General features: G+C 37.8%; 1 protein-coding gene and 1 long non-coding RNA gene across 2 annotated transcripts; one reads left to right on the top strand and one right to left on the bottom strand.

Moving 5' to 3' along the window:
• Positions 1–12,626: 12,626 nt before the first annotated feature.
• Positions 12,627–14,685, bottom strand: LOC148127324 (uncharacterized). Its single transcript, XR_015742219.1, has 2 exons — positions 14,549–14,685; positions 12,627–12,922 (listed from the first exon to the last, which is right to left on the bottom strand). It is a non-coding gene; the product is annotated as an uncharacterized LOC148127324 (long non-coding RNA).
• On the top strand, positions 14,505–65,526 carry CDC42SE2 (CDC42 small effector 2). Its single transcript, XM_026703947.2, has 5 exons — positions 14,505–15,004; positions 43,557–43,857; positions 59,487–59,588; positions 61,303–61,417; positions 63,115–65,526. The coding sequence occupies exons 2-4, from the start codon at positions 43,804–43,806 to the stop codon at positions 61,399–61,401; spliced, it is 255 nt and encodes an 84-aa protein (XP_026559732.1). The 5' UTR covers positions 14,505–15,004; positions 43,557–43,803; the 3' UTR covers positions 61,402–61,417; positions 63,115–65,526.
• Positions 65,527–72,089: the final 6,563 nt, after the last annotated feature.

Below are 72,089 nucleotides of genomic sequence, written 5' to 3'. Positions count from 1 at the left end.
GTTCATTATGAATAAAGAAAAGAGCAAACTCTCCAAGTTCTAAAAAAAAGAAAAACAGGAAATTACTATTGCAACTATTACCTCCCTCATCTCAGTGTTTCAAAATCACAGATATTTCTCATCTGCAGTCTCCTAATTTCCACCCTGTATACAGCAGTCTAGGCTTTTGTGCATTGCTTGTCAAATTGCTTGCACAGAAAGGGACCCATGCATTTTGCTAAGTGGGAATTACCAAATTAGAGAACTATTTGTAGATCAAAAATGACAGCAGTGTTTCAGACCTGAGTAATCAAAAAAAGCAAGTGGCAGCCAAATCATTAAAGAATTGAATAACATTAGGGCCAATATTTATTTGCCAGTCAGCTTCTAGCACTACACATCCATCAACTAAATGTAACTTTGATAAATTAACCAGATTAAAGTACAGCTCTATGAGTAAATAAATAAATAAATGTGAGCAGCCTTGACTGGTTGGTGTTTACACAAGCATCCCTATGGCTGTGTCTTTAGAATTTCCATTTTTTGATGTGCTACCCTCAAAATGAGAGAAACCAGGCAGAATTTTTTGGGAATTGTGATTATAACGGGTTTTGGAAGACCCGAAAAGGGTTGTAGAGCAGTGGTGGGATTCAAATTTTTTTACTACCAGTTCTATGGGTGTGGCTTGGTGGGCATAGCAGGGAAGGGATACTGTAAAATCTCCAGTCAGAGGTGGTATTTGCCAGTTCTCTGAACTACTCAAAATTTCCACTACCAGTTCTCCAGAACTGGTCAGAACCTGCTGAATACAACCTCTGTTGTAGAGGCTGTGTACAACCTTGGATCGTCACACTGTTCCTGGAGCATTAAGTCCTTAAAGATTAAAATAGTTCAAATGTGTTGTTTTCTACTTGGCATCCTACTCACAGAACAACTGCAAGCATGCAGCACTTCTGTTATGGTGGTGTTTCAAGCCATTTGTTCCTCTTTGCCCTTGCAGAGTCTTGTGTTATAACCATGGGTTTGAGGAAAAAGAACATATTTTCTGCATGGTCCTTTGTAAGCAAGTTCTCTTGGGACACACAATTTTGCCAGGACAAGTGGTAAAGAGTCATCACCGCTTGGAATCCTATAGAACAGGGGTGTCAAACTCATGTCATCATGGTGGCATCACGTGACGTATCAGGACCTTTCCCCCTTCGCTAAACCGGGTGTGAGAGTGGCCAGCACGTGACGCATCTGGCCCAGAGGCCAGAAGTTTGACAGCCCTGCTATAGAAGTTCACTGATATTCTATATTTCTATATAGGGAATGCATCAGGAAGCCGCACTGAGTGATGCCATATGCAATGACATTATGTCTCTCCCTCATACACACAAACACACACAAACACAAGACAGTATCCTCTCTCTTGGATTCCAAAAATCCCTTATAACCGACTTTGTTCCCAGGCCTGAGGTTAATGTGTTGCGAGGTTGGGAAAAAGTTCTGGTGCTTTGTTTAAGCAATTTTTTTTTTAATGTGGGCTGTTTTATCTATATTTTTAGCTTTTTAGTATTACATTTTGTAATGCACCCAGAATCTACTGGTTTGGGTGCGTTTAATAAATTTAATTAAATAATAAAAATAAAATTGACATTGTGAATCAAACAATTAATGATAGATAATCCCTGGGTGTGGGCTGTCATAGATCCATCTTCAGAACATATACATTCTATTCTTTAATCAATGTAGCTTACAAATATACCTTAATTCCTGACTTCAGAGTAATGCAGTAGTCCTAACTCTCTCTCACACACACACAAAATAAAGGTTCTAGAGGAAGAGGAAAAACCAACTAAAGGATTAGTTCTTGATGTTAAGTTTCAGTTTCAAATGAATTTAATACACTAGTTTAGGCAAACATGAGGAAATGCTGCTGGCATTTCACAGTTGAGAAAGTGTCAAGGGTCAATCTTCTTCGTAAGACATTTAAAAGTATATCTTAGGGAAGACATGAAAAAAAATGGGCATTTATCTCCTCACAGCTTGATTGTGTGTTTTTGTTATTCTTTTAACAATATCAAATATGGGTGTTGTGCAGTGGTAGGATTCCATTTTTTTTACTACCGGTTCTGTGGGTGTGGCTTGGTGAGCGTGGTGTGGCTTGATGAGTGTGGCTTGGTGGGTGTGGCAGGGGAAGGATACTGTAAAATCTCCATTCCCTCCCAGCTCCAGGGGAAGGTTACTACAAAATCTCAATTTCTTCTCCACCCCACTAACCTGCTTTCCAGCTCCATTCTCCTGTGTAGAGCAACAAAGGAAGACCCAGCTGTCAGGAGGCAGAGAATAGAAGGGGGCCAGTTCTCCGAACTACTCAAAATCTCTGCTACTGGTTCTCCAGAACTGGTCAGAACCTGCTGAATACCACCTCTGGTGTTGTGATGCCCCAGCACAGTGCATCAGAGAAAACCTGATCAATGTATAGCAGGGGTGTCAAACTCATGTCGTCATGGCAGCGTCAGTGACATTTTGGGACTTTCCTCCCACTTCACTAAACCAGGCATGGGCATGGCCAGCGTGTGACGCATCCTGCCCACGGGCTGGGAGTTTGACAGCCCTCATGTAGAGGATTGCACTTTGACTATTTCAATTTTTATTAAAAGGCATAATCTTCACCTCACAAATGCTTATACCTTTTAATAAAAGTTATTCAAAAATGGTGCTACCAGATTTCTGCTTTTTGCCATCGTAGACTAACAAGGTTTGCCTACATCATGACTGTTTTACATAACTAGACAAAACAAGAAGTGTTAAAAGGAAAATGTTCATTTATGAAATTGTACAAAAGGTTTATAGGTCTGTCATAGAAAACCATAACTTTTTATTCTAGACGTCTAGTGGTTAAGGTGCTGCCCTAGAAAGTTTTAATCCTGCTTTAGGCATGAAAACTGGCTGGGTGACCTTGGGCCTCTTTCTCTCAGCCCAACTGACTTCACAGGGTTGTGGAGAAAATATGAGGAGTATTATGCCACCTTAATTTATCTATAAATAAAGGGATAAAAATTAAAAAATAAACATATAAAAATATTTTAGATAATTAGTTTAGCTTCCAAACATAACACCTGTGAGAAACTACCGTAATATATTTGGCATTTGCAAAGTTCCATATCCTACTTGATGATTTTATATTAGATTTTTAATAAAACATTAAATTGAAAAATAGCACCTTGCAAAGCATTCATCTGAATTTGCTAGAATGCCTGCGGGTCCCAGGGAAACAAAAGTGTCCCATTTGTACAGAAAAAAGTATACAAAAAGTAAGTTGAGACATCAGGTGAATGTATGACAAGCAACCATTTTCTATTGCATTCTGACAATTGAGTGTTTTATGGTGTTATGTCCTGAGGACTCAAGGAGTTCTCACTCAGGTCCACTCACTTGTGTGGGCGTTTTTCCCCCATTCCCATTGGTCAGTTCTCCCCAGCAGCCAGCTATAAAAGCAGGCTGCGGGGTCCAACTGGCTGCTGATTGCTGCGAGCCAGTTCCAGGCTTGGCAAGCACGGTCAGCCCTTTATTTGTAAATAAAGTACTGTTGCACTCATGCTCTGGTTCAGCCTCTCATTGCTCAAACTTAACACTGGCGACGAAGGTGGGATGGCTACCAGAAGCACCTTGCAACCGCTGAGTCACTAGCCACCGATCTACAGCCCAGAGAGAGCGATCGGCTGGCAACAAGGGAAACGCTGATCCGCAGCCAGAGAGAGCGGTCAGCTAGCGAAACGAGCGATCAAAAAGAGCAAACGCAGATCCGCAGCCAGAGAAAGCAGTCTGAGTCAAATAGTTAGAAGCGTCTGTAGCCGCTTGTTAGCCTCGCTACGGGGAAAGTGAAGCGCTGCGAGCCGCAGCCGCTCTGCATTTGGCGCGAAATTCAAACGGGTGTCATTTGAATTTCGAGCCAGTAGGAATCACAGCACAGCGCTGTAGAGAGTCACTAACGCCCACTTTTTGGCGCGAATCAAGACACCTCCAACGGCTAGCAGCCAACGTGGTAACCCAGAGAGAGAGAAAGAGAGGGTAGCAAAAAAAACCTCTCCAGAGCTGATATCACTAGTAACTCACGAGCGTTCGTAGTCCCAGAGAGATTTCTCCCGCAGGTAGCCCAGCCGTTCCAGCACCATGAGTTCCAATCCAGTATTCCCGGCGTTTAAACCAGACGAGGAGAAGTGGGAATCGTATAAGAACCGTTTCAATCATTACATCGATGCGGTCGGCCTGTCGGATGTGGGAGAGCATCGGAAAAAATCCTATTTCCTAATCTACTGCGGAGCCACCGTTTACGATACCGCTGCAGCACTCGTGGCGCCGAGAGAATTAAAAACGTTCCGTGGTCCGAGTTGCTTGAGATCCTCACAAACCACTACGCTCCCAGGCCTTCACAAATCGCCAGGAGGTTCACGTTCCGAATGAGGAAGCAATCTAGTAAGGAGACCATCAACCAATATATGGCCGCCCTCAGAACAGCAGCCCTGCACTGCGGGTTTGGAACATACCTGGAGGACATGCTCCTCGATCAATTGGTTTGTGGGGTCAAGGATCTCAACCTACAGAGGCGACTGCTAGCTAAAAAGACCTCAACCTCGCGCAGCGACAGAGGAGGCCCTAGCAGCCGAGCTAGCTACGAACTCAGCCACCGAAATTCAGGGCCCAAGCGCCAAGCTAGCAGAGTTCCCAGTCCATTCCGAAGAGGTGGAAGCGGAGGATGGCCACAACGATGAGAACGATGTCCATCGCCTCACCAATGACAGATGGTCGCAGGTAGGGGCCAAACAAGAATACACCGGTCCACCCAAGCACATCACCCTGTGCCTAGCCTGTGGGGGATCACATCAAAGGGCCACCTGCAGGTTTAAAGGAGCCGTTTGCAACAACTGCCATAAGAGGGGGCACATTGCGAGTCTGCCAAGCCCCCAAAGCGCTGCACAAAGACCCCGTCCTCGCACCCGGGACCACAGAGGCAAGTATTAAACTGTCGCACGCACCGCCTTGCCAGGCATACTTGCCACTCTGTTAGTAAAATTTCTCTCTCCGTTTCCCTAGAAGGTAAACCGTGCCACATGGAGGTTGACACAGGGTCAGCGCTCTCAATAATCTCGTGGAACACCCTTAAGAGACTCCACCCCAGCCTATCTACTACCCGGCTTCAGAGATGCCAGTTCGGTCTGAAGGACTACCAGGGGAAGGCCATTCCCGTGATCGGCAGAGGCAAGTTCTTTGTCAGTTTTAGAGCTTTTAAAGGCCACCTACCTCTAGTGGTAGTTAACGGCAATCTACCCACCTTATTGGGGCTCGATTGGTTTCCCCACCTCGGCCTAGGGTTAACAGGAGTCCATGCTGTCTCAACCTCAGACACTGACTCCTTATTCGCTGACTACGCAGATGTGTTCAGCGAGGAGCTGGGGTGTTATAATGGAACCCCCATCTCGTTCACCGTTGACCCCCAGGCAGTCCCAATCAGATTAAAACCACAGAGAGTTCCATTTGCTATTCGACCAAAACTAGACGCTGAATTGGATAAACTACTAAAACAAGGGGTCATTGAGCCAACAGATTTCGCCAAGTGGGAGACGCCCATTGTCACACCCCTCAAAAAGATGGTAGCCTGAGAATTTGCTCGGACTACAAGACAACAATCAATAAATATTTACAAGTTAGCGCCTATCCCGTGCCCGTCATTCAGCACTTATTGCACACATTCGAACCGGGCAGTATTTTTGCTAAATTGGACATGTCTCAAGCATATCAAAAGTTCCCTGTTGATAACCAAACAGCAGAACTTCAGACCATCGTCACTCACAGGGGTGCCTTCCGATGCAAGCGTCTCCAATTTGGCGTAAGTGTTGCCCCGGGTATTTTTCAATCCCTCATGGAGCCGGATTTTACAGGGCCTCCCTGGTGTAGTACCCTACTTCGACGACATCTTGGTCTCGGCCAGGGACAGACCCCAACTCTTCCAGAGAGTGCGAGCAGTGTTAGAGAGGTTCAGACAGCATGGCCTCAAGTTAAAAAAAGAAAAATGCGCCATTGCCACTAGACAGGTGGACTTTCTGGGTTATAAAATTGACGCCTCTGGCATTCACCCCCTGGAGTCCAAGGTCAGGGCGATCCACGAAGCTCCCACACCGACCTCCAAAACGGAGCTACAAGCTTTCTTGGGACTCCTAAACTTTTATGCATCCTTTTTGCCCCATAAAGCCTCAGTAGCCGAACCCCTACACAGATTACTAGACAAAAAGTCACTGTGGCACTGGGGGCACAAAGAAGACCAGGCGTTTAACGCCGTCAAATCACTACTTACGTCAGAGGCAGTGCTCATCCAGTTCGACCCCAACCTTCCTTTAGTACTGGCAGCAGACGCATCCCCTTTTGGAATTGGGGCGGTCCTTAGTCACCGACTCGCCAATGGCGCCGAGGCCCCCATCGCCTTCTTCTCCAGGACGCTCTCGGCCACGGAGCGAAATTACAGCCAAATAGACAAGGAAGCCCTAGCAGCTGTTGCAGCCGTGAAAAAGTTTCACGAATTCCTTTTGGCCACTTCTTGAACTGGTCACCGACCATAAGCCCCTCCTGGGCCTACTGGCCGGCGACAAACAACCCTCAAGTCCTCTCCCCTCGGATGACAAGGTGGACGCTTTTCCTAGCGGCCTACTCATACAAACTTATCCACCGCCCGGGCAAAACTCTATCCCACGCTGACGCACTCAGTCGCTGCCCCTTACCCGCTCCGGCTGAAGACCCAGCTCCTGTCAATGCCATTTTTGAAATCACCCAGTTGGACCTGCCCATCACCGCCCTTGACATCGCCGCCAAAACCAAGGCAGACCAAACGCTCGCCCAGGTGCTCGACTGGGTGAGGAGGGGGGCCGGGAGGCAATGTTGATAACAAATTCGCACCCTTTAAGACTCGCATGCAGGAGCTGTCCAGTTTGCAGGGTTGTCTACTGTGGGGCACTCGAGTGATCATTCCGACCTCGCTGCGTACCCGAGTCCTGGAGGCGTTGCACGAGGGACACCCGGCATTGTGAGAATGAAGGCGTTGGCACGCAGCTACGTGTGGTGGCCGGGTCTAGACGAGGACATTGTCAATTGGGTAAGTTCCTGCAGCATTTGCCAGGAATCCCGTCCTGCTCCCCCCATCGCCACCCCTACCAGAAGGGAGAGCGCCAGCGCCCCTTGGTCTAGAATCCATATCGATCTGGCCGGCCCGTGCATGGAAAGATGTTCCTAGTGGTCATGGACGCTTATTCCAAGTGGATAGACGTGGCGCAGCTATCCACGACCACCACACTAGCAATCACCAACGTGTTAACGCGCCTGTTCGTTACCCATGGACTACCCGACTCCTTGGTCTCCGATAATGGCCCACAGTTCGCATCAGTAGAATTCAGCCGTTTTGCAGCCAACCTAGGCATTCGCCACATTTTCACAGCCCCATTTCACCCTGCGAGTAATGGGTTGGCTGAAAGGGCCGTCAGGACCACCAAAGAGGCCCTCGCTAGGTTTGGCAGAGATGACTGGCACCACAAACTCTCACGGTTCCTGATGAGCCAGCACTCAACCCCCTGTGCAGTCACCAATAAGTCCCCAGCGGAACTTCTGATGGGCCGGCGCCTGAGGACTGTATTAGATAGACTGCACCCACAATACTGCCCTGACTCTCCCCTCGCTTCCACTTCGGGGTTAGACATTTTGTGTTACAGGAGCCGATATTCGCAAGGAATTTCGCTGGGGACCCACTTTGGATTCTGGGCGAGGTCATCGCCGTCACCGGGCCGAGATCATATAGAGTCAGGCTGGAGGATGGTCGCGTCTGGAGGAGACACATAGACCAACTCAGAAGGCGCCTCAGCAACCTCGCAAACAAGAATCCAGAGTCTCCAGTCGAAGGGGAACCGTCCCATCCGCCACCCAGCCACATCGCACCCAGTGACCAGTCTGCGCCAGCGTCGTTCCGGTCAGCCCAAACCCGGACAACAGCGCCCAGAGAGCTGATCAACCGGATCCAACCCACGAGAGTTTGACTCCAGAAACCAACCCGGTGGTTTCCGAGGATGCCAGTCCAGAGAGAGTGTTGGCGACACTATGCCAGCTCAACCGTCACAGACTGATACCGAACAGTCAGACAATGTTCCCGAGTTGCGCCGCTCCGGGCGCCAACACAAACCCCCATCTACCTCAAGGACTATGCGTGTTCGCATCTGGGGGAAGGGGTGTTATGTCCTGAGGACTCAAGGAGTTCTCACTCAGGTCCACTCACTTGTGTGGGCGTTTTTCCCCCATTCTCATTGGTCAGTTCTCCCCAGCAGCCAGCTATAAAAGCAGGCTGCGGGGTCCAACTGGCTGCTGATTGCTGCGAGCCAGTTCCAGGCTTGGCAAGCACGGTCAGCCCTTTATTTGTAAATAAAGTACTGTTGCACTCATGCTCTGGTTCAGCCTCTCATTGCTCAAACTTAACATATGGCAAACTATCTTCTTCCTCAGATCAAAGCCCCTCCCCTTTTTATGTGTTTTTGCAGGTACTATCTTGACTTTTTGAGCTCAACCTAATTGTTAAAGAAGTTATTAATCCACTATTTGTTTTTAGCAATTTAATTATTTAAATTTTATTTTAGAAAGTACATAGCTATTTCTCCTGATTCTAATGCTTATCTCTATGAGTCTTTTAATTCCAATTTAGGAACAAAGTTGAGGTTCTATTCACACAATGGATCTAGGAGTGGATACCCCAATCTGCTATGAGATGTAAGAACCCCTGTGGGTTGTATTAAAACAAGGGTCTTCAAACTTGGCAAATTGAAGACTTGGGGACTTCAACTCCCAGAATTCCTGAGCTAACATGAGTGGAGGAGGCATTGTGGGAGTTGAAGTTCACAAGACTTAAAGCTGTCAAGTTTGAAGACCGCTGTATTAAAAGGTCAAGACCAGACCACTACCGCTGGTATTGTCTCCATATGGGCGCTAAGCAGTGTTTCATTAGCCTCAAAGCAGCAGCACACACTCAGAATCATTAAGGCGGTTTGACATTTCAGCAGGCCCAGTAGGAAGTGTAGCCAAAGGCATTCGGGCATATCGGAGCTTCAAACAACAAACCAAAAACAATTACTACCAACTTGTCTTCAGTTGAGGACCTGTATACTACACAAGTCAAAAAGAGGGCTGTGAAAATATTTACAGACCCCTCACATCCGGAATATAAATTGTTTCAACTCCTTCCCTCAAAATGACGCTATGGAGCACTACACACCAAACTAGACACAAGAACAGTTTTTTTCTCAAAAGCTATCACTCTGCTAAACAAATTCCCTCAACACTCTTCAATTATTACAAAGTCTGCACTACTATTCCTGTTAATCTTCTCATCACTCCTTATCACCCATCCCCTCCCACTTGTGACTGTATGACTGTAACTTTATCGCTTGTATCCTTATGATTTATATTGACTGTTTCCTAGTGTAATTTGATTGCTTATTGTACCCTATGACTATCATTCAGTGTTGTACCTTATGATTTTTGACTCTTGATGAATGTATCTTTTCTTTTATGTATACTGAGAGTATTTGCACCAAGACAAATTCTTTCTGTGTCCAATTACACTTAGCCAATAAAGAATTCTATTCTATTCTATTCTATTCTATTCTATTCTATTCTATTCTATTCTATTCCATTCCATTCCATTCCATTCTATTCTATTTATTCTATTCTAATGAATTACATACAATGCAAGCAGACATGGAAAATTCAGATAGGAGACTGAAACATGAACCCGCCTATTTTAAATGTGTGTGCACTGCTCACTGTTCAAATGAGTTTGGATCAAAAATGCTTCCTGTGTGTTTGAAAGAAGGTGTTTTTTCACATATGTTATATTTTTCACATGTGATGATTTGGCAATTCTTATTTTCCCCATAACAAGGGTCAAATTGACACTCAAAACATAGGTATTTGGAGGTATGGGGTTGTAATTTTAAAAGACTTCCCATTTTGGGAGTTGGTGCTTTGTGGTAAGCCATGGTTTGCTTAATTGGTGAATAAGCCACAGTTCTTTTTTATTCACCAAGAGTAAACTACGCATCTTAGTTTGCAAACTTCAGAAGCCATGTTTTCCGCAAATGTGGTTTACTGATTTAATACAGCTGACTGCATTTGTACAATACAGTACACTGAACAATAAACTCAACCAACCACATAGAATTCAAACAATGCATGGAGAGGCAGACTGGACAACTAATTCACAAAAATAATATCAGAATGAAGGATGATGTTGGCTGAGGTTTACATTTTAGGCCTGCTAAAATGAGGTAGGGTAGTATGTAAAACCACATGCCTTAGTATGTATGAAATCACATTTAGATATATTTATTTGGGCATGGTATGTTATATGAAAATTACTGGGGATAGGATTAAATGTGTGAACACAGTAATTACGGCTTTCTGTAATATGTAAGTCAGCTTTGGTATTACATGTGAAAATATTTTAGTGAAACAGGCCAAGGAAAGGAAACTTATGATTCTGTTATATTGGTCCATAATGTGTGTGTGTATATAAGCTATTTTATTCTGTTAATTTTAATATAAACATTGCCTTCTGTGAGACTCGCTTCCTCAAAATTCTGCCTCCTTTTGTCTTGGACAAGGGCAATGTCATGTTTAAGTATATGAAGGAAACAGCTTCATTCTGACTGTTGTATCTCAACCATTGGTTTTTTGCATACATATCAATTCGCTAGAAGAATACAACATTCTAAGCTGTAAACTATTATTTATAATCAAATTGTGCAGTTCCATGCCCATAAAAACATGCTTTCTGTGGCCTTTGGAACTTCCTCTCACCATGATTGCTTCATACTGGCAGTAGAGTTCAGTTGCTCAAGAAGAGTTTGCACTCACTTGTGTATGAAAAGAGAAATTTGTCTGGTTTGTATAAAGGTTTGCCACAGGTTAAGGTCTGCAATACCGTCTGCAGAAAACTCTGCAGACATTAATTAAGATCTGGCTCCAATGGCACAACTCTAGAGTGAAGGATGCACAGGTACAGAATAGGTCGGAGTGTCAAACTCGCGGTTCACAGGCCAGATTCGTCATATGCTGGCCACGCCCACACCTGGTTTAGTGAATTGGGTAAAGATGTGATACGTGACAATGCCTTGACAACACAAGTTTGACCCCTGGAATAGGTGGTACCTGGCTCAACAGTAATAACTGAGAGAGATCTAAGTGTCATGTTAGACCATGCACTTAAGTATGAGTTGGCATTGAACACAAAAGTGGTAATAATATGCTTTATACAGCATAGTGAGCCCACAGTTGGAATGCTATGTGCAGTCTGGTCACTATGATACAAGAAGGATGCTGACACTCTAGAACAGGGGTGTCAACCTTGTGGCCTGCGGGCTGGATGTGTCACGTACTGGCCTACACATGCCCCAGTTTAGCAAAGGGGAAAAAAGTTCCGATATGTCACATGGCACCACCATGACAACACGAGTTTGATACCCCTGATCCAGAAAGTGTGTAGTGAAGAACAACAAAGATGATAAGGGGTCTAGAAGCTAAATTGTATGATGAACAATTGAGGGACCTTGGTATGTTTAGCTGAAGAGAAGGATTGGGGGGACATGATAACTGTCTTTCAGTATTTGAAGAACTGTCATGGAAAAGAGCAGATTGTCTTTTTCTCCAAGGCATCGGGACAAGGCAAGAAGTAATTGTGTGGAAGCTTGTTAATGAGAGATGTAAACTAGAAGTACGAAGAAATTTCCTGAGAGTAGGAACAATTCACTGAATATCTTGCCTCTCTGAATTGTGGTGCTCCTCCATCATTGGAGGTTTTCAAAAATACACTGAGCAACCATTTGACTGGGATGGTATAAGTTCTCCTGCCTTGAGCACAGGGCTGGAGTAGAAGACCTCCAAGGTTTCTTCCAGCACTGTGATTCTATGTTCTATTCTGTCCTCTTTTCTAGCAGTCCATCTACTGCTTGTCTAAGAGATTGCTCAGCTGGCACTTCCGTTTGCTTTTTCTTCCAGGCACACACACACACATCGAAACTACATGCTGACTCCCCTGGCAAGAGGTAATTAGCTAGTGGTAGGCTCTACCTATTCCAGTCTCATATTTTCTGTAAATAAATAGTCCCTCAGTTCTAGTTACAAAACCTGCTTCACTAATTGTTGTTCAGGTCAGAGTACACATTTGATATTAAAAATACGTAGGTATTGCTATTTGCATGAGATCATGCATGCTATATAACTCCTCTACAGGTTGGGTTGGCTATGTATTTATTATTTATTTATTTTATTTATTTCAAGCATGCATGAGAAAACAAGTATAAGTATGAACATTATAAACCTGTAAGTATAAACAGGTATAAGTATATAGATAATAAATAAGTACATATAAATGGGCACAGTAAGACAGGGACAGTAGGCTTGCTGGTGCGCTTATGCACGCCCTCTTACAGACCACTTAGGAATGGAGTGGGGTCTACGGTAGACAGTTAAAGTTTTGGGCGGTTTGAGGATGTAATAACAGAGTCAGGTAGTGAGTTCCAGGCATTGACCACTCTGTTACTGAAGTCATATTTTCTGCAGACTCAAAGTAAATTCAACTGCAGTTGAGTTTCTGCAATTGAATTTACTTTGAGTTTGTATCTATTGTTTGCCTGTGTATTATTGCAGTTGAAGCTGAAGTAGTCATTGACAGTTAGGACGTTGTAGCAGACAATTTTGTGTATTAAGCTTAGGTCAGTGGTGTAGTTCTAAGTTGTCGTGGTCCAAAATTTCAAGCTTGGTGGCACAAGTTATTCTATTGCGAGCTGAGGAGTGGAGTACTCTTCTCGTGAAATACCTCTGGACTCGCTCAATCGTATGTACTGAATCTCAATCATATGTACTGTGAAGAAAGCTGAGGAAAGGGAAATAAAAAAGAAGAGTCTAAAAGTAGAGAAGACATTGGAGTTTGAGGATAGTTGCACATTCCCAGACTACACTCAATATACTGTATGTCTTATACTTTTATGAGCACTGGGACAAAGTCCCCAAACCACTTAGGAAGAACAAGTTTAGACTAGCTGACAATACTTGAAATTGGCAACCGGTTATTTGACAGCAGTTTCAGAGAAGATAATTGATAAGGTAATAGAATTCAAACTGATGTTTGATTTGCATCATTTGAAAACCTGTATATTTAATCATAATTAAAGAGTTGCTACTTTCCGGAGCAAAACCTTGTCCTTACAAGGCAGGGGTCCCCAAGCTTGGCAACTTTTAAGACTTGTGGACTTCACTTGAAGTCCGCAAGTCTTAAAGTTGCTAAGTTTGGAGATCTCGGTTACAAGGTCTGCCCTTGTAAGCTTTGATTGGCATTCTTTGCCAGGATTCCCTCTTCAAACTACAACCCCCAGAATTCTTTTGGGAGAGGGAAAGCTATGACAACCATAAACCCATTGAAGTTTGTCAGGCAGACGTCATCTAAGTACCTCTAAGTCTAAACTCGCTGTCATTTATTTATTTATTTATTTTATTTTATTTATTTGTCAATTGTTTACGAGATAAGTAAAAGTGTATACATAATTATGAATACATGAAATGAGTACATATAAGAAAAATAAAAGAAAAATAAAAGAAACAATTTAACAGCACTCAGCACTCCGGCTGATATTCCCCGCACGCCTCTGTCTCCGTCTCCTGAGACCCCCACGGTTGACCGTGCGCGCCAGGGTTTTTTTTCTTCTTGCTTTGTAATGATACAGCAACTGTGGCAAAACCGGCTTTATTTAGTTGCAAGCGACGCCTGCCTTTCTTGGAAGCGGGTGGAAGGCGTGGTCTTTACAACTTCACTGCCCTCAAACGAACGCGATAGGTTTACAGATTAAGAGAGTTGGACGGGACCTTTATAGGTCATCTAGTCCATCTAGGTTTCGCTTCTTGCATTGAAATTATCACCCCCGCCCCGGATCTCTTGCAGGGCAGCCTAGAGCAAGGGTCTTCAAACTTGACAGTTTTAAGACTTGAGGACTTCAACTCCCAGAATTCCTGAGCTAACATGACTGGAGGAGGAATTCTGGGGGTTGAAGTCCACAAGTCTTAAAGCTGTCAAGTTTGAAGACACCCCCCCACTGGGCCCTAGACGACTGGAAAGCGTGGGAAAACGGATTTATGACGGTCAAGCTCTCCTTTGCCGAAAGGACCAGTAGTTTGAAAAGATGAAAACTTTCTTAATATTGTTTAACGGATATGATTATACCTAGTTTCTATTTAAGCATCCAAACAACCATTGTATACACAGATATACGTTGTTTCTTTTCAAACATTCAGGTCTTGTTTACTGGCTTAGCTTTGTCAAGAAAGCAATCTCCCACGTCATCTGAAAGATACCGTGTATGTATATCTCTCTCTCTTTCCGTTTGTTAACTGGCTTTCTCCTCGCAACCAATTTGCTTGTTCTCTTCGCCTTTTGCCCCGCCTTCCTCATAAGGAAATCTAAAGGTTAACCCTTCATTTGCACAACTCTGAAGCCGCCCTCTCCTACCGCATCCCGGCTGGGGCACTCGCTCTGTGTTCCCGGTCGAACCAAAGAGGTCCCTCCGCCCTGCTGCCCGGCCTGGGCGCCCAAGGAGAGCCAGCCAGCCAGCGCTGCTTGCATCTATCCGCTCGCCCTTCTTTGTCCGGGATTCGCCGGCTTCGTTCGAGCAGCCCGAGCCTAACCGGTTGGAGAGCAGCGGAGCGGGAAACGGCCCTGCACCGCCAAGCGACAGGAAGAAGCGGAGGGCGGTGCGGCGGTGGAGTCGCCTCCCCTTACTCCGCGCGCCTGCCTTCCAAGCCCGCGTACAGACTCCTCGTAGCAGCCGCCTCTTCGGCATCTACCGAGCAGGAGGGGTGGACTTGCTCTTCCGAGCTGCAGAAGGCGAGAAACTGCGAGGCGGCGGCGGTGCCGAAAAGCAGCAGCAAGAGAGGAAGCGAGACAAAAGAGGGCGAGGGCGAGGAGGTGAGGGGCGGACGAGAGCGGGTTGGAAGCTCAGCTTTTCTGCGGCTCGGGCTTCACTGCTACCGGGGTGGGGAGGTGGGGGGGCGAGGCCAGGTAAACGTGTTCTTCTGTCCCCGCCATCCCGCTGCCGATCCTCCCGCCTCAGCTTGCAGCTGCTGAAGGACGGGAGCACTCGCGGTCCTTCCCAGCTAAAGGCGATCGGGGACAGCGCCGGGTGGTTATGGAAGGGGGTGGCGGCGGCGTGGTTGTAAGGCTCGACACGTGAAAACAGAAAGTGCTTTTCGGAGGAGGAAGAAAACCAGCCCTGGCTGATAGCCGCATGATAAAGTGCGAAAGGCCTTCCTGCATGCCTGTCTGTAACTGCACTAGTGTGTGACTTACGCCTCTAAGAACCACGCTGGGGCCGATTTATGTTTTCCCGTGTGTTTCAATTGATTTAATAAGTGCGGGGTGGTGTTTTGTTTTGTTTTTTTGCCCCGTGGCGCTGAATGAGAAATTCTGAGGTATTTCTCTTTTCAAAGGAAAGGAGCGGCGCTGAATGAGAAATACTGAGGTAGCCTGGCGTGAAGTCGCGAAAAAGCATCGAACCACCTCAGGGAAAACGCTAGAAATAATAATTAATAATAATAATAATAATAATAATAATAATAATAATAATAATAATAATAATAATAATAATAATAATAATAATAATAATAATAATAATAATAATATAATAATAATAGGTTTGGTTGAGGGGTGGTGGTGGAAATGCACAGCTGCTAAACTAGCCAGCCATAGGGATGGAAGCAAGAGAAGGTGGGGGTGTCTCGCAGTGGCAAAGAAGAGGAAATGCCGTTTTTTGCAGAAAGCAAAGCCTCATGAATAGGTGGTTAAAAATGTAAGCCTTTGAACGTTTAACTAAGGATGAACAGTGGCCTGTGTGGTTTCCTAACGATGAGTTCGAGTTCAAGCACCGAGAGAGCATGTTGCTCTCCTACATAGATAGTGTTATTTATCATCAAGTATAGGAACTAGATTAGTATTTTGGCATTTTCTTATGGATTTAAAGCAAGTGAAAGCACAGAGCATGCTTCTCCCTGGGGTATATGGGTACTCTTAATAGGAATTTCAGTCTGGTAAATTGGAAGAAAATGAGAGTCTTTGGATACTATGATGTTTATATTTGGTGGGAAGGTACATTCACCCTTCTTGATACTTTTAGGAGGATATTTTAAAAATTGCTTCTTCTGTCTGTGTAAAAGCAGATAGGAAAAGCTAGCTAGCTAGTGCTTTAACAGGTTGTTCAGCACTACAGTAGTATTTTTTGGGCTCAAGGACCAATGGTAGCTTTACTTTTCTCTCTCTCTGTTTTAAAAGAGGGTGCGGTACCTGCTCTGTAATGCCGCACTGCTAGCAGCAGATAGCAACCAGAGCTTCTATGCAAGTATGAAATAATATTTCTGCCCTCTTTCAGACTCTTGTCAGAAGAACATAGAAATGTTGCTTTAGGCATAATACTTTAAATTTCCTAAGAAATTTTTTTATGAACTTCTGCATAAAATTGAATGCTGAATTAAACCATAACAGAAAATGTACAATATGTTTTTTAATGTTCAAATATAATAATTATCTTAAAATTATTTTTCTGGTCAACTTTAATCCTCCTCAGCCTTCCGTGTCTGTAACAGTCTAGTACTTGAGTGCCTTTATCAATGTTAAAATGTATTAAAACTAATAAACTTTAGTTTTACCATATACTGCCTTTCTATGATAGGTTTTGCCTAATACTGTTGATTTCAGTGTGATATAGTAGATTTTAGTTTGACAGTGGCCCATTTGCTAGAAGGTTTTGAGATTTATATGCTTTGAAATCAGTGTTCTCATTTAAAAATAAGCACATTTATGTCATGAATAGAGAGACTGTTGCAAGTACACCTTTAGCCGTGGAAGCATGCTGAGTGACTATGGGCTAGTTTTTCTTTCTCAGTTCAACCTACTTCCAGGGTGGTTGTATGGAAAAATTGGAAGAATGATTGATTTCAGGATTCATTGAGTACTGATGATATATTGATAAATAGCGACAAGCACTTAGTTAGGAAGAAATGTTGACTATATCACAGCATGGTGCATGCTTATTTTTCTGTCCACTATATTGATTGGGATTTTTTATTCCCCAGTGTTTGCTTAGAAATTGGATGAGAAATAGGGCATTTGTATAGGGCTCACTGGAGAACAGCCTAATGCTAGGAAAGATTGAGGGCAATAGAAGAATGGGACGGCAGAGAATGAGGTGGCTGGATGGAGTCACTGAAGCACTAGGCGTGAGCTTAAATGGACTCCAGAAGATGGTAGAGGACAGGAAGGCCTGGAGCAACATTGTCCATGGGGTTGTGATGGGTCGGACACGACTTCGCAATTAACAACAACATATGAGATATGCCTACTGTATACAGTCGGGCAAAAAATGATTCTTTGATATGGAACCAGGATTTTGGGTGGATTGCACTAGTTTTATGTTGGAATAAAACATAATGGAAGAAGGCAGTGGCATTTTCATGCTGCTCCCTTCACTCCAAAACATGAACATTTCTGTGAAATCACCATGAGATGAGCTGGTGACTTTACTGTTTTTACACGATAACAGGACCTAATCTTTCTGTAATAAGAATAAATGGTTCTTCAAATTAATATTTTTCCAGGAGAGAAAGAAAGCTAGATAAATTCTTAATATGGTCTAAGTCCTGAGAAAGGACATTGGAGACATAAAAGCCTTCTCTGTTAATTGCAATCCAACAAAGTTGCCTTTAAATTTTAATAATGCATTATACATTTGTTGGTAAATGGAGGTAGGGACATCCTCAGCTTTTTCTGTTGTTGAGTCAATTCTCATTGTGCCCTCATTTTACCCTTTGGCCCTATGTTACGCATAACATTCATATGATGTGTCTATTGTTGGCAGTGTAAAAGTAACTCATGCTGTTTTTCAGGGTTGCTATGCCATGTTCTGGTTTATCTCTAAGCCCAGCACATGATCCCACATGGGTAGAACATTTATTTCCAACTTAGTAGCTTTATTAGCATGGTCTTCCAGTTAGTATATTAGACATGCAAACATTAACCTTAAACTTATGCTTGGTTTAATTTCAACTCAAAGGACATGATGTTCTAACCCTATGTTTCACTTTTGAGCCCTCTCACCTCTATTCTGATCTGTTCCATTGAAACGATTCATCTCAATATTTAATCTCTAACTGAGCTTTCTACCTCTAATATTACCACCATAAAGTCTTTACTTACGCCAGCTACTACACAATAAAAGTCATTTCTGTTTTTACTTCCTCTCGAGCAGATTTTTTATTTTAACTAAGTTTGCACCATTTTTTTTCTGCAAAGTGCCAAAATAGTGCTAAATATTAATAACCAAACTAGAATTTGATCACAGATTTGATTTACTAATATAGTTTTCATCTGTGTAATAGCGATTGATATATTAATATCAATAAATGCCTCTACAAAAGTTTATGTTTTGTTTACATTTTTGTAATTGTAAAACATTTTTGCTAGCTTCAGTTTAATTTCCATGATTTACCAGGTTTGAACATTTCTGATAGGGTCAATATTTTTCAGAACTTGGAGTATTTCTTCTACTTTTTTTCCCCTTTAGTCTGTCTTGCCTTTTTAAAAAACTGACATCTCCACTTCCTCTTTGCTAGAACATGCAAAGTTGAAGTGTTATAAATCTCAAGTTGTGAAATATTTGCATTTGAATTCTATAATGGAAAATGGATCAGTCAATTAATCTCTGTCTTATGCATGAAAGTCTGGTCGTGATAGAGATTACCAATTACTGTATTCTTTACATAATTTTTTAAATATGTGGGTTTTGCTCCCTCCCCCTATATTGTTTCCTTCTTAGTTTGTTAAAGTGCATTCCCAATCATTTGGAAACTAGATCAGTAATATGACATCTTCATTTATTTATATTAGAATTTTAAACAAGATCTGTAATAACGTTTCAAGTAATTATGCCTGCTTTACAATAAAAGGCTTTATGATTGAAAATGAGGTATGAAGTTGAGAGGTCATTAAGAAATAAATAATATTTCACTTCTGTATAAGTATTCTCAGTGATTATCTTTGGCAGCCTGATTTTTTTTAGTTATCTTTTTCTTTCCATTATATAGTACTTATTCTGAATTTGTTTCAATTAATCATGTGACAGTAATGCAAAGTTGTTTCTTGTTTGATCTACTGTGTCAGTCAGTTTTTAAGATTATTGCCAAATGTACATTCATTCTGTCTAACAAAACCTTTAAAAACTTCTAAATTCTATTTGATGCTTCACCTGAATTTGTGTATCTGGATAATTTGTGAAATAATCCAGAATGGATGGATATGGAAAGGTAGGTGCATGCTAATCTCTATCTAGCACCATATACCTTCTAATTTAGCTTAAGAATCTACAAGAAGAATAAAACCAGATGGTCCCTGTCTACAGGGCTTGTAATCTGAAAAATACAATTCAAGTAGTCCTTGATTTATGACCACAATTGAGCCCAACATTTATGTTGCTAAGTGAGACATTTGTTAAGTGAGTTTTGCTCCATTTTACGACCTTTCTAAGTACAGTTGTTAAATGAATCATTGCAGTTGTTAAGTTAATAACATGGGTTGTTAAGTGATTCTGGTTTCCCATTGATGTTGTTTGTCAGAAGGTTGCAAAAGCTGTTCATGTGATCCAGGGACACTGCAACCATCATAAATATGAACCGGTTGCCAAGCATCCGAAATTTGATCATGTGACCATGGGGATGCTGCTATGGTTGTAAGTGTGAAAAATGGTTATAAATCACTTTTTCAAACTTGGAATAGTCACTAAACGAACTGTTTGTAAATCGAGAACTACCTGTAGATAAGGGACATTGAAAGAAGGGGAAGGGACAACCAAAGCGAGGAGGAGGAAACTCATTCTTAATACTTCAGGGTTCTTTCGTAGAAAGGTAGGATGGAAATGGCAGTGTACAAGAAGACTTTGGAAATACTGTCATCCCTAGGAGCAGACAGTCCCCCCTTTTCATCATACAGTAGTTGGTTGTGAAGAGACAAAGATGCTGAGCCAAACAAAACACCTGCAGCAAGTCAGATAATGACATTTCATTGTCTGCTGCTTTTCTTCTTCAGATGGCTTTTGGTTCTGGTCGTCTCTGTGAGAAATGAATGGACGTGTTGCTTTTGTTTGTAGAGTTTGTAGGATGATTAGCAGTAGAAGGCAACTGCAACTAATCTCTGTCTTAGTCTCTACTTTTGCCAATATGAAGTCCTCAAACTGAGCCTTATTCCTGGTGACCATGTTTTTCATTGGCATCTTCTGCATTTTTTTCCTCCCCAGCTTTCAAAACTACTGCTTTTGGATTTTCTAGTGGTCCCCCATCCAAGTAGTTACACAGGTATAACTTGCTTAGTTCTTTTCCAAGAATTAGCTAACTGCTTGTCTGAGATTTTTGCTGGGAAATTTGGTGACATTTACAAATGACTGGTATGTTCAAATGAACTGTAACTAGGGTACATCTAGAAGGAGACTCCTTTTGTCTTCAAGGCATGGCAGGATAATTATCTTTTTTTAAGGCAGTTGCTAATGTGTAAGTTCTTGATAATCTACTGTGCTTCCAGCATGATGAAACAATATTTGTTGGTGCATTGTCTCATAATTGCAGGGGTGGAAGGAGTTTGAAAGGCTGTGTAAGATTCATTTGGGTTTAGAGATTAAGGTGTAAAATATAATGCTCTGACTGAGGAAGAGGGGTTTTCCAGGTTTCAGTTTTCATTAAAACAAAAAATAATGCTGATAAATTCATGTACAAGTAATCCTTGATTTATGACCACAGTTGAGCTAAAAATTTATGTTGCTAAGTGAGAAATTTGTTAAGTGAGTTTTGCCCCATTTTACAATTTTTTTGCCACATTTGTTAGGTTGTTAAGTGAATCTGACTTCCCCATTAACTTTGCTTGTCAGAAAGTTGCAAAAGGGGATCACATGACCCCAGGACATGTGACTGTCATAAAGATGAACCAGTTGTCAAGCATCCAAATATAAGTCACATGACCATGGGGAGATTGCAATGGCTATAAGTGTGAAAAATGGTCATAAGTCCCTTTTTCAGTGCCATTTTAACTTCAAACAGTTGCTAAATGAACTATTTGTAAGTCAAAGACTACCTGTGTTATTATTATTCAGGACTTTAAATGTCAAAAGGACTTTGTTGTTATTTAAGATTGTTTATCCTGAAAATTGGGCTTAGAATGCTGTTAATATTAAAACAGGAGAGTTATGAATTTCCAGGCTCCAAATGCCTTCTCCTGTCCGAGGTCAAAGATGAAAATTGAGGAAAAATGTTACAAAACTAGTTTTATAGCTTAACGGGTTATTTAAAACTTGCATGTTAAATGGCTACAGTGGAGCGTGAAAATTCTGTAAAGTACAGAAACTGTGATCACGAAAACAGAAAATTGTAAAATGCATTTTGAAAGAGAATGATACCATATTCACATGACCTGCATGTGACTGGAGAGCTTTCTCCATTTCCAGCTGCCACTTACTTTGTTCAGGGTTATGCTTTCATTTGCCTACAACTCTTCATCTTCCCACTAACCAATGAAGGAAATGTAAGAGTCGATACTTTTCTTGAAAGACAACAGCCAAAAGAGAAGACGACTAAGTTCTTCCCCCTATAAAGAGAACTTCCTACATCTTTGGCCTTCCCTTAAGGAGAAGTATGGTGTTTGCAAGTTGATTTTTGATATATGGTATTATCTGTTTATCTCCTATATTGTATGTCAGACATCTGTCCTTGCATGAAACCAGTCTTACAAAGTGAACATCCCAGATGACCTGCATTTAGCATAATAACATCAATTCTTTTGTGTATGGGGAGGGTATGCATGCATGAATGCCATCAAATCAGCTTAACTCCTGGCAACTGCCATGATAGGTCCATGCAGTTTGGGGGCATTTTCAATTGTGAATTACCATTATCTGAAGGAACGACTGATCCAAGGTTACTGGTGCCCAAGCTGGCTTTGTTTCTAAGGTACAACTAGAAGTCATGACCCTGGTTTCTAGTCTGGCTTCTTTATCCATTACACCAAATTGTCTTTCAGCATTAGTTGTATTCTAGATAATTTCTCCAGAGGCCTGTTTCTTTTCCACTAGTCAAAGAGCAATTAATCTCTTGAAATGATGGTTGTAGTGAATGGTGCACCAAGTGAAATCTAGCCCTTTTGTTAGAAAGTGTGCAGGGTTTCTTATTGTTTTTTGTAGTACTGTATGAGCCACCTTCTGGGACCTTGAATTAGTTTTTCCAGGCTATCATATGATTCTGCTTCAACTTGTTAATAAGCTAGACTAGGGGTGTCAAACTGGCTGCCTGCGGGCCGGATACATTACATGCAGGCCACGTCCACCCCAGCTCCACGATGGGAAAAATGTTGCGAAACGTCACTTGATGGCAACAGGACATGGCGAATTTCACACCCATGATGTGGACTATCATTTAAGGCACCCCTCTGCATTCCTACCTGCTAGGAGTACAGATAATCCTTGATTTTGAACAGTTAATTTAGTGAAGGTTCAAAGACACCGAAAAAAATGACTTATGACCATTTTCCACACTTATGACTGTTGCGGCATCCCCGTGATCATGTGACCAGAATCCAGATGCTTGGCAACTGGTTCATATTTATGACAGTTGCAATGTCCCAGGGACATGTGATCCCCTTTTACGACCGTCTGACAAGCAGAGTCAATGGTAAAGCCAGATTCACTTAACAACCAATAACAACTATAGTAATTCACTTAACAACTGTGGCAAGAAAGCTCATAAAGTGGGGCAAAATTCACTTAACTGTCTCACTTAGCAGCAGGAATTTTGGACTCAATGATGGCCATAAATTGAAGACTATCTATATGAGCACTGTAGGACTTCTATATGATGGAATAATGTTTTTGACTTGACACTTTTTAGATTCAAAGGACAGTAATTCTCCACTAGTGGGTTATGATCTGCTAATTTTTGTTTCAGTTTTCTTCATCTCAGAAATAGAACACTGGCGTTTCCACACTTTGGCTATTTGTAGGTCCATAAGCTCTTCATATAGTGAATTAATGTGTTGATGCTAAGACAGTAGTCCCCTTATTTTCTATAGGCTGAGGAGACATGGGCAAACTTAGAACCCTAATATACTGGCATTGGAGAGGAGAGTATTTAGCTTGTAGTTCAAGACCTGGCCAATTTTTTTCAGGGTTTCAACTCATTCTTTTGTTTAGAATAACAGAGTTGGAAGGGACCTTGTAGGTCATCTAGTCCAACCCCCTGCTCAAGCAGGAGACCATATATCATTTCTGACAGATAGCTGACCAGTCTCTTCTTGAAAGCTTCCAGTGATGAAGCATCCACAGTGGTGGGATTCAAAATTTCTTACTACCGGTTTTGTGGGCATGGCTTGGTGGGTGTAGCAGGGGAAAGATACTGTAAAATCTCCAGTCAGAGATTTTTCCGGTTCTCTGAACTACTCAAAATTTCTGCTACCAGTTCTCCAGAACTGGTCAAAACCTGCTAAATACCACCTCTGCACCCACAACTTCTGAAGGCAAGCTGTTCCATTGGTTAATTGTTCTCACTGTCAGAAAAATTCTCATTTCTAGGTTGAATTTCCCCTTGATCAGTTTTCATCCATTATTGAGAGAAGCCACAGTTTATGGCAGTGGTCGCCAGTGGTCCATGAGAAAATTTTGGTGGTCCGCAGAAAAATGTCACCCCCAAAGCAATTAATCCAGGCTGCATGGGAACACAAGTCTGTGCCTCCCACATGGCCCGTGGGAACACAAGGCTTGCATCGCTTGCATTGCAAACAACACGAGGTAGTGAGGGGAGGGTGGAAAGGGAGGAGGGGGGAACTTGTCCCACTCGCCCCACATGCCTGGCCTGGCCACTGGGCTGCTTCTTTCTGCTTCTTTCTTCTTCTGCTTTTGGCTGCACGCAAGGAAAGCAGCAAAAGTCTTTCTTTCTCTCCCCCAAACTCTGCCTAAAATGAGTCTTTGGGACCCTGCTGGGCATCCTGCTCCAAGAGGCTGCACCAGCATGACAAGTATCACAAAGACTTATTTCTGGCAGAGTTTGGGAGAGAGAAAGAAAGACTTCTGCTGCTTTTGTTGCTTTCCTTGCATGAAGCCAAAAGTCTCTCTCTCCCTCTGAGAACAGAGCTGTATCCTGCCATCCCAAATAAAGAATGATCAATCGGTAGGAAAATTAGGTAGGGAATTTTCCTGCAGACGTTTTTTTTTTTTTTGAGATTTTCCCAGTGTCTCTACTGCTTCTGCTTTTTCTGCAGAGACCCTGGGAAAATCCCCCAAAAAATCTGCAGAAAAATTCCCCACCCCGTTTTTCTACCGATCAATCATTCAGGATGACCAAAGGGCCAGTCTTGTGACTACCGCAGCTCTGGAATATGGGATCGACTTTCCTACCAACATCAGCAAGCCACCGTCAATCAAAATTCATATTAGTGGTCCGCGGGATTTAAAATTACAAGTTTGGTGGTCCCTGAGATCTAAAAGGTTGGCAACCCCTGGTTTATGGGACCCAGGAATCCACTATTCTTCTGCAGGATAACTATGGGATGGTCTTTGAGCCTTTTTCCACTGCTTGTCGAAACAATATCAGCTAATGTGCTTGCTTTTACACCCAAAGCATTTCTTTGCCTTCAGGTACAATGAATAACCCGAATAGCCAATACTATGGATTGATATCAGGAAGAAAAGGTCCTAACTTAACTACAGAAGTTTCAGAAGAGCAGTTGCTATATAGATGCTCCATGTTTCAAATGTGGGAACAGTGGTGATATATAAAACAGAACAATTATATATTAAAAGGGAATTGATATGAGATGGCTTTGGCTCCTTATTAATTTTGGGCATGCTGGTTGGTTTTTTTTGTACAAGTTCTGAATATATTTTAGTGTTCTAGCAAATAGATCATTTTTGGACCTTTTCTCTGACAATTTGATTCAATCTACCCATGTATATTTACTACTTTTTCTATCTCTGTGCATCGAATGAAACAAGCTCTTGTCCTACAAAAATTCTGGCCACACTAAACTGAGTAACCTCTATGGTACACTGATATTTATAGCTCTGTTGTGGGCCACTGGCTTCCATGAACTAATGTTATTTTTCTGGAGGGGTAGCTCTCTCAGAATTACCACTTAGTACTTGTACTGAACGTTATGGTATGTATCTTCACAATAGAGTAATTGCAATAGTACTTTAAGACACAAGTAGGGGCAAAATATTTAATTCTCTGCAGCTATTTTACAGCAGAACAATAAGCTACTTGTTTAAAACAGGATCCAAAAACAGCAAGTCACTTGTTTGCTGAATAACTGAAGGTCACACATGGATTCTAAACCTACTAAAGCATTATATGTTTACCATTTAAAAATATTTTTGGGGGGAGGATAAATTTATTTTTTCCCATGCTTCTCCCCAGATTCAGTTTTTGTAGCAAACCAAATCAGTGAAGCTAAAATCTTCAGAAAGAGAGTAGGCGGTGATATGTATGTGACATAACATTAACATTCTATCAAATACATCCATTTTAAGATGTGTATATGGTGATTTAGGTATACTGTATATTAAATGAGATAATAAAACATATTTCCAGATATCCATTGATATTTTAGATACTGTTGTATTAGAAAAATGTTGTCATGGGTCTATTAAGTTTTAAAAGTTTGAGCCAGTGCTGTGTTTGTAACTAGTAGAGTTGTACCAAGCTTTCAGAGGAGTCTTATGCCCCTCCTGAGAGTTTTAAGATGGTCGCGTCTTTCAAAATGCAGCCCATGTGCATCTGTAGGCTCTTTGCTTCACTGGCAGTCCCAGTAAAATAACTCTACAAAGGACTCAAGAAGACTCCTCAAGCAGCAACATATAAATTTCTGAAGGACATTGCTGCCATGTGGCTTTGAACACAGGACAATCCATCAGAAGTTTTGCCCATCTGTCCTTAATATCATATTTAGTCTGATAAAAGTTACTTTGTTCATAATGTCACTGATGGTGCTACATCAACAATTAGAATGTCAATTTATTGTAGAAGTTTCTGTTGTACAGATAGTTACAACCACAATTGAACCCAAAATTTATGTCACTAAGCGGAACATTTGTTGACTTTTGCCCCATTTTATGACCTTTCTTGCCACCATTGTTAAGTGAATCACTGCAGTTGCTAAGTTAGTAACAAGGTTGTTAAGTGAATCTGGCTTCCCCATTGACTTTGCTTGTTAGAAGGTGACAAAAGCTGATCACATGACCCCAGGATATTGCTTGTCAGAAGGTCGCAAAAGGGGATCACATGGCCCCAGGATAAATATGAACCAGTTGCCAAGCGTCTGAATTTTGATCATGTGACTATGGGGATGCTACAGTCCTAAGTCACTTTTTTCAGTGACACACACACACACACACACACACACACACGTCTTTGATGAGTAGAACTCCAGGACTGAACCTGAACCTTATGTTACTCCCACTGTTACCCCACTTCTGTTTGATGAGAAATCATTGATAAACACTTGTTGCATATAATTTGCAAGCTGCAGTATCTGTAGGCAGACTATCTTCAGCTTCTACACGATTTGGGGAAAATGCATTCAGTTAGAGGTGCAGGCATGTGCTAGTTTCATATCCACGTGTCCTCTGATTTCTTTGAAAATGAAATGCTGTACAACTCTACTAAGTACCTACCAAATTATCATTTCAGCCAGCCTATAATTAAATTTCTTAAGAGCCAGAATGTTATGGACTACTTTGCTAAATGCTTTGCTTAAATCAAGACATATTTATTGCATTTCCATAATTTACTAAAGAAGTATGAGATAAGTCTGGCAAGATTGAAAAATGCCTGCTGGTTTCTGATAATTGTTCCCAATTTATTTAATCTCTTTACAGTACAACCTGCTTTACAATCTTCCTAGATGTCAGTATCAAAATGACTCGTCTGAATTTTCTGAGATCCTTTTCTCCCTGTGATTGGAAATTATGAACATTTGTTTTCTGTTCATCTGATAGTTCACAGGTCTCTAGAATTTTTAAAAATAATGAATATAAGTCTAGCCAGGCATCATCAAATTCATTAGGATGCAGCTTGTCCAAAGGAATAGATATTTATTTATAGATATTTATCATTTTTGTTAATCTTAAATTTTAAGACTTCTTTTTATTCCCGTGTTCATACTGGCTTTTTAATTTTATTAAAGCTCATAAATACAAAGATAAAAAAGTGAATACAAATTAAAGAAAATATAACAGGAAAGAAAAAGAAAAGTGAAAAGTAGGAAAAAAGAAAAAGCAAAGGTATATAAGAGATGACTTCCTCTGTCCGCCAGAGAAGTATGAACAGTTTAGATAACATCTTCACTAAAACTTCAATTTAAAAATTGCTTCTTCCCATATCTCATCCCTTAGCAATAATCAAATTGCAAAAACACATCATTCAGACATAATCATCTAAAGTTCATTAAGAACCCCAAATATTAACATAATTTAATTTTTAAAAAATGAATCTTATAATCTAAATTTACCACTTTTTCTTAAAAAAATAGAACAAAAGAAATTTCTTTCTTGCCTTCATAATAGCTTAATTGAACTCATGCCTTTCTGTTTGAGGAGACGGAGCCGAATAAGACTGAAGTAACTATATCTTAAGTATACTTAATGGACAACTAATATGATTTTGTAGTGTTTTGTCATTTTTAAAATAGTAGATTCTACAATGCTTTCATGGCTTAGTTTGAATTACTAAATGTGAAAGTGTGCAACTTCCACAAAATCTCATGCTTGTGCTTTCTCATCTTTCTTGGGAAGAGAGAGAAACAGAGAATATTGAGGCTTATTTTTGCAGATTTTTAACTTGTCATATGTTCTGTGACTGATGTTTTAAAAACAACTTAGTTCAGTCTTTTTAAAAAGTCCCCAGTAGCTTAATTGGAATATATGAACATTTTTTTTCCCCAAATAGATAGCCTTGGTGGCACAGTGGTTAGAGTACAGTACTGCAAGCTACTTCTACTGCAATTTGGCAGATCGAATCACACCAGGCTCAAGGTTGACTCAGCCTTCTATCCTTCCGAGGTGGGTAAAATGAGGACCCAAATTGTTGGGGGCAATATGCTGACTCTGTAAACTGCTTAGAGAGAGCTGTAAAGCACTATAAGTATATAATCTAACTGCTATTGCTATTTGAAGTTACAGTTGCCAGAACAACATCTTAGGGAGATATTTACATGACCGAGATTCGAACAGCTTGACACGATGGTCAGATATGGGAGATTCCATTCTATACCTTACAATGGACGCCTGCATTTGTGGAGCAGCAGAGGTAAAAGACCTGGCTCACATCCTATTTGATGGTTGCCTGTATAAGAGAATGAGAGACAGGTACCATGGTCTGTATACCAAACGAATGACCCATTGGGATTCCCATATCAAAACAGCTTGCTTTATGTGCAACCAGAATCTGAAAATAATATTTAACATAGCACAGTACTTAAGCAAAATGGTTCGGTTGAGATCTGCATATGCAGGACTGATTGGAATAGATTGTAAGGGATAACACAGAAATACAATTTAATCATATTTTATCTATATCTTAAATTGTTGTATTTTATTTCATTTTAATCTTAGATTGTATTTTATTCCAATTTCATTTTAAGTCTTATGTTATTCCAATGTCATTTTAAATTGTATCTTATCCAATTCAATTTTAAATTGCTTTTATCAAATTTCAGTAATAATTTGTTTCTGGAACTCTGCACTTTGATATGGCCCAAGGGCTAATCAATCAGTCAATATAAATATGTATAAAGAACATATTGTTATTGTTATTTTAGAATCTCGAAGACCTTACGTATTTCCATGCCCTTTTTATTTGTACTTACTTGTTAAACGCATACCTGCCCTACACTGAGACATTTAAGATAACATATTCACTACTCAACAGTTCTATGAGTTAGTTGAGATTGAGAAAGAGGATCAGCCAAATTACCATTTGATGAGTTTCTGTGATTTAGCATGAAATTGGCCCTATGCCTTTCTGATCATAATCCAAGCCTCCTGACTTTCCCTAATTTCATTTTCTGCAATAGGCAGATAAAGCTCAAAGAATTTTATAATCCATTTTTTTAACACTCTCATTTTCAGAATTATTTGGATCTCTATCTGAAAAGCTTTCTTAATTATGTACCTGTGTCGAAAACATCTGTTGGTTCTTGTCTGCAGCATGTCTCCTTTAATAAATCCCCATTCCAAAAGCACATAACCCATTATCTGAGCTCCTGTTCTCGCCCCCCCCCCCCCAATTAATGTGTACAAGTCACTATTGGTAGCCTTATCTATGCTTTGCAGATTATAGGTTCTAGAGGTAAGTGCTCTGTTTAGGCAATTAAAGCTTGTGTAAGTGCTTGATTTATTAAATACCACACAATCCTCTTGCTGAGTGATGAGATTGCTCAGCTAACATTTGCAGTGTTTTGCAAAACTTTTTCAAACTGACATTTAAAAGTTAGAAACTTTTATGATGTCAGCTTCTCTAGGAGAGCTCCCAGTTTTTACTGAGTATCCATCAAATGTTCGCCCAGCTAATCTTCCAGTTTGAACATGTACAGAATCTCTGATACAGTCTGCACGAAAGAGATTATTTTGGCAAGCAGTATTTAATTTATTCAGGCATGGTGTTTCACATGAATAATATCAGACTATTCTTTTACTGGTTATGGTCTTTCCTGATAATCCCTGTACAATGATTTGGTGCTTATGTCCAAGGCCAGTTGAAGATTTTTTGCTATATGTTCTGCCTGAAGTGAGCAGCAGTCCCTCGTAGTATTACAGGGCATGCTTGAATAAAAATTCCATGTCAGGTATAAATACAAGTTTTGAGATTTCAGTTCAAGTTAGTGTCATTGCAAGGCTTCTCGGGTGTACTTTAGAGTACTAAATTAATTGTCATGCAAGCAATTGGGGGTTTGTTTGTTTGTTGCACATTTAGCCCCACCAATTGTGTAGCAAGGCATGCTGTACAATTTTCCGTGGGCACTGGGTAGAATGCAGATTATATTTGTATTATTATAAAGACATGGTCATTGAGACAATATTCAAGAACTTGGTTTGGATCTCATTAGTTTCTTTAATATAGCCTAACCTGGATTTTTAAAACATAGTTTATTAAATAAGCTACAGTGACTGAACTCACACAGTACCAAAATATAACCCATGAATGAAATGCCGCAATATCTGGGTGCATTGTTCTTCTATTATATTAAACCATTATGTAGATAATTTTATTTGGGAGTGTATAGAGTACCATTCCCCAACCTTTCCAACTTGGCAGACCAGCGGAGACAGGGTGAAGGGGAGAGGGGATGATTTCACGCGTGTGTGTATGCCACTTTTACAAATGCAGCTTCTCACGCCTGCCACTTCCACAGCCCAGTTCTGAACGGATATGACCCATCAACAGGCTGCGGACTAGGAGTTGGGTGCCCCTGGTATAGAGGGAACCCAAATACGGTAGTTTATAAATCATGGTTTATGTAAACTTGTGTGAACCATTGGTTATTCAAACCATGACACAACTACGACCAAACCATGTTTTTGCAGGTTTTGGAAATCAGAATGGAAATGTGTTATATGTGTTTGATTTTTTTTCTTGATTTTTCTTAAACTGCTCCCTTTATTTATGTTATCACTAGTTTACAATTTATTATAGGGCTCAATCACAGTTGTAATAATTAGCTTAGACTACTGTGTCTCATTGGAAGTTCCTTTTTCCAGTTTTTTAAAATCTTTCTGTGTAGCAAATGATGATATTAGCATATTACCGCAACTGTTTGAGGAATTGTCTGACATTCTGCATAGGCACTGTATTCTTTAAGCTGCTAAATAATGTTAAAATAATATTCGGATTCTTTCAGTTTATCTAACAGTTAAGATACTGAAAGTTAGGAAGTTTGTGTCTTTTTGCTAATCCTGGAGCATAACATCCTTAGTAATATATTGAATTGTCCATATATTATTGTTTATCTTTTTCATTCAGATTACTTTGAGTGAAATACTGTGAACATATCTAACTTTTACATAATGCAAAAGTGTTGCATGTTTCATCAAATGTGATTCCTCTGTGGCTTGGAATGTAACTGCTTCTTATTGTACTCTAGCTTTTGAAAGAATAAGCCAGTATTACTGTTTGACCAGTGTTCAAGAAGGTAGATCTCATTGGGACATGGCAACATAGGCTGCCTGGTCAAGAGTGACTTCAAATAGGTTTGATAGCTAGACAGAAAAAATATATATGTAAAGATAACACAGCTTGTGTGTATGTCTATTTATAAGAATATGTGTCTGTAAATAGTTGCCATAGGAGGCCTCAGTCATAAATGACATACGAAGACCAATACAGTCTTTTTCTCACAAATCCAGTTTCTAATATTCCCTACCTGCTAAAGACAAAATCCTGAAAGGGAAGCTGCTCACAAGGCAGACTGTAATCTCCTTTCCTTCATATTTAAATATTAATATTACTGTGATTCAAACTATGATAAAAGTTCATGACAGAACATAAATCATTAATAGTTAATTACTGTAGTTAATAACAGTTAACAGTAAAATAACATGATTAATATTAATTATATGCAGTTTGTTCTGTAAAATTCATTGTGTCAAGTGTTAGGATCTTACTGGAGTCTGTTGTCCCCTGTATATAAAGACTTTATTGCATTCCTTCATTGAAAATGAATTGTGCACACACTCTTTTTAATACAGATATATTCACCCATCTTTTCCGATCTTGCTGCATCTTTGTTGATGTACAACCATTAGCACATTAACTGCCTCTTCTGCAGTTCTGAGGAGGATAGCAGTCTGCCATCTGTGCTTGATATTTTCCTGTTTGATCCTTGAATCAAACTTACTAGGAAAATCTGACACTCTCAACATCCTTTAGTAGCTTCCTAAGGTGCTTCTTTCGATATTGCTAAGATATTCCTGTCCTTTTTCTAAACAGGCATGATCAATATCGCTTGTTCTGAAGGTAGTCCTTGCTTATTGACCATTCATTTAGCAACCCTTCAAAGGTATTACAGTGCTTAAAAATAACTTTATGGTGCCTTTACAAGCAATGAACAATAATTGCAGCATTCCTCAGTCACGTGATGGTGATTATTATTACCTTTATTGTCCGAGTACAACATGTGTACAATGAGATTGGCTGAGCCTCCCTTCCTGCACCCCCCCAACACAACTCACAGTGAGGACAGAAGTCCCTAACTCAGTCCCAATCTTATTACACTATGTGACCTTGTTGCTCAGCGTGCCAGCCCTGCAAGTCTATCATGCTATGAAGTTATTTTCCATTCAGAAGTCTGGTAGCCCACGGGTAGAAACTGTTCTTCAGCGTGTTGGTGTGACTGGCTATACTTCTATATCTCCTACCTGATGGTAGGAGAGTGAAGCCAGGGATTGAGAATTGCAGGCATGCTACACAAACAGCTGATAGTATGCTCTTGAAATCTCATTCTCTTCAATCTCTTCCCTCTGGGGTAAGGTGGGGAAAGCAAGTGATTTCTGTAGGCATCTTTCCTTTGCCTAACCTTTTCCCCACCAACAGAGCAGAGGGATTGAGGAGAAAGAGATTTAAAGAGAACAAACTGTTTGGTCTTCTACGCATAAAGAGCAATGTGATTATGCCAACAGCTGGGAAGGTTAACTGAGAGCTTATAACATCATGTTACTTAAATACAGCTTGCTTCTTTCCCACAGTGAATGTACTTTACAGCTACTTTGAGTGCTTTATCCTTTTTATGTATATTTGGCTAATCCATTCTTTTTCACTTTCCCATTTTCATAATATTTAAATTTGTTCCTAAATATATGTGTATATTTTACAATATATTTTAAATAATTTTAAATGAAATATTTAAAAATATACTTTTACTGTATTATATTATAAGTTACATGAGCAATTTAGTAGTTTGATAAATGAATAAAAAATAGAACAATCTAGGTATGTAGTTTTTAGCCTGGAGAAGACTAGATTATAAAGACCTGTGCAGAAGACATGTAACATACCTGAGCAGAAATCAACTGAGTTTTAAAAGCACCTGAAGATAAAGTAGATTATTACACTTGTATGGCAGCCCATCTCGGAACCAATCTCTTATAATAAGAGACCTTGATAACTAGTGTAGAATGTATCTTAAATAAATAAAATAAAAGTATTCATTGTATACCCCTGTGAATATAAATATAAATCACTTTTAAGGTAATGCTCCATTTTAAAATTAGCTGGAAAATCCTTTGTTTTTGGTCTTTCTTTTGTCAGTAAAATATGAGAATGTTTTCCTTCACAAAATATTGAAGTCATTGGATCTTCCGTGGAAAGGGATCAGAATATCCAAATACCTTTATTAGGATTTGAGAATCACAAACTTCATCTAAGCCTGAAGCATTTCCTAGAAGGCTACTTGGATCTAGTTAAATTCACTTGGACCTTTCATTCCCATTGATTTACTGGTGGGAATATGAATATGCAGGATTGAAATTATTTAAATCTTAATGTTTCCAGACAAACAAACTATCATTTTCCTGCAACTTGATAGACTTCACACAAATGGGATTTTTTTTCTAGCCTTTTCTTCAATCTCTTTCACACATTTCTGTTTTTTTAGCTTTTCAAAGCAGTACTTTGATGTATTAATGCAATTTTTTTTCTGTAGTGCTTCCTCAGTGTAGGCTTTTCAAAGAGAAGAGGGCCTGATTATTACTAAACTTTGCTGTTTATATTCGTTGGTTGAAGAACTATTTCCTTTTAATTCTGCAAATTATTCAATTAAATAGCAAGAACAGACGGGAAAGTACATTTATCATGGTACTGTGTGCATCAAGGCATGGCAGGGAATTTAAGATTGGATTTGGTTCCATGACATTCTTTCATGAATTTCTAAATAGTGCTTCAGGTATCCCTTAGGAAATGAACCCCTCAAAAGCAATATGTTGGAATTATGATATGCAAAATATCTTCTGTTTCTACAATAAGAACATACTTATTAATATTCATATATAATACAAACCTAAATTGACAGAAGGTCTAGGTGTTTCATGACCTTCGTTAATTGAATGAATTACTTTTGACAGTAATTAATGCCTCTGTTTCCCCACTAGCATTATTTATAGTATCCTGCCCTAAAATGTAGAAACATATATGATTCTAAGTTTCTGTTGCTTGTTTTTTGCAATGAGAGGAGCAATTCAATTGTCTATAGAAGACCGAAGTTCATTGCATATCTCAATATTTCTTTAAAGAAGAACTCTTCCATGATAACTTATTTTATGTTGCAACAAGTGTAATTTAATAGCAGGAATAAGGAAGAATTTAATATAAAAATGCTATTTTTGACTTGATTGTTACCAATTTTATTTTTTTAGAAAATTAGCTTCACGTTAAGTTTTTTTCTTTTTCCTTATTTCTGCCTTTGTAATTTAGAAAATGCAAGAGAAACTTTGTCAAAATATTAAATAAAAAGTAGGTCTCCTCCTGTCTTAGTATCAAGTTGTTAAATGAAAGTCATTGTCCCAATCAGTGCATAAATGACTGTCTAGGACAAAACCAATAATAGCTCTGTTAGTTTGACAGAGTTGGAGAAAAACTAAAAGATCATGTGATCTGAACTGCCAGTCATAAGTGAAATGAGGCTTCCAAACAATCATCAAAATTACTCACTCTGTGGCATCTTGCTCTGATGTGTTTGCAAGTTGACTTTAGAATCGGTTATTTGAACACACTTCATGGATAATCGTGCCTTACAGCTACAAATAGGCAGATCGGTTAACAATGCATATTTTTTCTTATGTATAACTTTAGCCTTAATGCTAACTCTAAAGAATAATTGCTTTTTCTTTAGCTATCATTATTTATTCAGTGTTGTTTCTTCAGAAAATCCTGGTGCTAAAAAAATAGTCTGATATTTACAAATTATGTTTATGCAAATATATAGAAATAGAACATGTACTATCTACATCACAGTGTCCTATGATATTAGGACACTGTGATAATATTCTAAAAGAAATGAGGCCTATTCAACGTTTGTTGCAAAAATTCAGTCATCATTCTCATTTTACATCTAAGGTATTTGTTCATTTGCAAAACTGCGGTACATCTCCAAGTGTGCTACACTGATGAACTTCCATTTTTCTTTTTACTTCCCCTACACTCATAATAACTTTTAAAATGACTAACAGTTGTCCTCAATGCCACTATTAAAGAAACACCAAGAATACTGGGTGAGCAGGCAAGCCTTCCCACTAGTTACCCAATTAAGGAGGATATGCTCCCTCACAAAAAATCTGAGCATCCAACAGTTTCAGATCCTCATTTTTAATTTATGTTACTTTTCTTCTTGGCCAATTTAAAATTAAAATTAATTTTGGCCATTTTTTTTAAAAAAAACTAGTTCCTTAGGCTGAGGTATAAACCCTTCAAAACAGTTCAACTGCTTGGTGTTAAAGGCACAAAGAGAAAAGAATGCCTTAGCAACTAATAAAAACAACAACATAAGAAATCAGGATATAGTTAGAAGGTGAAATGAAACAATTTCTTTTCAATAGGAACCTGCTTCCAACGTTCAATTGCAAAGTTATATTTGTAGCAATTTTTTGTACTTTAGCAAAGCTGGAATTTAATCAAATTTGCTGCTCTGAGGAGGAAACCACAAGCGGGGAGGGCATCTCCACTTACCAACGATAGTATCCTTGGTGTCCTTTGATGAGATGTAAGAGCCATTTGATTGTGAAGAAAAGCTTAAGTTCTATTTTACACTAATTGGCCTTATTTTACAAATGCAAGAAACCATCATACATAGAATGCAAATAGGCCTAAAATAATGAAATAAAATTTCATTTTTAACACATCTTAAAGATTTTGTATGTCCAGAAAAGGGGCTTGGTCCAAATTGGATGTAATGTGCAATGGACATAGGATGGATTTAAAGAACCCTCTAAATTCAAACATCTGTTCAATTTTATCCCAAGACATCTCATGCGATATCATTCCCAAGGTGATAGCAAAATTAAAACACAAAAACTCTTGAGAGAAAATGGAAGGAAAATAATAAATTAGATATGTAATAAATGCAAATATATTTGTGGGGAATGGAATGGTCATTTATTTAAAGTCTGCTTAATAGATTAATTGATTTTTGTTGTTGTTAGAGGTCCATTAAACTGCTAATAATATACAACCATCTGTAACAATGTAATCTACAGGGATGTTCACAGCCATCTGTATTTGTGTTTTAACAGGACTGTTGCATCTACTAATCAATCATTAGTTATTTATAAATCAGATAGATTATCTGGAGATGTGTATATTAGTATATGTTAAAATTAAAAAAAATGAATGATAAAATCATTGACTGTAAAAATGTTTAGATTTTAACCCATATATAATTTGGTGAATTATTTAAAAATAGCATATGGATGATTAGAAATTGGATCATATAGAATTTAGCACATGTTAGTGGCTTTTAGTAGAAGCAAACTCACTTGTTTTTCTTTCCCTGGATGAATTTTAGTATGGGGAGAGAGACTTCCAAATTCAGATGGAAATATTTTTTGCTACCATTAATGGAAACCTTTGAAACTTTACTTAAGTTATACCTTCCTGTAATAGAAAGTATAACTCCTGTCATGAGGTAGGATTCAGTCAAACTTGTCCATTTGTGATTTACATAATAAACAATTTCTCAGATATATTTTGAGTTTGATGGACTGCCATATGTTTTTCAATACCCTCTGAAGCATTTGTTTCAACTAAAGTTTAGTTTGGTTAGTGGTTTAAATGTACCTGGAACCTAATATATTTGTCAATTTTGATATTACTGAAGAGAGATAAGGAAAAACCAAGCTTCAAGAGTTTTACAACCGATATGAATTTTGGAAAGGCTGAAATAAGACTTCCTAAATTCCTGATCAAAGACAAATAACTAAGGAGATTCTCCATAGTTATTCCTGTGCTGTCCAAATCAGGACTTTCATGGCATTTAACTTAACATTAATTTGGACATTTTCTAATCTGATAGGCATTAATTTGTGGTATGTGTGTTTTAATTTATTATTTTACTGTTTTTAAAATGATGACAAAAAAGAAATGAAACACCCTCACGAAGATTATATATATACATACCGTATTTCCCCATGTATAAGCCACCCCTTTTTTCCAAAATTTTCAAGCCCAAAAAGTAGGGGGGTGGCATATACAAAGCAGGTACACTTTTTATACGTGAAAAATGCATAAAATAATAAAGTAGGAATAAACTGGTTTTCCAGCAGTATGCTATACTGTTTTGTAAAAATTGTACGTGATGATACGATTACGAGTGCGAGTACGCGATAGAAATGCATACGCTAGGCATCGGCCTGAATGCTTCGTTCCTACTCTCGTTCCGATGCGTAGATTGCTAGCGTCGCCCGCACCGCTTTCGGCCTCATGACCGAAGTTGTAGATCTAGACGTCGAATTTTGTTTCTTTGTAAATTTTCTTTCTTTATAACTTGTTTCTCTAATAAAATATTTTTTTCAAAACTTCACAGTCCAAAAATTGGGGGGGTGGCTTATACAAAGGGGGTGCTTATACATGGGGAAATACGGTACATACATATATATATATATATATATATATATATATACACACATACATACATAAATACATACATACATACATACATACATACATACATACATACATTGTAATAAATACTAATTTGTGTGTTTAATAACACCATTTTTTATTTCTTTGAAGATTTCAGAATTTTAGTATTAATATTAGAAGAAAACACCGATAATGTCCCATAGCAGCTTTTTTTTCCTCAAAAGCCAACTGGAGTTTGTTTTTTGTTTTCCTTGACATTTCGTTTCTCATCCCCAAAACTTCTTCAGGAAAGTTACCTTTTGAAAGAAAAAAAAAAGCATCTTTGAGACAGCCATGACTTGAATGGCTGAGAATATCCATAGACATAACACCCATAAATATGTTAATAGTTAAAAGGGAGCTCAGGACTTTAAGGATAATGTATTCACATTTTAAGTAGTCTTCCCAAATTATGATTAAGATAATTAATGTTTTAAAACTACATTTTAAGTCTCCATATATAAAATTCTTGCTTTGAACCAATTATTGAAACAAGTTATAGTATTATTGATGATAGTTTTAAGTTGTTAAGATTACAGTTTCCAGTTAGCTGTGTCAGTGAAGAAAAAAGTATATAATTTCTATTTCATTGGTCCTAATTTTTGTTATTTTTCTTTCAAGTTACATACTTTCTACTCTTATTTCTCTTGAAAAATGGCCCTTTCCCTTTGTATTGTAGTTTTACCACTACTACAAGTGAAAATTAACTGGTATTAATTTTAATTAATTGTAAGTGGTTAATATCTCTGATACAGTTATCTTTTCTGTTTACTTTCTGTTTTTTTTATTTTCAACACATTTTACTATGGTAGTCTTTGAAACCAATTAAGCATTCTGTAAAAGTCTATTTTTGTCACTAATTTCTGTATTGCCCTTTTCAGGTTTTTTTTATTATTAATGTGTGAATTTGCCTGGTAAATTGTTTTCAAATATTTCTGCAAACTAATTTAAGTGCCATCTTATGGATGAAAAATGTCATGCCATTATTGTGTGTCTGGCTTTAACAGTAGCATTATTAACAACTGCATCTTTTTATTACAACATTTTATAAATTATTTAACAATACATCAAGGTTGAAAATGTTAAAGTTGTTGGGTTCTTAATGAATGGACCTGAAGAGTGCTTTGATTTCTGAGAACAACTTGTAGCAGACACACGGTACAACTTTTGAAATTTGTACAGGTTGGTTTTTTTTCCCTTCCATGGCTCTTCATATGTAAATGGGCATGATTGAGTGGTTGGAATTATTCAAGGGAGAGTGGGCCAGCAAGAGCTTCATTCTCTCCATGTGAGTGCTCTGAGAAAAGATAATGAAGCCCTTTGTACCCCCTTGAAAGATCTGCCTTTCAGCTGGAATTGGCTGAGCAGCTGGCACCTTAGCAACCAGGCCTAGCAGAAAAGAATCAGAGCAGTCTTCCAAAGTGCTAGGCAGACAAAGTGGTCACAATTTGAGATGTTAAGCTTTATAGATAAGCAAGACCACCATCTTCTGAGGAGGGTAGATAGTAAATGTTGGAATTTTTAAAATCTGTTTTAGACAAATGAAATCATTTCTAATGACAGCTACTAGTGCCTTTAAAAATATTTATCTTGTAAGACTGAAGTGGAGCCTGAGGAGTTTGCGACAGCAGGAATTGAATTTATACTCATATAAAAGTTGGAAAATCCTTGGTTGATTTCAGGCGTTTTGTTTTGCTATTTGCTTTTAAATTTTCAGCAGCATGTAGGGCCATAGTTGTTTGAAGAAATTGACTAAAAATATTTCAGTACAAATAAGATGTGTGTCCTCACTCATGTGATTTGCTGTTTGCAAAAGCTCTGATTTAATCAGAATAATGGTGCTGATGCGAATACAATAGACTTCATTAATCACCCAGCTGTTTAGAGTGATTCAGCTAGCTCCACCACAGTCTTGCTAAGGGTGGGGGGGAAGAAGACAGCGAATAAGAATGCAGATTTTTTCCCCTTAGACTAAGTTTCATATTTAGTAATGTGTATCAATTTTTTTATAGATTGGCACACAGGTAGATTTTTGGATGGTCAATAGGAAGGGAGTCATGTATATGAAGTAGTATGTGATATGCCCCCAAAATAATTCCTTATGCTGTCCTTTCTTCTAACAAGCAGGAAGTTGTGAATAACTTATAGTACAGATAACAAAACTCCATCAAAGACCACATAAAGTAATATGTGGAGAGTTCTAGTCACATCCTAATGGTGGATAGGCCTGAAGAAAATGGTGGATGGAATCACCATTCTTTCTATTCCTAGAACCAATTAAATTAAACTGAAAATTGTGTACAAGCCTGGGATCATAGGCTTGTATCATCTAGATATAAACCTAAACTTTGTGAAATAGTTACTTGGATCTTAGATAAATGATCATTATTATTTGGGTTATTTTTCATAGTATCTGCTCAAAATTACACAGTGCTGATCAACAACTGCCATTAATATTTGTATTCTTCCCCCTTGATGGTAAACATTTCTAATGCTTAATGTTGTGGATATTCGCACAAAAGGCAGCAATAGGAGCCTTTTCAAAGATGCTCGGGACTAAAAAAAAATTGGGAGGCATTTCTATAAATTTTGGTGTATTGGAACAGCATGTAAACATTATTTGGCTTGCGTGATTCACTCATGTTTCATCATCAGGCACAGAGCAACTTGTACAAATCATTACTATAAATTGTACCCTTATTGAATTAATATGTTTAACTGTCAGTGAAATCATTAATAAGAGATATTTTTTACCGGATATGGCGGCTTCTTTTGTGCATTTCTGTTCTGCACCCCAAAATTGGAATAATTTCCATTTAAAAAATGAGCTCTAGATTCATAGTTAATGTATTCTAAATAACACTGTATACAAAATTTGTACCATTTTCAGGAAATGGTGAGCGGCATGATGAATAGTTCTGTGATATATTTAGTTCTTGAAAGACACAGAAGTTCAGAATCAGTGTGGTACAAAGGAAAAAAACTGAGGCAATTACTTCGAAGGGTAGAGGTGAGGGCTGTAATTTTAGATTAAATAACTTTGTTTAAAAAAAAAAGACATTTGGTATTTATATATTGGATAGCATCACTCTAAAACAAAGATAAAGAAGAAAGGGGAAATCCATCTTTTTATTTTGTGCATATCACAAAATCTCTTTATAGTTAGTCTGAAAGCTGAAAATGTTCACAAAGCAAGAGAAATCCAAAAATAACCACATGCCTTACAAGGCCTTAAATAGTCATAGGCTTCTTAGCTGCAAAGGAAATTGCGTGGGAGTAACTGAGCATGATGTGTTTTCTGAAGGAGAGAGATCTTTAATTTGTAACTTTAAAATATATTAACTGCTAAATAACTCTAATGAGAAGAATTGCATTTATTATGCCTAAGGAGGAGCCGCACTTATCTAGTAATAATGAAAAACCACCGATTCAATCTTACCTTATACTCTAGTGGTACAAAGATCTATTTATAGCTTTATGCAATATAGCAGCTCAAGAATGCTGCATTTTGTAATGGTTTATTTATCAGCATGTTTATGCCACAGAACAAAAACTTGCTGTGTGATGCCTTATTATGCATGGGTTATGCCAATTATTTAATGGATATCAAATTAGGTGATATGATCCTAATAGGAAGCAGGAGGTTTACATAACGGCAATTCATCTATGATAGTTAAAATAAATTGCATGACCCATTAACACTAGTACCATCTGACTCCAGAGGAAAAAAAATACTGCTTGTTATTACAATGGGAAATCCTAATTTTTGTTATGTGCCAGAACTGCAACAGAACAAATAAACTAAGTTATCTACTATCATTCTTACTACCCTCTTGCCGGTAAAGCAGTACCATCCCCAGATAATGCTAGTTTTACATGACTACAACGCAGCTTTTATATATCAATCAGAAAATAGATTTCTTATATGTCCAGCAGATGGCTTAAGAAATTATCAATATTACATGCTTATAGTAAAAACTCTTACATAACATAATCAAGACATTAGGATGGTAAGATTTCTTAAAACATTTGTCATTTTCAGATACTTCCTGTATATACTTTATAAGAAATACAACAAGTTAAAACACATGTTCATATTCACATACTCAGTTTTCCACTCTTTTGAAAATATGGACTACATGATGTTTTCAAGCTCTCTCGCATGATAACCAGAAACAATACTGTATGTGTACATTTATATGTAATTAATTTTATTATAAAACTTTTAAAGCAACTACCTAAATAGGCGAGGAAACAGCAGACTTGTAATAAGGATACTTGCTAGTATGTTAGTCACAAAGAGATTTCCAAGCCCAATCAAAACTTCTTAGAGAAGAGTTGACTGCTTCAGATTTTTTTTAGTAGTGCAACGTGATGATAGCATTGCAAAGGAAACAAGAATAGATAACGATGTCAACTCAAAGAGACCATTACATCCTTGTATAAGAAGAGTACCCCTCCAAATACAAGAACCTGCATGCCGTATTTTTCTGTGAGAAAAAAAATAACCTCAACCAGTTTACAAATTTAATTACTGAAAGAGAAACGTGTACCAAATGGATCATCTGAATTAAAGATTTCAAATGATTTAACATCAGCCTTCCTTAACTCAGGAATTCCCTAGCTTTTTTGAGCTATAGTCTCTACCATTCTCAAACCTACAGTTGCTGATAATGCTAAAATACCATATTTCAAAACTATTAAGTTGTAGACAGATTTCCACTTTTATTTTTGTTAAATGTTAGATGTTTCCTGGTTAGAGTTAGGTTTCCTCACTGATTTTGCTCTTGGGAAGCTGGCAGGGAATGTCACAGAAGGTGAGATGCTGTAATCATAGCCTTCATCCAAAAGGGACTCACTATTAACCTTGCCCAAAAAACTAGGAAAATAACTAAGTCTTTATTAGCTTCCTGCGTATTATCACGATGGGTATAACCTTTCCTAATTTAAAGCTCAAGAGATTGTAAATTGGCCACACAACAGTTTAAGGGACTTTTAATCATACATTCTGATACTGTGTAGCTTTCTATAATATATTTTGACCATAGCATAAAAGAATATGGGAGAATATGCCAAGCAACTAAATAAAAGCAATAGAATGCCTCATTAACTTTTTTTTAAAAAAAATCTAGGTTAGAGATTAACTATCCCTTCAGTCTTGCAAAAGTATGGATGGAATCTTGTGTGCTTCAATTTTTCCACTATAGGAGCTTATCACCTTTTAAGGTAGCAGTTCAAAAATAGACTATATTTTGAAAAGTCCATTTCTTTCAGCAGTAGGGTAGCAATAGACAATTTATGTTCGTCTAATAGCATGTCAGCAAGAATAGCCAGGTTGCTTAAATACACTTAAATGAACCTGGATTATCTAGCAGGCCAGTGACATAAACAAATACTATAGAGATAGAGGATATTCTACAAAAACTTAATTGAAATAATAAATAAGGTTGCTGTTAAAGAATCAGGAGGACTTACTGTGTCAAATTATGATATGCAGAATACGTTCACATGGAATATTTAATGTGGGCTTTTTTGGTGTTTGAGAAATATGGAAAAGGAAGGAACATGCTCTTAATCTCTGCATATTTGCGATTTATTCCTTATGGGTTTTACTATAGAAAAAGCAATTTTATATTCAGTTCTGTATAGCATATAACTTTGTAGAATGTGGAATGATTAGCAATTAAAACCCACAAACTATTATGTAACAAATTCTCATTGTGTTCCGAGCAATATATATTACATTACTTTCATTTTTTTCTTTTTTTCTTTTCTTCCAGGATTTTACTAAAACGCTAATAAATGAAGGAAATTATTGGTTTGGTGATGCTGCAATCAATACCTTGAGAGATAAAGAGGAGAGCTACGTGGACACCAACCTAGTTCATTTTGTAGACAAAGAAGCTTAAAGGAATTTTATTTAGCTACTGTGGGACCTCATGCATACTGATTATTAGGGCAAGATACCTTTCAGATTTGAAGTGTTGTGTCTTGCTCCTGAGATTTGCACTTTGAACTGTTAAAAAAATGAGTGAGTTCTGGTTGTGTTTCAACTGCTGTATTGCAGAACAGCCTCAGCCTGTAAGTATGGATTTCAGATTACTTTTCCATGGCTGAATAATGTTCCTTACATTTTATTTTATTTTATTTCTTTTCTTTGTTTTTAATCATTTTAGAGATCAAAATATTCCTACTGAATTATAAAAGTAATTAGTTTGAAGCCATTTTGTGATATATTGATCATTTCTATGGTAAATACTGCTAAATCTGATGAAAGGAACAGCAATTGACCCCTCACCTCATAAGATAATTTTGTATCTGTGGTATTCTTTAAACTTGAAAAAGTAGTAAATGTGGTTAGAAGTCTTCTCTTACAACCACAATTGAGCCTGGAATGTTAGTCATTGAATGAAGCAGTCATTAAGCAAAATCCTATGTAACTACCTCATTCAATAGCCACAATCCTGGCTCACCCAATCACAGTCATTAAATGACTGCACAGGTCCCTAATGGAACACCGGGGAGTGGGCTCAGTCTTCCTGGGCATGGTGAAACAGAACACATGGGGCTCCCACTATACTTGGAAGACCCAGGCCCTCTCCCTACCCCACTGGGGAGAATAATTATGAGAATGATGGTGTTTGGAGGGAAATCTCTCAGCACACTGGAGAAACAGATCTCAAATCTAGTGAAAAGTGAATCTCATTCAGTGCTGTCATTCACTTGATTAGAGGACTGGAGGCCAAAACATATGAATGGTTATAAGAGATTGGTATGTCTAGTTTAATAAAAAGAAGGACTAACAGTGTTCCAGTATCTAAGGGGCTGTCACAAAGAAAAGGGGGTCATTCTCCAAAGCAGCGGTTGCCAACTGGTGGGCCAAGAAAATTTTGGTGGGCCACAGAGAAATCTCGTCCCCAGAGCATCCCCCCAAAGCAATTAATCCAGGCTGCGCAGAAACACAAGGCTGCAAATACCATGCACCACCCACATGGCCCGCGGGAACCCTCCCCACCCACTCACTCCTTACCTGGCAAACTTGCCTCCTAAATTGTTATTTTTCCTTTTTCCTACCATCAGCCGTTCTGCTGTGCCAGGAGATTTAGATTAGCTAGGAAGCAGGAAATGGTTGGATTTCTTGCTTTCTAACTAGTCTTTAGATCTTAGATGGATGGATGGATGGATGGATGGATGGAAGGAAGGAAGGAAGGAAGGAAGGAAGGAAGGAAGGAAGAAAGAAAGAAAGAAAGAAAGAAAGAAAGAAAGAAAGAAAGAAAGAAAGAAAGAAAGAAAGAAAGAAAGAAAGAAAGAAAGAAAGAAAGAAAGAAAATACTTTATTGGCCAAGTGTGATTGGACACACAAGGAATTTTAAGCATAGCAGGACCTCCCTTAGGACTGAAGGTTCTATTATTCAGTGCAGACTCACGGCAAGCTAGCCGATGGCAGATAGACAGATCACTGAATGATTCTGTGAGCAACTCAATCTGCCTGCCTGCTTTGCCTGATTTTGGGTAAAAGTTGCTCTTTTTTTATAAAAAAAATCAATATTTACATACATGTTGTGTTGTGAGTTAATTTTGTGAGTTTGCTTGCAAGCAAATTTTATGTGACAGACTGAGCTAGCCAATGGCAGATAGATAGATCTCTGAATGAATTTGATTCTGTGAGCAACTCAGTCTGCCTGCTTGCCTGCTTTGCCTGATTTTGGGTAAAAGTTTCTCTTTTTTTATATAAAAAATCAATATTTATATCAATATTTATAATATTAGATACAAGCCATACCCAGCCAGTCACATGACCACCAAGCCACAACCACAAATTAGACCACGCCCACAGACCCGGTTAGTGGTCCCTGGGATTTAAAATTATGAGTTTGGTGGTCCCTGAGGTCCAAAAGGTTGGCGACCCCTGCTCCAAAGCACCTGAAGCCAGGACAAAAAGCACTGATGGAAAATAATCAAGGAGAGAACCAACTGAGAACTAAGAAGAAATTTCCTGATAATTAGAACAATTGGTCAGTGGAAGGGCTTACCTCCAAAAGTTGTAGACGCTCCAATCTTGGAGATTTTTAAGAAGAGATTGGACAACCATTTGTCTGAAATGGTGTAGGTTTTCCTGCTGGAGCAGGGGGTTGGATTAGAAGATCTCCAAAGTCCCCTCCAATTTTGTATTCTGTTATTCATTCTGGAAGGCTCAGATTAAATAATCAAGAGATTATTGTCTCCTGATAATAATCCTTGAAATAATCTTTTCGGTGTGATTGAAAGGATTGAACTCTATCAGGAGCAAAGATGAGAAGCACTTAAGTTAAATAAACAGGCAAAAAAGTCTGAGGTAATGACTCAAGTTTTAAGTTACACATAAGCTGTAAAACTACCTTTAAAGTCAGAGTATTATGAGGAACCCCCAAAGCATTTTGAAGCTATTTTTAAATTAAGCTTTTCTCATGTTCATTGGTGAAAAGGTCAAAAAAATAACCCGTCACTCAGTTACAAACACATTTTTGTAAGACTAACTAGTATAGTAAAATAGATGCACAAATATTCTATGAAAATTTTTACAAAATATATGAGTCACTTTCAAGCTGAATAGAGAGAGGAACTAAATCCTGAGGCTGCTTGAACTTGTAACCAAAGTTCCATGGGTAGTAAAAGTTAGCAATACCATTTTTTCCCCCTTGAAATATGATAGCATGAATACAAAAATATATGAAGCAGTAAACTATCTGACCTAAAGAAAACCTGAGCTGGGTTGGAATATTTGGCCTATGTCAGGTGAAGACAGATTATCAGAGGATATATTAAATAGGTTCACTGAAAGTTTGAACTGTATATTAGATCCTTTCTGCTCCTGAAGGTGGATGGATTTGGCAAAGGTAAAATGAGATCTAGTAAGATAATTGATCTAGAAGATAAATAATCATTCAGTAAATGTCTATAAAAAATACCTTTGCATTAATTTAATAATTTCTCAAATATTTTTGAAATTAAAGTTTAGATACACTGCTGCGATTGGCAAAGAAAGTAATTTTAGGCATGCCAGTATATTTTCTAAAAATGTGAATATTTTTTATTAATTACCGGACAGGCTACTCCTCCACTCTTTAAACTGAAAATGTGACCAGATGCTCACTTTAATAAGAAAACTTTGGGAGGATTTCATATTTTGAATGCCTGAGTAGGGAGTAAATGCCTTCTTAAAGTCAAGTGAAAGTTTAGAAATGTTAGGGCTGATCTATATATATATATATATAATATTGTGCAGTCTTCTTAAAACTGTGTTGTTTCATATTACAGTTGAGAATTTCGTAGAGACATGCACAATATAAACTTTTGCAACATTAAATAATCCACTGGAAATGTTTGAGTTCCACATTCACATTTTCATTTTAAAAGTACAAAATAAGTGTTAAGTTCAGTGTCTTCACTTGTATTTATCTTCAAAGTTTCATTTTTGTAGTTTAGATGTTCAATTATTTAAAACCTTTGTAAAGAATGTTTAACAAATGGTAAATTTATAAAATTATAAATGGTCACGAGGACATGTTTTTGCACAAGTTCTTCAAGCAAAATATTAGCAATGTTTTTAAAATAATAAAAATGCCAAATCCAATCTAAACATCTAGTTAACTGTGAGATGAACCATAATACTAAACTGTAATAACGAACACCAACAAGAAATTACTAAAAGTTTAGTTTTACACCATTAGGCTAGCAAAAGCCAAAAGGTTTTCCAAAGTTCTATGTTATTCATGCAGACTTATCGAGATATATAAAAAACTAGTTAGAACGTAAAGCCTGAACAATGAGGCAAAAGTTAGTAACACAAGATGTAATAATAGGAAATTATAGGTAACCAGCAATAATTTTGGAATAGAAAGAAACTCATGGAATTACGGTACATTGGAGGATTAGAGAAAAGCTTCCATTGGTAATGCTAATCCTTTTTAGCATCAATTCACTCTCAATACCTAGAAAAAAAACTGAAAGCAAAGCATGCAAACTTGCAAACATCTTTTTTTTTAATCTGCAAACGATGGATTTTTTGTTTGTTTGTTTGTTTTACTCTCATTATGTTTAAACATTTGAGCCTGGCTCATTTCCTGACATCCTTTATAAATATGCACACTCAAATTACACTGAAAAAGAAGGATGCGGATTGATTATTTAAACAATTTTCTTCAGATCAGGGAATTAGAACTTTGTATATGCAGTCACATCTCTTTTTAACTGTGATTCATCTTTTGAATGATACAATTTGCAACCATAATGGGCAGGCTCCATTTGGTTATAACTCAAGGACTATCTGTGCTGCACAGGGACTGTTCAACTTCAAGGACTGTTGTTGCAAGTACGTTTATTCAGCACTTTCATAACTTTGAACAGTCGATCAATGAGTGATTGTTAACTGAGGACTAGCTGCAATAGGGAAGGAAATAGAAGTAACTGAAATATTGAGATAAATTGACCATTTAATATTTCTTGATTTTAGGGGACATTAAAACTGTCATTTTCCCCCTAAAATCAAGAAATGTTAATTAAATGGTCAATTTATCTCAATATTTCAATTACTTCTATTTCCTAGTGAGTAGATAAATAAGTACCACTTTGGTGGGAAGGTAACAGCATTCTTTGTGCCTTGGTGTATAGTCATGCCATCTATAGGACCACGGAAAGGATCTTCAGACAACTCTGGCTCCCTCCGCTAAGAAATAAAGATGAGTACTGCCCTCTAGAGTCAGATACAACTGGACAGGGAAAACCTTTACCTCTTTTTTTTAAAAAAACTGTCATTGTACATTTATATTGGAGTTTGAAAAACTAGATAGAATAAACTCAAAACAACTATGGTCTGTGCCTGGAGATGATAATAGGAGAAGAAGCTCAATATCAGTGAGTTCTTGAAAAAAGATAATAATAGCATAATTGCAAATAATTCCAATAAGAAAAAAAAAAGACAGCAGGAGAAGCTAATGCGTTTACACAAAGTTCAGTGAAAATCTGAAAATAAAGGAAGTTAGAGAAAGAAAAAATCACTATGGAAGAATACAAAAGGGTAGTCTGGAATTGTTGAGATTGTAATAAAGATTAAATCTCAAAATGAACTGAGTTTGATGAAGTATGCAAGGACAATAAAGACAACACTTTAAGGTACAGTATTTTTCAAGTACATAAAAATGGAAAAGAAAATATTATGGTTATCTGCTAAGTGAAGATTTCAAATTCTAAAAGGGAATAAAGACAGAATTACTCTTGAGTCTATACCTTTCATCATGCAATTGTGAAAAGCATAAAAAAGAAGCACAATTGAAACTTGAGATTGATAGAAACATGGTTAAGAAATCCAAGTTTATTTTGAATGAGTTGAGTAAGTCTCCAATGGCAGCTCCAATTGCATTTTAGGGTACTAAGAGAACATGATGATATATTTGAGAAATATCTTTTCATTATATTTGAGAAATCTTGGGAAAGAGGAGAAACCTGGATAACAGGAGGAGGGCAAGTGATACTCAACATAGAAAAGTCTAGAAATGTGATATTTTCTTATTTTATATTCTATAGAAAGCATAATTGGTAGTGGGTTAGAAAAAAACCAACTTTCCCCTGGTGTTTTGTTTAAAAAGCTTCTGGGAGAGTTTGTGAAAAATGCCATTTCATCCTATGTGGTAAATTTACAATTGTTCTAGATAAGCATTGCTGGTAACAATGTGTATATTCTTTTTTATTATTTTATTACCGTTATTATTTTTCTTTGTGTTGATTAGAATCCACTGAGTATTGTATCCAGTTCATGGCATTATGAAGGAGTTTATAAAAGATGGAAAAAGTTAATGCAACAACAAACATGTTGTGAGCTAGAAACTAAGGCAACCTATTGGAATTGCCTCCTTGTCATAGGGCTTTTGTTAATTTGTAGAAGTTGAGCCAATTAACTCTCGGCTTAACTCTCTCTCCAGAGGAATCACTGCAAAAATGTGTGAGCATTTCCCATTATTTGGTATTTGACATATTTTCTTATTAATCCCTGTCATATCTCAGCTTTCTCTAAATAAACAGATCAAAGACTTCCCTATTTTGGTACAATCTATGCAGTTTGTCATCTAGATGATTTTTCCTTCCATGTACAAAATGAAAATCTAAACAAACTAACATCATTGTCACAGGGATCAAAAGTAATATGTCTGAGCAGATGCAATTATTGTGTAGGTGTTATACTTCTTTCTTAGGAAGCTGAACTGTCCTTTTTGTTCTACATAGCCAGTGTAGGTGGATGGGGTGGATTTTTAGACAGATAACAGGTCCTCCTTTATCTCCCTGTTGTCCAGTTAAAATTATATGTCTATACCTAATATCTAATCACTTTGATGAAATCTTACTCTGTTGCACTCCTTTCTAGTTGATGAATTAAACCAATTGAATTCCTTGCCTGTTGAGCTGATAATCGAAACATCAAATTCCCTCTAGAGCAAAGAAATGTTTGAAAATAGCCTAGATATGCTGCAGTTCTTGACTTGTATTTATCTGTTGACACCAATTATGGGACAGAATAAATATTAAATATTCACTATATATCAGTAATTATTAACATATTGTATTAGTTCAGCTTTTTGAGCTCTGCTTGAATTGAATTGTTGAGCAACTTCATCTGAATAAAGTAAGAATAAAGAATAAAGTTCTGTTTATAACTGAATTATATATCAGTTTGGCAGAGTAGCATAGCAGAGTATTAAGTGATGCTGTTGCTTAAATTTATCCTTTCATGTTAAAGGCCACATTCAAGAGAACTTCACTTGTAAGATTTTATTAACTCTTTTCACATTCCTTACAATATTGTTTTAGGAATCTTAGGAATTGAAAGCTGTGTGAGAAACATGCTAACTATACCACAACAGTTTCTATGGTAAATTTTCTCTCAGCTGAGAGGGAAAAGTGTTTCAGCAAGTGTTATTACTCAAGTCTGAAGCAATAGACAAATTTCAGACCATTTTTGTTCCAAATTTAATCTTTTTCCACTAGGCTGAAATTCCTTTTTCTGTGAGCTGAAAATCCTAAAAGCAATTGCATCTGAAGATTTAAGGGCTAAAAAATAGATTAGGGCTAAAAAAAACAGTTTCCAGTTCCTATAATTTTCTGACTCTTATAGGAAAACGTTAGATATCAGTTATCTTCTATTAGAACAGGAGTTTAAAGAAACCAAATGTTTAACCATTTATGGAAAACAGAGAGGGCTTTGTTAAGGTTTCTGGACAAATAGAGCATAAGGAGAGAAGACCTGTGATCTGTTATACATGGAAACTCTTACAAACAAGAATCTGAAATTCAGAGAACTATCCATAGAAAAGTCAGGCTGATAAAAATGAAAGAGATGGTGCTATCTCTGTCATGATTTATCCCATGGCTGCAAAAAACTGGATTACCACAAGATCATTGCAAAGGTGAGTATCCTGTATGTCTTTGCTGCTATCTCATGGTAATCTGGACTGTTGCAGTCCAGATCGGGTTCTCCTAGCTTCCCTTTATCCTGTCTATAACTTTCAACAGTTTTACATCTACAGTCTGACTGAGATTAAGATTAGGAACATTGTAATACATAATTTAAATCACATACACAATCTTATTTTAAATAATTACATAAAGCTTTGTGTTTTATAATTCCTAATGAGTCTGTCGTATCTGGCTGCTCTAACATCGAAAATTTTGGTTTGCAGCTAAATATAGTATTTGTACCATATGAAAACCATAATCTAAAACATCTGCCAATGTAGTAGCCAACATGCTTATTTTTTGTACTGTGTAATTATATCTGCTCAAAAATGGGGAGAAGGCTAACTATGCAATTAATGGATTTCTATTTGGCTCCTGATACATATGAAGAACACATATGTGAAGGTGAGCCGCAGTCCAATAGAGAATTAGTGTACTAGGCTGTGGATCAGTTCCCAGAACTTTACTAGTTCAAGGATGACATTTATGAAGCAAAACAGTATTTACTCATAAATGGCAAGTAAATGTCCATGTTATTTGATAGTCATAAATATACTTAATTGCAATAATAAGATGGCTATTTGGCACATATTTATGATCCTTGCCTCAGAAGTCATATGACTTTTTCTTTTTTATATATATATAAGAGAAAATATTTTAATTTCAAAAGTCTTTTAGAGAACTGTTGAAAATTAAATGCATTTCTATTCAACTTTTATTTAAAACCATTTTAACTTTGTTTCTTTTTTTCTTATATAAAAGTAGGCAACTGAAAGAAATATTCAGAAAGGATCTTAAAATATGCTGAGGCTCAAAATGACCACTTTCTACGCATAACTTTTATGGAAACAGTTCCTTAATGAAGCATACGTATACAAGTAGTATAAGATGCAGGTAGTCTAGTATCAATGTAATTTGGACTGAGAACTCCAGCGCTAAGCAACACAGTCGCAAAGTGTAGCGTCCCATGGCCACATCAGTTTGCAGTTCTGTCATCCCCATTGCTGTGGTTAGGTAAATCCCATAGCCGCAGACCACAGTTACATGATCAGTATTTGTGACCTCCTGCAGGCTTCCCCATTGACTTTGCTTATCAAAGCCAGCAGAGAAGATCACAAATGTGATCATATGACCCCAGGATGCTTTGACATAATTGTGAGTAATCAACAAGCACCCAAATCACAATGGTGATTGTGGAGATGTTGTGATGACTGCAGCTACAAGGGCCCATAATAAGTACTCCTCATTCAGCACCATCACAACTTTGAACAGTCACTGAATAAGTCGGCATTACATGAGGTCTACCTTTATTGGTTGACATCTAAGTAAATGAAAAAGCAAAACATTAACATACAAGAAACAAAAACACCTTTAACTACACTGCAACTTAACTCCAACCTTTCAAAGCTTTGATACTTAAGAGTAAATGTTTTAAATACAAAAAAATTTCATTGCCAAATTTCAGGGACCAGTCCTGCTATTGGGTTCATGGGTCTGGCTGTGATAGCTGGCCAACTGAAGACCTTGGTTTGCCCAGCTTCACTTATCTGTTGTTCATTCAGCAGCCATTTTTAGCACTTTTTAGGCTTTGAACTGTAGTGAAAAGCAGTTCAGGAAGAGAGCCTGTTTAAGTAATGTCTCCACTGGTGGTAGAGAGGTGAAAGGGTGGGAATCTGATAGGCACAGAGCAGTGTATACTTACTAATTATAATGGTGAATATGTAACTGAAAGAAAAATGCAAAGGTTATAAATGGGACAATTGATCACAGGCCTACTTTTTTCATCAGAATCATAACTGCAAATGGTCACTGTCAAAGACAATCACTAAACAAGGACTACCTGTATGTATTTCTTATAGCAGCTTGTAATTCTAATATGACCTGCATCTCATACAGAAAGCTCATTTTCAACCTTCAGCACAATTAAGTGTTTTTCCCCCCTCCTAGTGCTTTTGTCAAATGAAACAACTCTAGAGAGTTTCTTATTCTGGGCTTAGTAACTTGTGAAATCTTAGTTTGCAATAAAAATTGATAGGATTATGATTGCCTATCTGAAAATAATGTATTCTGATGATTGTAGAGAACATCCAAGTTTCATAGGTATTATCTAAGCCCATTAGACATCTGGGTATTCTCTAATAAATGTTACTTGGTATTTTACCTGTTAAACGTGACTACTGTGCAATGCTACTATTATGTTATCAAGTGACAAGATTAAACTGATCAGTTATTTAAAGAGGTCCAAAGCAAAGGGCCTTAAAGTGAGGCTTTCTGAATATGATACTCTAATGCATCTCTAAACATTTGAAGGCAAACTGATCAAATATTGGCTGGTACTATCCCAGGTTATCTTGATATATCATATATCGAGTATAGTATCCATTTTGTGAGTGTAGCCACATTATGCCTTCAATCCTAAATGTGAACACTGATAGGAATCCCTGATATGCTATATCTGCTTGAATTGTGTAGATGATAAATAATGTGGCTCAGCAAGATCGTTTGTGAGTAATACAAGGTGGGCAAGAAGTAACATTCCACAGCTTTCTATTTGTGCATCTAGAAGTGACTTTTACAATCGGCTAAGTGATTCCCTTTAAAAACTTATTGCACACATGGAGAAGAAGCATGGAGAGGCAGTTTCTGAGTTAGATTAAATTTTAGCCATACATTTCCCGTGAATGCAAGGCCAGTTCTCTGCTTCTTTTTCCCCTTCGCAATTGGAAGTGACATTTATTTAGCTGAATAGGAAGGGCTTCACATTGTAAGTACTGACACATATCCTGTCATGGAGCTGTAACATTTCATCATGTTAGTTGACCTCTCTCCAAATATTTCCTGTGTTACTTCCAAGAAGGATAGCAAGTGAAAAACAGGGTTTGCTATCTCCTATACCTATATCATGTTTAGAGACAGCTGCTATTGAACAACAGCCAAAATTATTTATAAATTATGTTTTACTTCAAGGTAACATTTCTAATCATTTAGACATTCAAGACTGTTTTTCTAACATTGGAGCATTTCTCATTTGGTCCCTGAGATTGCTCTCAAACAACTTGAGTTGCAGCATTTAAAATTCTATCCTTAAACATTGGGTTTCCTCAATTCTATTAGTTTTTACACCGTTTTGAAGAATAATACCATGCAAGCACTTAAGGATTTTGTAAGCAAGCAGCCTAGATGTGGTGAGAAATAACTATAATTCCATGCTAAGCAGTTCCCAATCTGTATCTTTTACCACCAAGTTCTCCAACCTTTCCGGCCTTGTGGACCAGTGGGGGAGGAGACAGGATGGTTCCATGTTCGCGCAGTTCCATTTGCTTGAGTGGTAGGCACCCGCACCTGCTGCTCGTGCAAATGGAGCACTTTTACACACGCCAAGCCGCTGCTCTGGGGATACAAGTGCACAATCACTCGCCTCTTCTGTAGCCCGGTTCCGAATGGCTCAAGGCCCGGTAGTGGGCTGTGGCCCAGGCATTGGGGATCCTGTTTTACAAACATCAATTTGGGTGGGAAGATTTGCTAAAGCATGGATAGTAAACTTCAGATTTAAATTATGCTTCCAGGAACACCAACCAACATGAATAGTTGTCACAGTTTACATGAATTACAGTCCAAAATATCTGTAAACCACCATGCTACCTACTGGTGTCTCATAGCATAGATTTTACAGTAATCAAAAACGCTGCAAAATTTTGGCTTGAAAATGTTAGTAGTATTATGTGATGAGTAAAATAACATATATATCGTATCGTAATGGTACATTAGGAAGATGCATTATTTACTTTAAAAGCTTGCTAAAATGATAATCTGCTAAGCTGGCTGAAAAGAAAGAAATTGTGTGGTTTAGGTAAACAATATCCATTTCTGAGGTCCAGTTGTTCAGCATCACTTACCAAGGTCAGTGTGATATAACTCAAAATAGATTTGTAATGAATATTCTTCCTATATTTACTATCACTGGGTGTTTCAGTACAAAAAGGGAAAGTCTCCTTGAGATAATTTTTTTTTGAATTTACAAAAGAAATTCTATGAAGTAAGATCCATTGTAAACCTAGGACAGAAAAGAGGATTGCTATGTGACACATTTCCACCAAATGTGTTTCCTACTTGAATATTCCAGTGAGGGTGTGGCATTGGTGGCAATGCTGTATCCTGCTTTTGCACCAGGTAAGTAAGTGCTGTGAAAGGTCACCGATGAAAGTTGAAAGTTTAACTGAAAAATAGAGAATGGATTCACAGATCTAAGCTGGTAAAAGTGGGAATAAGGTTATGTGAAAACATCTATCCAGGTAGTCTTTGACTTATGAACTGACCCAAAATTTCTGTTAAGTGAGACATTTGTGAAGTGAGTTTGGCCCCCATTTTACAACTTTTCTTAACACAGTTGTTAAGTGAATCACTGAAGTTGATAAGTTAGCAATTCTGTTCTTAAGTGAATCTGGACCTCCTCATTGACTTTGCTTGTCAGAAAGGTTGAAAAAGGTGATCACATGACCTTGGGACATAGCAGCGGTCATAAGTATGAGTTGCCAAACATCTGAATTTTGATCACATTATCATGGGGCTGCTACAAAGGTCATAAGTGTGAAAAATGGCCATAAGTCACTTTTTTCAGTGCAGTTGTAGTTTTGAACATCATAAATGAATTTCTGTAATTTGAGGACTATCTGTATTGTTAATGGAAAAAATAATCTAAGCTTATTTAGGAATATACACAGTTTTTAGAGAAATGATAAGAACACAAATAATTTTTAAAGGATTGAAAAATCTTTATGTGACAAGGAGTAGAAAGGAAAATGTGTGGGAGCAAAAGAGAATACAAATACTTGGAAAAGATCAAACCAAATGAGAGGCCTGTACATATTCTGGCAATGCTCTGTGTGGGTGTAAAGTTTTGTACTTAGCAGTGTTGAAACTTCTGCTAATTTTTCTGTTGTCATAGAAACTAGAGCATCCAGTTTCAAAGATTCGATTTATTTTACTGTTTAGAGGAGGTGTAAACATGGAGAATTTAAAAAAAGAATCAAAGTGGAAGGCTTAATTATTTTCCATTTTTGCCCCATATAATTTACCTAATGAATCCTCCAATTGTTCTCAGAGGACAAGAGTTACAAGGAAACCAAACCTGGCTGGTGTCTCTACAAAATTGGTCCAGGTGGACCAAAGGCAATTTTTCAAAGTTGTAACCAGCAGCTTCCTAAATAAGTTTCCAGTTTGTTCACAAAAAATGAAACCAAGACAGTTATTGAATATGGCAGCCTTTCTCAACTGTTCCCTATCAGATGTACTGAGACTGAAATTATGAACCAACATTGCCAAAGCAAGAAACTAGAAATGTAACCTAGTTTGTAGTAAACATGTTCAGGCTATTTATGTTTTAAATACATCAAAATTTTGCACTGGAAATATGATTTTAAAATAGCATGTCTTTCTTTTTTTTTTTACTGGAAGATAATATTAGTCATAATTGCCAGATCCAATGAAGCACACTAGATAAGACTGCTGGGAGAATCTAACTCTCTGTTCTCCCAGCCTTTTCCTGTCTTCTCTGAGGACTGGAAGACTGCTGGCATTGGCTACTACTAGTAAGTTTGAGAAAGGAAGAAAGAAATCTCAAAATTAGGCAAGATGACCTTCAAACTCAGAAAATACCACTACAACCCCATTGAATAGACATTTCCATTTATTTTCAAACAAATAAAAGTTGAAAATACTTTAAAATTTTAATATTCAATGCAAAAAGCTGACTCTGAGGGAAAGGAGCAAGTGTCGTATACATCTGGCTTTCCTGATCAGCATTTTATATACTTCTGAATATATTGATGGAAGAGAATATTTGTAGCTCAGAATTTAACTATGTGGTCCTCGGTGCTTTCTAGATTGATTGATTTCTTGCAGATGTTTCACTACCAAACAAAATAACATCATCAATACTAGAAGGATATGGTGTTTGCTCTTATTTTATATACTAGTGGTTTCCTCTGTCAGTGTTGGTGGGTGTGATCTTAGTAGTTCCTTGTTTTGGCTGTTGTTTATTGTTAGGTTACTTGAACCTGAGTTGGTAGTTTCTTGATTAGAGTATTGTTTACTTCTTGATTATTGGTCCAGTGCTAAGTTACAATGGCACTGAAAAATGACTTATAATCATTTTTCACATGATCATTGCAGTATCTTGGTGGTCATACGATTAAAATTCAGCTTCTTGGCAACTGGCATTATTTATGATAGTTGCAGTAACCCAGGATCTTGTAACCTTCAACTGCAGTGATTCACTAAACAATTGGCAAGAAAGGTTGTAAAATGTGTCAAAGCTCAATTAACAACTGTTTTACTTAGCAACAGAAAATTGGGACTCAGTTGTGGTTGCAGCTGAGTCTGGAACACACATGGTACTAAGCCATAATAATCATTTACAAACCCCAATCAGGCAGTTCATACCAAATACATGATCATTTTGCACAATATAGCCTTTATATTTATTTTCAGCGATCTGATATTATGATGTTGATAGATACATATTTGAAGCAAGCAACTATGTCTGAAAAATTTCACTAGTCAGCTTATTATGTTTGTCTTTTTCAATTGAACTCAGTACATTGGGTTTAATGGGCTAATGTATGTATGTATGTATGTATGTATGTATGTATGGACTTGGTTGATAGAGAACCATAGTTGATCATTCATAGACAATCAGCAATTTCTTGATAACATTTTGTTACAAAGTCCAGAATGGTTAATGGTATTGGCTGGGTACCTTTAAGCATGTAAAAATTGCATTTTCATTGGAATCAATGGAATTCACATACATTTGTTTAGGATTTTGTGCTAGCACTTTCTTCTGCAGATTTGGCATATTTTTAAAGATGCTTGCTATTTATGAAAAAGGTTCAACTATCCTGTTGTGTTTGTTATTCAGAAAAAGTGGAAAGTCTATAGCATGGGCATGTCTGTTGTGGGCTTGAGATCATTCTTAACAAATCTTGCTTTTATGGGCTATAGACCATGATGTATTCTCAGCTGTGGCTTTGATTTGCAGTGACTCAACTAGGGCAGTGTTTGGACAGCAGAAATCCTGCTGATGAGATGAGTAAACTTCCACCCAGAACTCTAGGTGGTATTACCAACTCCTCGCATACCATATGTAGGAGGATGCTGATTCCTTAAAATATGTGATGGAGAAAATGCTTATAGGGATAGTGCTGAAGGGGTCAAGAAACCTTTTCAGGGTAATGGAAAAACATTTAAACTCCTTTTAGTAATCACTTTTTTTAAAAAAACATCTACTGTGTTATTTAAGACTGCAATTTTTGCTTTGTAAGGGAACAATTTTTATTCGATATTAGGAAGAACTCTTAGGGGACCAATTACTTCTTGGGAGGCCAAAAGTATGAAGAAGAGAAGCTTAATTTTTTTTAAAAAAGTCTAGTTCTCTTCTATCCTTTAAATTAGAAAGCTGGTTTCTGTTCAAGGAAGTTGAGCTTGTACGGTTAGTATCAGCTTTATCTTAGAAAAATAAAAGAACATATCCTTTTGAAATCTCCCTAGCTCAGGGGTCTCCAACCTTGTGAACTTTAAGCCTGGAGGACTTCAACTCCCAGAATTCTGGGAGTTGAAGTCATCCAAGGCTTAAAGTTCACAAGGTTGGAGACCCCTGCCCTAGCTGACATTCCCAACTGGATTCCCTTCATATATGTGAGAACCAACCTGGAAAAAAATACCCGTAATGAAAAAATGGATCATAAAAATATTAGAGCTTGCAGAAATGGCACAATAGCATGTTTGATTAAAGAAGGAACAACAATTAAGATTTAGACCATTTATGGACTTTATGCCAAAACGGATTAAAATGAGTCGATGCCTTTGGGATTCATTAATTTAAAAGGGTTGTTTATGGGAAGAAAAGAACCATGATACGTAATTTGGGAGGATGGAAATGTTTACAACTGCTGCAAAGGAAGATCAGAGGTTGCTTCTATAGATTTCTTTCTTTTTCCTGTCCTTTTCCTGTCCTTTTGTTGTCTTTCACTTTTACTTTCATTTTTTTAATATCAGTCTTTTTTATTTTTTATGTTTCTGTAGGTTTTTTTTCAATCTTATGTAAAATGTGCTTTGAATAAAAATTACATATAACAAACCCAAAGCCTCTAATGGAAATACCCATACATAAGTTTAAATGTTGTTTCCTTCTGGCACCACTGAGTTGTGTTTTGCTCCTTTTTCAGAAAAGGCGGCGGCGGATCGATCGGAGTATGATTGGCGAGCCAACAAACTTCGTTCATACTGCTCATGTTGGTTCAGGAGATCTCTTTAGTGGAATGAATTCGGTAAGTGCATTTGCCAAAAATCCAGCAGGGTTAGAGACCTTATTCTTGAATGTTATATTTTGAAATAATATTTCTGTCCTGCTGCCATGCAGATATGTTAGATTTCAATCTCCATAATTTCCAGATAGCTTTTGTCATACTTTCTGAAAATCATCAGTATTAAATTCCTACATCCAGATGGTTTCACAGTGGAAAAGGATGTTTTAGAACATTATACCTTTTAGATTTATAACTGTATCTAGAAGAAGAAAAAATGAAATCCTTTGCAAATGGGACAGGAATTATTAATAAAGAAAAGGAGAGAGGAATTTTCAGCGCAGTATAGGAATCCATTTATTTAGGAATAATGTGTTTCTAATCAAGAAATGCTTCTCCAGAGGCAACTAAAAAATATATCCATGATGTAATTGCATTTCAATTTTTTCCTTTTGTTTACTCTGTTGACATCACTGAGTTCAGTGGAGCTTACTCCAAGGAATTCTGCATCTGTGTATGGTGTATTAAAATTGTTGTAAAAACATCTGATGATAAATATGTATGCCAAAATTACGGTATGGTAGAGTAGCCTTCACATACAGCAAAGTCCTAAAAGGATACATTTCAATCATCATTTTTAATGGCATTATAAGTATGTTGAAAACAAGCCACAGCAAGTGAGTTCTTTTGCTCACCTTCTTTCATGTAATATTGCCACAAGGAAGAATTTATAAAGTTACCTGCTTGCTTCCCTAAGATGTTTAATTTTTTGTTAGCAATATTTTTAAAAGTATGATTAATGTCATTTGGGATTTATAAAGTAAAATGCATATAGTTGGGAGCCTAGCATATTTAAGAAAAATATAATAGTTTAGGGCTTGGAAACATGTTAGGATTTAAGAAAACTGTAGAATGCTGTCTGTCTGATATAACAGACAAAAGTGTTTTACAGCCCTATATCTGTTGTTTATGTTTATATGTATAGTCTCTGGTTTCAATATCAGGGAATAAGGTGTTGGTGATAGGTCACACATCCAATAATCATATGTATACTAAATCATCCCTCCTTGATTACAGTACTTACGTACATGAATTCAAAAGTTATGAAAAAGCATCTAGCCATTCTTCTGGGACCATCTTTTAAAGTCATGCAGATTGGTGGCGTATAAAAGATTAATAAATAAAAATAAACAAATATGTCCAGTGTGGCTATCAATAAGTTTTTGTGCAGTATCCTAGCCCACAAAAACTATAAGAAAATTTATGTACAATAAAATCACTTGTTGAGTTCTTGAGGTCTCCCTCGCTATTACATGTGCCCGACACATAGACACTTAAGAAAGGAAAGAAGGAAAACCCACATGATCTTGCATGTTGAACCACCAGTCTGTCCCTTAACAAAACACTCATACAAATAGCATGCAAATAAGCTTTAGTCATAAAATAACGTGTATGCAGCTGTTTGATGAAGCTGTAGAAGAGAAATTGCAATAGTAAGACATTACTTTGGAGCTAATTAAGTTTTGGGACAGCAAAAATATTAAGTTGAAATTACATGAAAAAGAAAAGCATAGAATTCTGCAGTATCCTTTTCTTACATGTTTGGCTGTATATATTAATGAGTAATATGGTTGACTTTGTACAAATTTTGCACTGATCTATGGAATTCAAGAAGTATCACATTATAGTAGACCATACTTTCTATAACAAACAAAACCATCGTGATTTTGTTTCTTAGGTGAGCTCAATTCAAAACCAAATGCAGTCCAAAGGAGGCTATGGAGGAGGCATGAATGCAAATGTTCAAATGCAGCTCGTGGATACAAAGGCAGGATAACTGGGGCATCTTTCCAGTAAGTGTTACAAAGTCCACATTTTAACAGCTTTCTCTTCTGACTTCCAGAGACACAACAGTACAGGACAGCACAGTCATTCATAATTGTTATCTCAAAATTATATGCAATATACATTCTGGCATATTAAGTACTGAATTCACATATACATTTATCAAAAACCAGTATTAGCTATTTGATCTTCTTATTTCTTCAGTATTTCTCTCATACCAAAATCACACGATCAAAATTAATGATGGAGGAAGTTGGGGGAGGCCATTGTAGTAAAACAGCATCATGTTGCAGACCTCCATGGCTTCTACATCATAGGAGCAAACTTTCAGTTACTTGCTTTGGTGTTGGCTTGCAGTTCTTGCTCCTCTTCCACTTTATTCACACACCCCCCCCGAAATGCAGCAAAGGCAGCTAAAAAATTCACTGCTGTAATGACATATTATGGCCAGATGGATTTCTGCAATTTCTAGCAAGTCAGGAGATGTTGTACTCCTTAGCCACTCAATTCAGGTAGTCCTTGACTTACAACAGTTCATTTAGTAACCATTCCAAGTTATAACATCACTGAAAAAAGTGACTTCCGGCCATTTTTCTCATTGCAGCATCCCCATGATCATGTGATCAAAATCCAAGATGCTTGGCGACTGACATATTTATGACGGTCACAGTGCCCGGGGTCATGTGATTCCCCTTTTGTGACCTTCTGACAAGCAAAGTCAATCTGGGGAAGTCAGATTAATTTAACAACTGTGCTCCTAACTCAACAACTGCAGTGATTCACTTAGTAACTGTGGCAAGAAATGGGGCAAAACTCACTTAACAAATGTCTCACTTAACAACAGAAATTTTGGGCTCAATTATGATTGTAAGTTGAGGACTATCTGTACTGTCCATTGCTGCCTTACATGGTAGCATAAAGGCAATGCAATACTTTCAGATAATAGAGTCACATGACCATGTACCATGACAATATCCTATACACTTCCTTCCTCTTTTATATTGGGGGTGGAAGATGTCTGGCCTGTAGATTACTCCTATGTAGTTCAATTAAGTCAAGATGCAGGTCTCTCTAACTCTCCCCCTCTCAGAAAAGTTTGCTGCTGCATTTCTTCTCTGTGTATAGAGAAAGGGACTGTTTCTTCGAGGATACAAGGTCCTCATCTTGTCTTCCTCTGTCTTTAATTTGCTTCTGTATATACATCCCTGTTTGGAGAAAGGAACTAGAATTTTCTTCACATACAAATACCATATTCAGTAATATTTTTGAACTATGTGTATAACATAGTATTGGACTCTAGCTCTGCGTACTGCTAGAACTTGGCCACTGATGCTCTTTCTGGATGCCACCATAATCATTTCAGCAAACTATTTGCCCAATCCATTCTCAATATATTGCTGAGTTACCTACTTAGAGCGGGGAAATAGAAATTGTATAATATCATTGCAATGTGGAATAAGTCACAAATGGTACGACAAGGGGAAACCCAAGCTATCCTTGATGAACTTGAGGACTGTTAGGGTCATTGGCGCAATGAACGTGAGTTTGGGAAGACTCCAGGAGACAGTGGGGAACAGGGAGGCCTGGTGTGTTGTGGACTAGGAGGTCATGAAGGGTTGGGCATGATTTAGCGACAGAACAACAACAACTATAGTTCTGCCGTACTTAAAATTGTTTTATTCATTCTTTGTTCTATTTTTCACAGGTACCTGCAAATTTCTATACTTTGTTCCTGTGTCCCTCTCCTTTATGCCTTGGTGACTGCTTCCTGTGCTCATGATAAAAGAAGTTCATGGCCCATCATCCACCCTTCATGATTATTATGCCATTCAGACATTCCTGTTCTGCTGTGAGGCTGATATTTATCAGACTGGTTGTGCCTTTAAAGTGGCAAGCATACATTTCACTACCAAAACATCTGTGGACATTGTACTGGTTGACTTGTTTTTGTTTTTGAGCTTCTAAAACTTTTACTCTCAATATTTCAAAACAATATTTTGAGCAATCTAAATTCTGAACAGACAGGTTTGGTGTTGGGTTGACCCTCGTTTTGTACTTCCTCTACAAACCCTTGATTATAGCATTCTCATCTTTTTATTGTTGTTATTACTTCTTTCTTTGTAATTAGAAGCAAGCAAGTTTCTGTTAATATCTTGAGTCTGTCATTGTTGATATAGATCTATTTTTTTTAAAGGTCTGGGACCTGCAAGCACAACAAACATTTCACACAGTCAGAAATCAGGAGTATATGAGTGTATGACCGCATGCTATGTGAATTTGCTTGATATGGTGGCCTGTTGGATGCCAAAAACATTATTTTTATTTTTAATGCTTGTTCTTGGAGATGGGTGATGCTAAAGTTGATGGAAAAAATGCAGTGGTACCAGATTATGCCAATCTCTCTAGGGAAAAATGGACTTGTAACTCTTAGCTGCTTTGGAAATACGTCTTAGATTTTTAATCCAATTCATCTTGAAATAATAAAGAGAGAGTCTGCATTCAGAAGACATTTTGTTGTAAATGTTCAATATATTTATTTTGGAAGAGCTGACCTCAAGATTGTAAACCAGTGTGGTAACGTACAAAGTAAATATTGTGGTGGCGCTTTTGTCTAGTTAAGAGGCATTGTTATGTTGGCTGCTTTTTCTTTCTTCTTTTTCAGTGCTTAATTTTAGGCTGTTCCAGCATTACCAGTAGCAGCATGATGAACTGCCTGCAATATTATAGCTGGAATTTAGTTGAACTCTCTAAATAGTTGGCAGTTTCCACATACTAAATATTTAGGGGCCCATGTAAGTTGCTAAGAGCAACATAGTAACCTAGCAGGAATGGATATCAGTGAAAACAACATACAGGGTGGCTTTTTGCTATATTGGTGAAGAAGCCTTTTGCTCAGGTTCCAAAGCATGTTTCTTTCACAAAGTGTGAAAACTGTGTTTTAATATTGCACTGTTCATTTTTTGATGTTATTTTATATTTTGTTAAGTGGTCTATTTTTGTCTTCCCCATACTCATGCCTCCTTTGTCATATTAAATTAAAACACTTGATTGAGTATTAACAACATAATTTTAAGACACATTTAGAATCTTCCTCATGCATCATTTTTTAATATCTTAACTGGCAAATAGAGTAACTGAGCCTAATTGGAGAAATTCTTAGCGTTACAAGTATTTGCTGCATATTTGGGGAAACAAGACCATGCAAGAACTTCATGCAGTTGTCCCTGAAACAAAAGATTATATAGTAGCATTGCCTTGTAGTTAATGCTTATTGCTACTTTCTCCACTGCCATTTATAGTTTGTAAAGGGAGACTAGAGAATGAGGGAACAACATACTTACGGCTTTTTATTTTAAAAAAAATCCCTAACAGTTTTGAAATCATTAACAATTGTTCAATGGAAATGGTAGAATATCCTTATCTACAACCACTTTTGAGCCCATACCCACTGAGGAAGTAATCTATGTAAATATCTCAGAGTCAAACCAGTAGTTGAACAAAATATATGAAGACTGCTGCTGCACAAAAATCCATATTTATGGGCTTGGTCCAGAAGACATTCCTGTTACAGGCAGCCAAATAATACAGGTGAAAATATAATTTTGTTGGGGAAATTTTCATTTCAGGGAGTCCAGGGAGATGCCTTTTATTGTTGGGGCCAAATACACAGGCAGCTTAGTAGTTGCCAAGATCAGGATGTCAAATGCATACATTTTCAAAAGTGCTCTTCAAAGTACTCTATGATATCTTTCCATATAATAGCTATCTAAATATATTGGACTGCACATTATCCCTGAAATCATAAACATTAGCTACCAGTCAAGGGAACTGTAGTTCAAAAGAGAGCATCAGGTTGGGGAAGACTGTCCTGGGGTTTCAGACTAAATTTCACTTTATTCTGAACTGATAGAAAAGAATTCTGAGAAGAATTTTTGATCAAGGAAAAAAATAGTCATCATCTTCAGCTCAGTCGCCAGAAAAGAGAGACATATTTTTATAACAAACATACATTTTTGTACATTATGTTCATTCTTAAATAATGTAAGTTCAATGTTGTCTTGTAGATATTAAAAGGAAAATATTGACCTTTGATTCAATAAATGTTTTCTTTCAGTTACTGGTTTTCCTATTTCTTTACCATAATCAGTACTATTTGCTTGGACAAAGAGATCTGAAAAACAATGTCATTGTTTCAGATTTTTCTCAACTGATAGTATGGTAAAGGTGAGAACTGTATAGCTGTCCTCTTTTCACGTATGTGGACACAGTAAACGGCACACATTTTTTAAGTGACCCTTAAAAGGAAGGAAGTTCAATAAACAGTAAGTCAGTTTCTTGAACATAAATTCTCAATATTTACAGATAGTCCTCGATTTACAATAGTTTGCTTAGTGACCATTTGAAGTTAGAACAACACTGAAAAAAATGATTTATGACCATTTTTCACACTTATGCCACTGCAGCATCCCCATGGTCATGTGATTTACATGCAGATGTTTGACAACTAACTCACATTTATGACGGTTGCATTGTCCCGAGGTCATGTGATCATATTTTACAACATTCTGAAGCAAAGTCAATGGGGGAGCTAGTGTGATGACCCAGAGTGTAACATAATGTAATAAAATCCAAAATGTAAATAAATGTCCAACTTGGCCCCACTGTTCAATTCAAATCCACGATCTCAGAAAATTAGAATATTGTGAAAAGGTTCAATATTCTAGGCTCAAAGTGTCCCGCTCTAATCAGCTAATTAAGCCATAACATCTGCAAGGGGTTCCTGAGCCTTTAAATGGTCTCTCAGTCTGGGTCGATAGGAATCACAATCATTGGAAAGACTGCTGACCTGACAGTTGTGCAGTAAAACATCATGGACACCCTCCATAAGGAGGGAAAGCCTCAAAAGATAATTGCAAAAGAAGTTAGATGTTCTCAAAGTGCTGTATCAAAGTACATTAATAGAAAGTTATGTGGGAGGGAAAAGTGTGGAAGAAAATGGTGCACAAGCAGCAGGGATGATCGCAGCCTGGAGAGGATTGTCAGGAAAAGGCCATTCAAAAGTGTTGGGGATTTTCACAAGGAGTGGAGTGAGGCTGGAGTCAGTGCATCAAGAGCCACCACACACAGACGGATCCTGGACATGGGCTTCAAATGTCGTATTTCTCTTGTCAAGCTGTTCCTGAACAACAAACAATGTCAGAAGCATCTTACCTGGGCTAAAGAAAAACAGAACTGGTCTGTTGCTCAGTTCCAGTCTTCTTTTCTGATGAGAGCAACTTTTGCATCACAGTTGGAAACCAAGGACCCAGAGTCTGGAGGAAGAAGGGAGAGGCACACATTGCAAGATGCTTGAAATCCAGTGTGAAGTTTCCATGTCATCTGCTGGTGTTAGTTCACTGTGCTTCATTAAGTCCAGGGTCAACACAGCCATCTACCAGGAGATTTGGGAGCACTTCATGCTTCCTTCCACAGACGAGCTTTATCGGGATGCTGACTTCATTTTCCAGCAGGACTTGGCACCTGCCCACACTGCCAAAAGCACCAAAACCTGGGTCAATGACCGTGGGATTATTGTGCTTGATTGGCCAGCAAACTTGCCTGACCTGAACCCCATAGAGAATTTATGGGACATTGCCAAGAGAAAGATGAGAGACATGAGACCGAACAATGCAGAAGAGCTGAAGGCCGCCATTGAAGCATCCTGGTCTTCTATAACACCTCAGCAGTGCCACAGTCTGATAGCTTCCATGCCACACCGCATTGAGGCAGTATTTGCTGCAAAAGGGGCCCAAACCAAGTACTGAGTACATATGCATGCTTATACTTTTCAGAGGTCCGATATTGTTCTATGTGCAATCCTTGTTTTATTGAATGCATGTAATATTCTAATTTTCTGAGATTGTGGATTTGGGGTTTTCATGAGCTGTAAGCCATAATCATCACAATTATGACACATCATGGCTTGAACTATCTTGCGTTGCATGTAATGAGTCTATCTCATATATTAGTTTCACCTTTTAAGCTGCATTACTGAAATAAATGAACTTTTGCACGATATTCTAATTTTTCGAGTTTCACCTGTACAGCCTGCTAGATTGATAGGACATCTCAGTGTTGGTGTGTTGGTGTCTTGAAGAGGCTGAGTTTTAAGTATGCTTCAAAAGAGCTAATAAAGCTTGAACAGTATAACAACAGACCAGAGGGTAACTGATCAAGTTTAGTTTTACCATCAGTTTTGTACAGTATACATATTATATACCTGTACTCAGAATTTAAAACACGATATCATATGAAGTACTTTTAAGGTCAATAAATAAAAGCTCCAACCTTAGAATGGGGAAAGATTATACAAGCTAAGATACATGCATAATATTACAGTGGCTTCTATGATAGAGAAATGAAAATTACACTGCAAGGACTTATGAATGAAATAACATATTAACTTATAATCAGAGCAGTTGTTCCAAAGATACATTATCACAAAATATAACACCGAATGTTACTACTACCATATATCTGGCAGTCTCTTTTTAAAGATGTGCTGATAAAGAGAATTTATATGTGCTGATAACAGCTGTTTAGTGCAAAACAGAAAATTGGAATGCTGTTTCATTCCAGTGTAACAGTAGGAGCTCCTCCACTTGAGTTCATAGCAAACACAGGCATATATTTCTGGCCTACTTTTGATGAATTTTGACCTACTTGTGACAACTCCTATAAAGTACCACCAGGGAAACAACATAGTTTACTTGTGCAGCCCAGATATGCCTTGGGTGGTTCTTTTGGGACATATTTACAAACTATTAGAAATTGAGAATATGCTTTGGTCCTGGGGGATCTAAGCCAGTGTTCTCCATCTTCCAATATAAGCTATATAAATGGGGGCTAATAATTTATTGTTGCATTGACATCCCATCTTTTCTATGAGAGCTGATATTTACCCCCAGACACCCAGTTTATTCCCTTTCTGTCCATCCACCCCAGAGAAACTTGTATAGTAGAATGAGTTGAGGGTGGGTGATCGATGCTGAGTGGGGTAGGGGGTATGGGGGCTGACAAAGGGGGCTGACAATGGGGGAGAGCAATGGGCAGCAGCAGAGAATCGGGCTGCGAAGGAAGGGAATCACCAACAGAGGAGAAGCTGGGACTAGAGAGCCTGGGGTGGGGTGGGGAGTGGGGAAAGCAGGCAGGGCAGGAAAGGAAACAGTTAGCTACAGAAAGGGGCCGGGGGAGAACCGAAGAATGGTGGGAAGGCGCGCAGACAGAAAAAGAGGAAAGGCGGCGGGTGGGGGGGAAGGGAATTGTTGAAGGAGTGCGAGGCTGCTCTGGCCTCTTCAGGAATGAATGAATAAGCAATCCCGGCCAGATCACCTTTTTTTTTTTTTTTAATTCCCAGACGGACCAGGCATTCAGAAGCTAAAATCAGATGCCTCTGGCAAATAACCAAGCTTCAAGTATTTTGAATATGCAGTGATAATTAAGGAATCAATCAGCCACTTAATTAAGAGGAATATGCACAGGTTCAGGAAGCCTTGCCTAAGGATAGAACAGGAGGGCCGTTCCATACCTGGCCCGGGGCAAGGATTCTCTGAGACGGCATTTAAGGAATTGAACTGAATTGAGATGCTCTCAGCGATAAAAATCACAGATCAACTATCTAAGTTTGTCCTGAAATTTAAAGAGTACTTTATTTTTAAAAAAAAACATTTTACCCTGCTTTTTTTCCCATATACCACTCAAAGCAGCAAATATATCAATAAATTTTCCTATTTTCTCCAATCCAAAACTCCTGTAAAATGAGTTGGACTGAAAGAGACCGATCCAAAGTCCCACCCCGCTGGATTTCCATGCAGTGATGATAAATATTAGCAAAACAATAAGAAGTGACATGAGTTAGAAATCAGCATTCCAACATGAGTTACTCATCAATACTTTTAACACAAGCGCATTTACCTTGTTTAAAGGTTTAAAGACTTGCAGGTTTCGAATACTGAGTGAGCAACCTGCAGTAAGGCTGTCAGGTGCTCTTGACATTTTAACTCTGAGCAGTGCTGAAGTTTTGGGAGAGACAGCGCTCCCAGCAGAACAATAAATTTCATAGACTGGGGGGATGAGGAAGAAAATACAGGAAACCTGTCTATTTTTACTAGGATTGACAGGAGCCACAATAATTTAAAAAGCGCAGGCTTTATGAAAGCATTGATTCTTTACTGCGAATCTGCATTTCACAGCTGCTGTTTTTTGTTTTAATGAGAACATTTCTCTTAAAAAAAATCACAGTAATTTCTGCTGACATGCTGTGTTATCTGTTTCTAACAACCCCCACCTCCTTTTTATTTTAATCTCTTGTGAAGGCTTTGAGCTTGAAAAGCAACAGGGAGGGAGATTTTTCTCAAAAGTTCAATGCCAATGTATTTTCCACCTGAGGTTACTCTAATCCTTTCAAGCTGAATGGCATCAGCATACTATCCCCGCAAGGGATTATACAGAATAAGCAGTGGGAACTAATGAACTTAAAATACCAGGATCCCTTTTAATGCAAATGAGCTTAGCCATAAAGAATGTGGGAGAAGAAGTAAAACCTAACAGTAAAAATGTACATTTTTTTTCAGTTAGGACTCAAGTTTGTTCTTCATTAATTCATCCAACCAGGTCAAGTTTGTTAAAAAGTTATTTATGTTAACTGCTTATGGTAAAACAATCCTTTACTCTAGTACTGTTTTGCTAAATTTGGTGTATTGAATTTATAGTTCTATTGAATTTGTGCCTGAATAAATGCATTTCAGAATTCAGCCCTTTAATGAAACACATTATCTTAATATAATATAATATACAATATAATGGTTCTGATTTGAAAACCATAGTATTCAATACAAGCTCAAGAAATTTTATATAAGACAACTATCTTTTAAGTTCTATTTTTCACCACATCTTATTTCTTTTATTAAGACAGTGGAGTTACAATGTAACTATGAATTTATATTCTTAGTCCTATAGAAGTCTACTTGTTTAGGCTTAGTGAGCGATTTACACTATCAATTTTTTCATGCTAAAGCTATTTGACAAATTATTATTCACTTTCACTTTCTAAATAGTAGAGCCAAATTAAACTTCCAAATTAAACTTGATCTATAGTAGCTTTTACCAAAAACTCAACTTGGAGTAAACTTGAAAATTCCCAATGGCAATTAGTGTTGGTAAATCTATGCAATAGAAAGAAGACATCCAATTAACACAGTACCTATTGTATCCCATATCTGGAGAAGCTTTCACACAAAAGTTGTTACAAATATGATCATTATATTGCACTAGGTTTGTTCTGTGATGTAATGATTTGTCTCCCAGGCTGAATAATAGAAAAACATTATTTTTAGTATTTTCTCTACATTCAAGACTCTTCACTGAAAAAATACTCGGGCCATGCACAGATAGTCTTCAACTTACAATCATTTGTTTAGTGGTTGAAGTTACAATGACACTGAAAAAAGTGACCATTTTTCACACATGACCATTACAGCATCCCTATGGTCAGGTGATCAAATGTCATGGGGTCATGTGATTACCTTTTCTGACAAGCAAAGTTAATGAGGAAGCCACATTCACTTAACAACTATGTTACTAACCTAACAACTACAGTGATTCATTTAACAACCGTGGAAAGAAAGATCGTATAATGGAACAAAACTGACTTACCAGTGGCAATTTTGGCCTTGGCTCAATTGTGGTCATAAGTTGAAGACTACATGTACTAGTTTTTTCACTTGCAACATTTCCTGCCAGCATAATATTCTGTAAATCTCATGAAAAAAGGATGAAAAGATTCAGCCCTATTCCTGTAGTGATAACACACCATCATTAAACAGACTCCTGTAATTCTTCAGAAAGGCGGTAGCCTACCTCATCCATCAGTACAATCAAGGCTGAGTCAGCTCCAAAGTCATGTTTGTTCTAAAATAGGCTTAATTCATTCATTCATTCATTTTCTCCAAGAGCCACTGCTGTGATCTTTTCTGATATCTTTCCCTAATGTTACTTGCAGATAATTTCCCTGGCTTCCTTTTAAGATACTAAAGTATTGCCACTTCACACACTGATATATCCACATAATAGGGTCAGCCCTTTGGGCTATTTCTAATTGGAGAGACATTCAAAAGAGCACATAGTTAGCCTTACCCCTTAGTGCTTCAGATATTGTCTATATTCAGGTCCTATTCAAAAGGCCAGATGGTGTATTGAACCCTATCTCAATCTGTATATAATAACCAATTTATTGTTGAACTTGGCAACACACCTCCGTAGTGGATTATCGAGGTCTCTGGACTTCATTTATCCAGTCAGATGTCAGTAAACCCAAATCACAGGAAATGTTTCATTAGATACCCACTTGCGCTACTGTAAAGTTCACTGCTATGAGTAGCCATTATTTCCAGCAGCCATTTGGTTATTTTTGTAGCAAGATCTTATCAGTTATGCCTTTGCCATTGTTCAGCCTGTTCCATTGTGCAAATAAGGCAATCCCAGTAGCATCTGCAGCGGGGGCAGGGTTGGTGATGGGAAGGGACAGAATTACAAAAGCAGTATGACAACACAATTTTTATATGTGTGTTGTGACATTGCATACAATAACGTTTGCAGTTGATACTCCTTTTGGCATTTGGCAAAAGCAACAAGATCCTGTGG

Source organism: Pseudonaja textilis, chromosome 2 (assembly GCF_049901715.1).
Source record: "Pseudonaja textilis isolate UNSWEBS1 chromosome 2, rPseTex1.2, whole genome shotgun sequence".
NCBI classification, from domain to species: Eukaryota; Metazoa; Chordata; class Lepidosauria; order Squamata; family Elapidae; genus Pseudonaja; species Pseudonaja textilis.
Note: the sequence above shows the minus strand (reverse complement) of the source record. Positions and strands in the feature narration are given on the sequence as shown.

Coding starts and splice junctions, on each gene's coding strand:
- CDC42SE2 (XM_026703947.2), top strand. CDS start 43,804: ATGAGTGAGTTCTGGTTGTGTTTCAACTGCTGTATTGCAGAACAGCCT. Junction 43,858..59,486: donor TTGCAGAACAGCCTCAGCCT/GTAAGTATGGAT, acceptor CTCCTTTTTCAG/AAAAGGCGGCGGCGGATCGA. Junction 59,589..61,302: donor TCTTTAGTGGAATGAATTCG/GTAAGTGCATTT, acceptor TTTGTTTCTTAG/GTGAGCTCAATTCAAAACCA.